This window comes from Temnothorax nylanderi, unplaced genomic scaffold (genome assembly GCF_030848795.1).
Source record: "Temnothorax nylanderi isolate EJ_2023f unplaced genomic scaffold, tnyl_v1.0 TNYL_tig0388_pilon, whole genome shotgun sequence".
NCBI classification, from domain to species: Eukaryota; Metazoa; Arthropoda; class Insecta; order Hymenoptera; family Formicidae; genus Temnothorax; species Temnothorax nylanderi.
This window is the reverse complement of record NW_027249450.1, coordinates 15052-76849: the sequence shown is the minus strand read 5'-3', so window position 1 is coordinate 76849 and position 61798 is coordinate 15052. Positions and strand designations below refer to the sequence as shown.

Here is a 61798-nt window from a genome sequence, read left to right as displayed (position 1 = left end):
GACATTCCTTGCGCATGTGTTTACCGCTTAAGCAGTTGAAGCAACGACAAAGTTTATTTACCAGTTCGCGTCTCTGCGTGATCATTTTGCTTTTGAAATCTGTTTAAAGTACAAGCTTGCGCAGGAGCCTGGGCTCAAGAAAATAGAATGAGGGAACAACACATCACCCCAGGAATTGTGTAGGCAAAGAGATTGTGTATTTTCGTACTTACTTTTAGCACCAAGCAAGTTTAAATTAAATTCAATATGTGTATATCACATATTCAGATTCAAAACTTTAGTAGCATGTTTAGCTTTCTCACAAATAACAATCAGCTTTTGCACAAAATAATGATCTGCATAAACACAATAAAAGAGAATAATCATTAGTGAATAATCCTTTCTTAATCTGACTTTAATCTTAGAATCTTGTATCCCATAAAAAATCTCCTCTGAAGAGAATAGATAGCAAGTATACTCGTTTCTTGAGAATATTGACTCAATCAAGTATAGTCCAGAAGTATTATATCTCAAAGAAAGGATCATTCATATTAAACACACAAAGAATATAATGCGAGTAAACACAATTGAAATACATATAAGAGATAATCGATAAATGTACAAGGAATAATCATAAATGAAGTAATGCGTCAATCAACGTGTACTTAGGATACAATCCTTCCAGGTGAAGTGATTAAATAATACAATTATTTAATCCTTGAAAGCACAATAACTATCCTCTTAAAGAGATAAATGATTTCGCTAAGATAGCTTGTTCTGAATGTTTCTACAAATCGAGTATAATGCACTTGTTAATATTAATTGACACATTAATTCCAGCAATTAAATGAATTATCCAGTAAGTAATATAATATAATATACAGTCCACAATAGCAATCTATCCGATATCTTTCAGAAAAGATAGTGTAATAACTCAGTGAATTAATAGTTAATTACTCAACAATCAGGTTTCGCTTCTCAATACAAGAAATGTAATCCGCAATGGATCGGATACAAAATACAATCTAAGATAATGGCTGAGAGTTTGTTAACGCAAGAATTATGTCAAGTATAACTGCCAAGTGTAAGTTAACTTAAAGAACGTAATTATCTAATAAGAGATATAGCAATCTATAATCAATCAGACAAGATAACGTAATTATTACGTATATCGATAATCGAGCACGCCGCTATTACTTTTCGCTCAGCGTCGCAACGACGTTAAACCGCAACAGATTAATTCCACAATATAATCGAGATTAACTGCTTAATGCCAGTTAAACTAAGAACATAATAGTCTATCTTTAGACAGTGAATAGTAACCGTATGAATGTTAGTCAACGTACATGACTTTAGATCAACGAGCAATTAAACGGATTGCAACCACGCAATAAATGAAATTAAGATATTTTATACTGAGCTCAGTTTTACCGAACGAAAGTAGTGTACATGTACATCCCGGGATTTCTCGTTAATAGAGGAAGTATTCTTCTCCTTGTTCTTTCGCGAGCTCTGAAACCAAAGATCACGAGCGTAATATGATCTGTAGATCATATTTCCAACAAGAGCATGATAGGATCGATGGATCCTACATCGAGCAAAAGCGTAGAGGATCGATAGTTTCGTTCAGAGATCGAAGGAAGTTACCTTTTAGTTGAGGCCTTCCTTTTGTCTATTGCCAATATTCCGTGTATTGATGGTCATTTAGACCACTGCCGAAAATACAGTCGAGAACTTTCCAAGATAGTCGTCTCGTTCCTTGTCTGTGTGACGACGTCGCAATGGCTACCGTCGTCCTTCCTTTCCGTGGTACGATCCTTGAGCGTCGATCCTCTTGCCAATATCGCTACAGTAACGTGTCGCGAGAATAATAACTACGGACTTTTACAATGGCTCGACAATCGTTACGATTGATGACTCGTATAACTTGAACCGACAATGCAATGTAACGGAAAGATCCGTCTCCTTCTACTGACTGAGAACGAATGCCCGCTCGCCGGGCTGCACGCACGTACCGGCCCGATCACGCAAGCGCTGTATCACTCCGCCGCTACGTGTTCAGTTCCTGGGGCGCAACGCCGTCTGCGCCGCGCGCGCGCTTCAATACGTAATATCGCAGATGAAACGGTAACGGTACCTCTGCCGCCATCTGTGATCGTTTCATCGCACTACTCTTTATTCGCCAACTACTACCACAGATAACGCATGATACACAATCTCTCTCCTATTCTAGTTACTCTTTAAACAAAATCCGTACATGACGACAACGAGTGATTCTGTTGACAAACCGGGCATTTCATGGTACTCGCGGTGTGACTTTGCACGACCGCCTTGTTGCTCGGTTTTCGATTAGCGAGTGTGGCGGGTAAAATATTTTATAATGCTCGAATTCGAGCCGCAAGAAATGCGTCGAGAGTCGCGTACTCCGGATACTCCGCGGTGTTACCCAAATGCAACTCCCACGACTATCGAGTAGCCTTATCTAGGCGTGTTAGGCAACGAGATAAATGATGAAATCGTCCCAATGCGCGAAAGGTCGACCGAGGTTCCGCAAAGCCTGGAGCCATAAACGCCTTGTCTCGCAACGCAGTCAGTTCAGACGCGGACTCGGAATTTAAACTTGATAACAAATTTAACGCGTGTATATATTCATGCACAAGACGTCGAGGATTATCGTAGCGCGACGACAAAATTTTCCATGCGACCTTAAAGTTCGCCTCGGTAATAGGCAACGCTTTCACCAAATCGCTCGCTTCGCCTTTGAGGCACGACAAAAGATAGTACATTCGCGTGATATCAGATAAATCCGCACTGTCAATAACGACCGAACGAAAATGATCGCGAAATGTCTCCCAGTCCACAAAGTCACCGCTAAATTTCGGTAAACTTATCTTTGGAAGAGGCGTGGTCCTGGATCCACCGAAGGATGAGCTGCTGCTTCCGTGGTCGACCCGGGGATGACCGGCGTCGGGGTTTGCGAGCCGCTGATACTGCTCCGCCATGTAGTCCAACGCCTCGAGAAACCTCTCTTCGCAGGTCAAGAACTGCTGATCGCGGAAGTACACTTCCGTGGCACGTGCTTCCGGAGTGGAAACGACGAGCAGTTTAGCGTGATTCTGCTCACTGAGAAAATGACGCTTTTAACAACGTCATACACTGTTGCATGATAGCCGCCGTCCGGTTAGCTTTACCGAGCTTCTTGACATTTGCGAGAGCGCGTTTGATCGAGTGCATGGTCACTCGTTGCTGCTCGAGAAGCTCCTCCATAATCGAAACGGCTGAGACTTGGTCCGAAATCGGAGCACTCATACACCGTTTTGTACGGAATCTTGCCGTGAGGCCGAGTGTTATTATGACCGGAGATCTTCTTGAAAAATACCTGGAGCGCCGGTAAACTTTTCTGCCAGAATCGCCTCATGCACAATTGACGAAATCGTTTTCAGGAAATCGGTGACCTTGAACTGTGCACTCCTTTCAACTGATCCGGCTCGAAGGACCAAAAATAATGTTCGCAAATAATGTGGCGTGGATCAGAAGAGATAGGAGTCAGTTTGTGTCAAGGTCCGGTGTGACCAGCAATTTATTGATTCGGTTCACATCACCTTTGCAAGCGCCTGAATAGCGCGACAGGACACTCGGAGCACTTCGTGTTCACGTGCTCTCGAAATGCCGGAGCACTTAGAGCCGATGGCCGAGCCGTTCTTTGCTGAGATCGCTGAAGATTTCGCGCACAGGCAAATAATTCGTAAAAATGGCACAATTGGTTGTAGCGGAGATACTGAGATCACCGTGGAGTCGCGCACCGTCGATATGACCGAATTCGCGATTCACTTGCGACAGCGCACAAAGGGAGTTGACGGCACGTGTCAGCGGCGTGATCGATTTGTGGTCTGACCGGAGCACGGCTATCGGAGCGGAGAGTTCGCGAGGAATTTCGAAAACACCTATCAGAATCGGAGTATCGCGTCGCGAACCAATGAAGTGACGCTATGTCACTACCGGATTCTTTCGCGACAAGCGGTGATCCGCGAAGCTAGATTTCGTGATGTAATCTAGGGCGCGCGCCCCCGGAGGGCGCCATCGATCCGTTGATCGATCCCGCGGCGGGTGATCGCGGCGCTGAGCGATGACTTTCTCGCGGAAGTCCGAACACTACATAGAAAATAAAAATACTAGAATCGAGAAAATGTAATTACTTGGTCTTCAATTTTTAAAATTAAGCAATATTTTTTATCAATGTAAGAATATTGATCGCCTATAGTAAATATTTATTTAAAACCAGTAATATCTTCTGTTGTAAACAAATTGCTGAATGTAAGTAATTTTTTCTAAACTTAAGAGAAGTATTTACTACTATTGTGTAATTATTGTTTTTCATTGAAAAAACATATTATTTAAAATTTCGATTTTTTTGTGTAGTACATATTTTCTAAAATCAAAATTTAAATATTCTCAATATTATAAATTTAATACTTGTTAGATTAATTGCAATATAAAGAAAGTAGGTTTGTTTATCCAAGAAAATGGGTGATTAAAACAAACAAATACAAATATTTCATTTGAGTAAATATTTTTTATAACGGAGTACTATGTTTAAAATATGCAATTAGAAATTTTATTTTCCTCTACCTTAGAATAAGAAAATATATACATTTGCATGAAATAAGTAACTATAAAAACGTTACGTTTTATACAATTACTGAATTTAAAGAAATCTTAAAAATATATGGAACAAACATTTATGAAGATGTATAATACGTGACTCGGTACGAAAGTAATGCCTCCTAATTTTTTTCTTTCGAATCTGGTGCCATAGAAAATTTTGCGTTTTAATGAGTTGTTATTTGAAGTCTCTAATTGAGTTATGTTGAGTGGTATTGTAATAATTTATGTTAGTATGTCACACGAATAGTTCAAACTGGTGTGTGTTTTAGATACGTGTAACAGATAAGCGCGGTGATTGAATTTCTTACCATGGAAGAAGTGAGTCCCTATTAAAATCCATTCGTATTTTAGAAATGATGTTATTTATCAACATTTCTGAGACTCGAATGAATTTCAATGGCTGCGTTCAGAAGAAAAGGCAACTCGTAATTAGCGAGCAATTAGTAATTTTTTTAAATGATTGGACCTTGCCTTTAGTTCTTCCCTGGATTCAAGCGTATAGAAATCAATCGTAATAAAGAATCATTGAGCACTCATTGAGCTGCTTTCTTTGCTGAACGCAGCCATTGGAATTCACTTCTTCCACGGTAAGAAATTCAACCACCGCCCTTGTCTGTTACGCACATCTGAAACACACACCAGTTCAAATTGCTCGTGTAACACACTCACGTAAATGATCACAATACCACTCAACATAACTCAACTAAAGACTTTAAATAACAACTTATTGAAATGCAAAATCTATGGCGCCGGATTCGAAAAAAAATATTAGGAGGCATTACTTTCGTGTCGACTCTCGTATAAAGATTTCTTAATAAAGAAATATGCAATAAATATTGTAGTAAGCATTTTATTTTTTATTTCAAGTATATATTTTATAAATTAACCATAAGGATTAAACTGAAAAAAGAAAAAATTTACTAAAGAAAGAGTTAATTGTTTTTATATGAAAGACATTTTGTTTTTGCTCTAGAAGCGAATTATTTGCACAGAGATCTAAAGTACTCATTTCAGGTACGAAATATCTTTTTCTCATAAAGTATTTGTTTACTAACAGTACATATTTGTTTGAAGTTAGGAAACAATATTTGATTTTGAAAAGATGTCTTGCTTAAGCAAGTAATTATTATTTTATGATTATATATTTATTACTTAAGAAAAAAATGAGATCTTTCCGTCCTTAAATATATTTTCTTTCTTGAAATAAATGTTGACTACAGAAAAGAATTAAATTTCTGGAAGAATGAAAATAGTTACACCACTTAAATTAGTTAAATATTGTATTTTGCATTATGTCTACACACACAATCACTGATTTTTAACCTAAATTACTTTTAAGTAAGTAAAGTTATACTTTTCATACAGTAAACGTCTAATTATTTGAAGAAAATATATTATTGTATGCAACGACTTGTATTTCTATTTTTAGTAAATATTTACTCGACAGTATTGTAGTAATTAACTTACTTCGATAAAGTAATTATTATTTTAATATAGCTTCTTTTTTTCAGTGTACATTTTTATTTTCATTTTTTAAGTTTTTCTCAATTACAGACTCGTACAGCATACTAGGTGCGCAACTAAGTTTCCGGGTTTTTTGATCAATAAAAAATGGAAAATTTCAAGAAAAATACAAAAAATGGTTTATTCAAAGTATCGTCCCTCGCTAGCTATACATTTTCGCCATCTCTCTGGCAAAACATGAATACCGCGACAATAAAACGACGCGTCTTTGGACCGAAACCATTCATCCAACCAATTTTGCACTTCTTCGAAATTGGTCAAGTGTAGCCCAGCCAAGCCATGCGCCATCGACCGGAACAAGTGATAATCGGAAGGCGCCAGGTCTGGCGAATACGGCGGGTGCGGTAGCAGATCCCATTTCAGCGTTTTGATGGTATCCTGGACGATGGAACTGCGATGGCACGGAGCGTTGTCGTGCTGCAATATCACTCGTTCGTGTCTCGTGTCCCATTCTGGCCGTTTTTCGAGCAATGTATGGTTTAAATTGATCAGTTGTTGTCGTTAGCGATGCCCATTGACAGTTTCGCTCGGTTTCAGCAGCTCATAGTACACGATTCCTTTCTGGTCCCACCAAAGCGCTCCTTGTCCTCAGTGTCGAAATCGCCACTTCTGAAGCGTTTAAACCAATCTTCACAGGTAGTTTTCGATGGTGCATGTTCGCCGTAGGCCTCCTCAAGCAAACGACGTGCTTCAGCTGCATTTTTTTTTTCAAGTTAAAGCAGAAAAGCAAAGCTTCCCGCAAATGCTGTTTATTTGGCACAAAACTCGACATCTCCGTTGTTAGAAAAAATATTTTTGCGTTGCGATATGTGTTTATATAACGACTGGTTATTGTTAACAGATGTCCAAGCTATAACTTCAGACAACTTCAGACATGTAAGTCGAGTACATGTGTTATTGGTGCCATCTATGTGTGAAACCCGGAAACTTAGTTGCGCACCTAGTATAGTAAATTTGATCATAATTATAGTGAATACAACTATTTTTTAAACATTTACTTACTGTATTTAGGTAGTAGTAATAATTAATAGCTACAATTTGCATGGTTAAAGCAACTGTATATATAGTTTGCACCAAAGATGAATTATAGTTTTTTATGGTAATTGCAACCATTTTTTGGACCTAAGCCCGGGTCTGTGATTCGTTCTTATGTATCCCGTCTTTGTTTATACTCTCAAACAATAGGTAAAAGATGACGGGTAGACAAGATAAAAGGTTTGCGCTATTCGTATAATCTAGAGCTCTAAATTTATTATTCTATCTTTAATCGTACACACGGCCGGATAACAAGTTGTGTGTGCCTAGCCACCTGAAATTTGCAGTTCTGATTTTCAGGGCTGCGTTCCAAAATTCACTCTAGTTAATTAAAATGCTACAGTATACGTGACGTAACTATAGATTTTATAAACAGAATGATAAATTTCTTTTGCCAGTACATAGAATAACAATTAAAGTAATTTAAATCGACCTGACTGGCAATATATATAACGTCTTTCCGATATGAACATTGAAAAAAAAAAATTTTTTTTAAACTATTTAATTTAGAAATTACATCAACTGACCAAAACCCATGGTCGAAATTAATAATGTCTCGATGATTGATCCGAAAAAAAGTTCTGTGTGAATCCGACAAACCAAGTTGGCTCACAGTTTTTCAATGTTCATATCGGAAAGACGTTATATATATTGCCAGTCAGGTCGATTTAAATTACTTTAATTATAGATTTTATAGTTACACAGAGTGAATTTTGAAACGCGATAAGATACGTTACATGTTGTAGAAATCTTGGAATGCAGCTAACTTCAGATGGCTAAGAGCACAATGAAAAATATAAGCAATAAGGAACAGACATTTGCGATTAGGACTAAGGAATCAGGAGCTCAATTCTTGAATTCATTCGCAAGAGAAACGTATGCGCAAATGTTGTTCTTAAAGAAAAGTTGCAAGTCGATTTGATGGCTATCGCATAGCTTTTAACCAATCAACTTGCAACGTTTCTGTAAGAGCAAAATTTTCGCATACATTTCTCTTGTGAATGAATTCAAGAATCGAACCCCAGAAATAAAGCTAATGTAGCATTGATACACGGCTTCCGATAGGTTAAAAATATATTGCCTGTGTTATTCCCTGTTTCTGTTGCCTGTGTTTTTTATTGTACATCCAGTTTTATTCCTGATTCCTAATCGCTAATATCTGTTTTTTATTCCTTATATTTTTCATTGTGCGGGGGCCTTATGACTCCTGCACACGGGACGCGGAAACGCTTGCCGCGCGACAAGAAGTGACGCGGTAACCAATCAACGAGTCGCTTTTCCGTAAGAACAACAAGTTTATTGGCTACCGCGTGGCTTTTTGCCACGCGGCAAGCGTTTCCGCATCCCGTGTGCATACAGGAGCCATTATAAGGGCCACTACGACCAAGCTCTAATTAACTTAATCGTTGATTAGTCAATTGGAAATGACCAATCACATTTGCCAATCTGCTTAATGAGTAAATGCGATTGGTCATTTCCAATGGACTAATCAACGATTAAATTAATCAGAGCTTGGTCGAAGTGGTCCTAAGGGCCGATTTCACAGTCTCCGATTAACTTGATCCTCCGATTAAACTCACTCTTCGTCTCTTTCTAGGGGGACAGGTAGAAAGAGATGCAGAGTGAGTTTAATCGGAGGATCACATTAATCGGAGACTGTGAAATCGGCTCTAAGTATCATTGTGTACATTATGCCTGCATCACACTAGCGATTGACATTTGCGTCTACGTCTCTTGACCAATCAGAAAATAGCTGCTGGCGATTGCAATTCGTGATTTCCGTTCTGATTGGTCAAGAGACGCAAACGTAGACGCAATCGCCAATCGCTAGTGTGATACAAGCATTAGACGTAAAGTATAGAATGAAGGCCCGGGCACATAGAAAAACTTAAGCAGTAAGACGTAAGCAGTAAGGAAATCAACGGTATGGATTCGCTACTGCTTACGTTTTGTCTTAAGTTCTTGACTGTGATTGGCTGATTTGTTTACTGCTATCGTCTTACTGCTTAAGTTTTTCTATGTGCCCGGGGCTTTATATAGGGACTCTACGGTAACCAATCACCATCTGCCTTTCCGTACTATTATTGGTAAGTCCCAGTCTACAATAGGTGTTTTAAGCCCTAAGCCCTAAGAAATTGACCAATCACAATCAATTATTCTCCTCAAATTCAACTGTGATTGAACAATTTCTTAAGTGCCCGTCTACAATAGGTGTTTTAAGTCCTAAGCCCTAAGAAATTGACCAATCACAGTCAATTATTCTCCTTAAATTCAACTGTGATTGAACAATTTCTTAAGGCTTAGGGCTTAAAACACCTATTGTAGACCGGGACTAAGGCTTAGGGCTTAAAACATCTATTGTAGACCGGGACTTACTGCTTTACGTCTTACTGCTTAAGTTTTTCTATGTGCCCTTGACGCAATATACAATAGCGCCGATAAAGGCCCTTGCACAGTGCCAGACAACAGGCAATAGAAACAGGGAATAGAAATCAGAAATCATGTATAAATGCAGAATAAACAGTGACACACGGGCAATAGACACAGAGTTTCCTTCACGTTGAAAATTCTGCGCCTATTGCCTGTTGCCAACCACTCATAGCATTCAAATTTTTTAGGTTATAATTAACAAATTTTTCGTTATTTCCTGTTCCTATTGCCTGTTGCCTGTTGCCTGACAATGGCTGCGTTCAGCAGACACAACTATTGAGTGTCGTCTTATCAACACGCTACGCTGATTTGTTGGGTCTAAAAGTAAGAGCCAATCACGTTCGATTGCTACTGAGCGGTTTGTTCTGCTGAACGCGCCCATTGTGCAAGGGTCTTAACGCGCGCGCTCCCCGAACGGGCCTTAAGCCCGAACTACATCTATCGTAATGTTCACCGTAAGCGATCGTAAAAGAGCCACCGCACAAGACTCTCGTATGGTCACGTAGCGTAACTTAACGTGAGCCAACGCACAAGAAACGTATTGGTTACGGCCGTTACGGCGTTATACGTTTTTTGTGCGTTGATCTACGTTACATTACCATGCGAGAGCTTGTGCGGAGGCTCTAACCAATACGTTTCTTGTGCGTTGACTCACGTTACGTTACGCTACGTGACCATACGAGAGTCTTGTGCGGTGGCTCTAAAGCAGGGCACACACACTTTTCGTAGAACGTAACAGTAAGGTTTCGACCAATCGCGTTGCTCAATTCTTATTTCTACGGTTACAGACGGCCTAATCGAGCAACGCGATTGGTCGAAACCTTACTGTTACGTTCTACGAAAAGTGTGTGTGCGCCCTGCTTAATGCTCGTCGTAATAGCTATCGTAAGCTCATCGTATGAGTTGATTCAGCTTGAACTCTTACGATTACGACGCTTGTCTGTCGTTACAACATAATCTAACCTGTCAGCTTTTTCGACGTGCGAAGAAAAATGTGTTTATAGATATATTGGGTGATCCGAAACTATCGTTTGTCCTTAAAATGTCGTATTCCTGACTTAATTTTGAGACGATTTTTCCTTTACCAAAACTTTATCCGAAGCTTAGTTTTTGAGTTATTACGAGAAATATTCAGCGAATTACGGAACGAGTACGGAAGGTAGGCAGGGGCGGCGCGACTCACCGTCCGACGCGGGTGATTATGTGGGGTGCTCGCTGCGATCAGTGATCGGTGCTTGCTACACGCGATGGATGTACACACGATACGCGTACACACACACACACACACACACACACACACACCTCACACACACACAATTACTCACTCATTCATTCTTACCTTGCAGAGATTCGATGTCTTCATACTGCTGATGAATATTTGCTTCATGACCGTTGATGTCAATGAGACGTTCCCATGACACGCCGAGTAATTCTCAGTCATCGAACGATTAATCGGTAATAATTAACAGCGATAAACCGGTAGATTTGCTTATTAATCTTATCGGTCAAGTGCGTGAGTAAATCCGTGAACGTGTCGATACGTGATACAATTTGTCAAAGAAAAAACTTCTCGCGTATTAGAAGTTTATTCTTTGACAAATTGTATCACGTATCGACACGTTCACGGATTGACTCACGCACTTGACCGATAAGATTAATAAACAAATCTACCGGTTTATCACTGTTAATTACTACCAAATAATCGTTCGATGACTGAGAATTACTCGAAGAAAGAAACACATTACGCACAATCACATCACAGTAAAAGGAAAACTTCTACTTGATTACATCACAGTAATTAAGTAGAAGTTATCCTTTTTTTATTAATTGTCACGTAATCAACACTTTTACGAATTTACTCGCGCACTCGATCATAAACAATTACGGTTAATGCAATTAATTACTACCGATTAATTAATTATTACTTTAAGAAAGATCACTTTAAGAAAAATCACTTTAAGAAAGAAACGCGTTAAATACTTGACTGCACAGCGCACGTTAACACGATGCTCGATGCGGAGCACTTCTCGACGACGACAACAAACAGTCAACAGGTTATGTTGGTACTAGCGCTGCCGAACGTAAACATGTGACATTATGGAGGATTCACACTGCGTTCGATTGCGTCTCCATCACGCGTGATTGGCACGAGACACATGTCTTGTGATTAGCTGAAACCTCCGCGGTACTTACGAAAACGTGTAGTATTACTGCGAACACAAGATGTTCCACGTAGAAATGTGTTGGTCGCTCTGAAAGAGCGAATTTATCTTTGGTCGCTCTGAGAAGAGCGGATTGGTTTGAAATTGAAAAAATTTTATAACAGGTGCTCAAAATGACCACCATCCATTCTAACGCAAGCTCTCATGCGTTTTAATAAATTTCTTTCGACGTTCTCCATCATTTCTTCGTCGATGGCCCAAATAGCATGTCGCAATCTTGTATCTAAATCATCGACATCCTGGGGAAGCGTTTTATAAACTTTTTCCTTACAATATCCCCATAAAAAGAAATCTAAAGGATTGAGATCCGGAGATCTTGCGGGCCAACGTATCGGACCGTACCGACCCATCCAGCGTCCAGGAAAGTGCTCGTTCAAGTAATTGGTAACAATTCTGGCGTTGTGTGGCCCAGCACCGTCTTGTTGAAACACAATCTTGTTTCTCTCCAATAATGGAACTTCTTCTAAGAAATCTGGTAGATTATCTCTTAAAAGTTCCACGTATGTTTGGCCAGTTAAAATATCCGGAAGAACAATCGGACCAAGTATTTGAGTTCCCATTATTCCAGCCCACAGATTTATCTTCCAGCGAGTTTGGAAGCTTCTGGGTCGCGTAACTGCGGGATTTTCATCGCTCCAAAAATGCATATTATGCGAATTAAAATGTCCTTCTCGTGTGAATAATGATTCATCGCTGAATATCACACGAGAAGAGAATCTGGGATCTCGATCTACTTTTCTCAGAAAGTCTTCGCAGAACGTTCTTCTTGCACGATGATCTCCTGCTTCCAAATGTTGCACGCGTGTGTAGTGAAATGCGTGCAACTTTTCTTCTTTGAGTACTCTTTGCACGGTTCCATAGGATAAATTGAGTTCTCGAGCAACCACCCGAATACTCGTTTCAGGATTATGCTCGAAAGCACGTACAACTTGTACCATGTGCCGCAAATTTCTCGCCTCGCGATCTCTCCCAGTTTCGTGCATGTTTGGAAGGACATTGCCAGTCTCGTATAATCTTTGAGCTGCTCGAAGTATGACGGGAGCCGACGGATGTCTTTCTCGATTTGGATACAATTCGGCGTACCGTCTTGCAGCTACGTAATACTGTCCGTGACACTCGCCAAGTGCCATCAGCATGTCGTAATATTCTTCGTTTGTGTATCGTACTGCCATATCGTCCTCTTAACGCTTCTAATAATCGAGGGATTATTGATTCCAGTGTCGATCGCTCTATCCTATTTATACGATCTTCGCGGGGGTCGATATCCCCTCCCCGCGACCCGCGACGAATAGCGAGTTTCGCGAGTCGCGTGGGTCCACGCGACGCCCACGCGACGCGCATCGCGCGACCCGCGAAACTCGCTATTCGTCGCGGGTCGCGGGGAGGGGATATCGACCCCCGCGAAGATCGTATAAATAGGATAGAGCGATCGACACTGGAATCAATAATCCCTCGATTATTAGAAGCGTTAAGAGGACGATATGGCAGTACGATACACAAACGAAGAATATTACGACATGCTGATGGCACTTGGCGAGTGTCACGGACAGTATTACGTAGCTGCAAGACGGTACGCCGAATTGTATCCAAATCGAGAAAGACATCCGTCGGCTCCCGTCATACTTCGAGCAGCTCAAAGATTATACGAGACTGGCAATGTCCTTCCAAACATGCACGAAACTGGGAGAGATCGCGAGGCGAGAAATTTGCGGCACATGGTACAAGTTGTACGTGCTTTCGAGCATAATCCTGAAACGAGTATTCGGGTGGTTGCTCGAGAACTCAATTTATCCTATGGAACCGTGCAAAGAGTACTCAAAGAAGAAAAGTTGCACGCATTTCACTACACACGCGTGCAACATTTGGAAGCAGGAGATCATCGTGCAAGAAGAACGTTCTGCGAAGACTTTCTGAGAAAAGTAGATCGAGATCCCAGATTCTCTTCTCGTGTGATATTCAGCGATGAATCATTATTCACACGAGAAGGACATTTTAATTCGCATAATATGCATTTTTGGAGCGATGAAAATCCCGCAGTTACGCGACCCAGAAGCTTCCAAACTCGCTGGAAGATAAATCTGTGGGCTGGAATAATGGGAACTCAAATACTTGGTCCGATTGTTCTTCCGGATATTTTAACTGGCCAAACATACGTGGAACTTTTAAGAGATAATCTACCAGATTTCTTAGAAGAAGTTCCATTATTGGAGAGAAACAAGATTGTGTTTCAACAAGACGGTGCTGGGCCACACAACGCCAGAATTGTTACCAATTACTTGAACGAGCACTTTCCTGGACGCTGGATGGGTCGGTACGGTCCGATACGTTGGCCCGCAAGATCTCCGGATCTCAATCCTTTAGATTTCTTTTTATGGGGATATTGTAAGGAAAAAGTTTATAAAACGCTTCCCCAGGATGTCGATGATTTAGATACAAGATTGCGACATGCTATTTGGGCCATCGACGAAGAAATGATGGAGAACGTCGAAAGAAATTTATTAAAACGCATGAGAGCTTGCGTTAGAATGGATGGTGGTCATTTTGAGCACCTGTTATAAAATTTTTTCAATTTCAAACCAATCCGCTCTTCTCAGAGCGACCAAAGATAATTCGCTCTTTTCAGAGCGACCAACACATTTCTACGTGGAACATCTTGTGTTCGCAGTAATACTACACGTTTTCGTAAGTACCGCGGAGGTTTCAGCTAATCACAAGACATGTGTCTCGTGCCAATCACGCGTGATGGAGACGCAATCGAACGCAGTGTGAATCCTCCATAATGTCACATGTTTACGTTCGGCAGCGCTAGTACCAACATAACCTGTTGACTGTTTGTTGTCGTCGTCGAGAAGTGCTCCGCATCGAGCATCGTGTTAACGTGCGCTGTGCAGTCAAGTATTTAACGCGTTTCTTTCTTAAAGTGATTTTTCTTAAAGTGATCTTTCTTAAAGTAATAATTAATTAATCGGTAGTAATTAATTGCATTAACCGTAATTGTTTATGATCGAGTGCGCGAGTAAATTCGTAAAAGTGTTGATTACGTGACAATTAATAAAAAAAGGATAACTTCTACTTAATTACTGTGATGTAATCAAGTAGAAGTTTTCCTTTTACTGTGATGTGATTGTGCGTAATGTGTTTCTTTCTTCGAGTAATTCTCAGTCATCGAACGATTATTTGGTAGTAATTAACAGTGATAAACCGGTAGATTTGTTTATTAATCTTATCGGTCAAGTGCGTGAGTCAATCCGTGAACGTGTCGATACGTGATACAATTTGTCAAAGAATAACTTCTAATACGCGAGAAGTTTTTTCTTTGACAAATTGTATCACGTATCGACACGTTCACGGATTTACTCACGCACTTGACCGATAAGATTAATAAGCAAATCTACCGGTTTATCGCTGTTAATTATTACCGATTAATCGTTCGATGACTGAGAATTACTCGGCGTGTCATGGAACGTCTCATTGACATCAACGGTCATGAAGCAAATATTCATCAGCAGTATGAAGACATCGAATCTCTGCAAGGTAAGAATGAATGAGTGAGTAATTGTGTGTGTGTGAGTGTGTGTGTGTGTGTGTGTGTGTGTGTGTGTGTACGCGTATCGTGTGTACATCCATCGCGTGTAGCAAGCACCGATCACTGATCGCAGCGAGCACCCCACATAATCACCCGCGTCGGACGGTGAGTCGCGCCGCCCCTGCCTACCTTCCGTACTCGTTCCGTAATTCGCTGAATATTTCTCGTAATAACTCAAAAACTAAGCTTCGGATAAAGTTTTGGTAAAGGAAAAATCGTCTCAAAATTAAGTCAGGAATACGACATTTTAAGGACAAACGATAGTTTCGGATCACCCTGTATTGGCATAGATATACGGTTTACGACGGCTTCATTGCTTACGACCACGATCAAAGCGTTACGATAGATGTAGTTCTAGCTTTAAAGCCCGTATTACTCTACGTATTGCGGAAGCGAATCGGATTTGGATTGCGGATCGCGGATCGTAATTCAGCTAATCTTAGACGAGCAGCTCATCTGTGATTGGCTGAATTCTCATTCGCGATCCGCAATCTCAATCCAATCCGCGTCCGTAATACGTAGTGTGACACGGGCTTAAGACTCCCGCACACAAATTGCCATAGCAATAACATAAAGCCCGTATCAGACTGCGGATTGGGATTGAGATTGGATTGAAATTTAATCAATCAGAATAGAAAAAACTGATCTCAAGTTTAGTAAACTTTGCTCTGATTGGTCAAATTTCAATCCAATCTCAATCCTAATCCGTAGTCTGATACGGGCATAAGACGTATCGTAAGAATTAAGGCTATCGCACACAAAATGGCATAGCTGCAGGTACATAGCATAAGACTTTCTGAACCAATGAGCATCGAGATAATTGATTTACGTCACATACTATAAGCATAAGCATACGCATGTGCATAGAAATGAAATTTCTATGCATATGATTTATGTACAGCCAATCAAATGACAAGCGACTTCCACCTGTCATATTTATATGTCAATGCATAAAGATAATAAATTAAAAGATAATAAATTAAAGATTGTTATTAAGATAGTAATTAAAATGGAAGATCATAATAATTATTATTCTAATCGAGGAGAAAATGGAGAAAATGAAGAAAATGAAGAAAATGAAAGCAGAATGATAAATATGATTTCTTCGAGAGATGAAGATTCGTTATTAGTGGATCTTGTGAAAAGTTATCCCCATATTTATGATAAAAGATCAAAAGATTTTAAAGATATTTAAAAAAAATAACTCATGGAAAGAAATAGGAGAAGTTTTACAGATGTCAGGTATCAAAACGCATTTTTTATATCAGTATTGTGTATAGTCACACAACCTCTTTCATGTTTTTATGTTTTTTAATAAATAAATATAAATATATAAATATATAAGTATATATATATTTAAAAACATGACAATGTATTGACTGTATGTTTTTGACAGATTTTGCTATAATAATATGTATATGTACATATGTATAATGTATATTGTATATATGTATATTATTTTGGCGCTTATTTTGGACTTGAACGAATTCTTTCGCTCCCAGTTGTCGAATCCATCCTAAATGGCGGAAAAAAGATACCCTCTAAGGTCGAGTTCTATAGCTCAATTTTAAAGGGTGCCACCGCCCATTAATACGTACAACCTACTTTAAAAAATCATATTTTCCATAAAAATCCACACATCGACTTTGTTAAGGTCTCATTTTAAAGAGGAAGGTACACCCTATATACAAAAAAATTGGTGATTTTAAAAGTAGCAACCCTTCAGCTACACACCCTGTCAAAAAGTGCCAAAATCACGAAAAAATGAAAAATGAGCACAAAAGGGAGAATTTTTTTGTTTACCTTCAGTTTATGTATACGTTTTGAAATAAAGTCAAAATTCTGTAGGTACAAAAAAGAGTCGCAAGAAAAGCCACCCCTATCAGTGAAAATACGCCAAAAAACACCCTTAATAGAAAGAAATGCAGATCTTAATTTATGTGCTATTTCTTTCTATTTTAAAGGGTGTTTTTTGGCGTTTTTTCACTGTTTGGGGGTGGTTTTTCTTGCGACCCTTTTTTGTACCTACAGAATTTTTACCTACTTTATTTCAAAACGTATACATAAACTGAAGGTAAACAAAAAAATTCTCCCTTTTGTGCTCATTTTTCATTTTTTCGTGATTTTGGTACTTTTTGACAGGGTGTGTAGCTGAAGGGTTGCTACCCTCAAATTCATATAAATTTTTATGGAAAATATGATTTTTTAAAGTAGGTTGTACGTATCGATGGGCGGTGGCACCCTTTAAAATTGAGCTATAGAACTAGACCTTAGAGGGTATCTTTTTTCAGCCATTTGGGATGGATTGGACAATTGGGAGCGAAAGAATTCGTTCAAGTCCAAAATAAGCGCCAGTCTAATATATATATATATATATACATATATATATTACAATTATCTGCTTTTGACAGATTTTGTTATCAGAGGAAATGTATTTCTTAGGTATAAGTAGTAGGAAGATAGTTAGACTCCTAGGCCGTGGTGCTCGAGGGGGGAGCGGGGCGGGGGGGAACTCTAGCGCCGCGGTCCGGCCGAGGGGTCTGCGGGGGGGGGACCTGCGTTCCCAGCATAGGGTTCGCGGGGGGGGAGGGCCTCGAGATCGCGGTGGTCCTAGCAGGAAAGGGGGGAGGGGGGACAGGCGAGCGCGTCGGGGCATGTTCGATAAACAAATGCCGCCTCGCGTCGATGTTCGGCCGATAGTATTTATAAACAGATGTCATTTCACACCTCAGATGCGAGCGAGCGCCTATGGCAGGCGGCTATAATTTATGACCTGCGACTAGCGTGACGCCGCGGTCCTTTTCACCTTTCTTCGTAGGAAGAGCCGCTTATCGGGGTTTCGCGGCGCCATTCGGTTATGGCGTCGCGCGTTACAAAGGCGAGCGCCGATGACAGGCAGCTAGATTTTATAAACACTAGACGGCATAAGCGCAGCAACGCGACTCAATTTCTATGGGTGATATTGTTTCTCTGCAGTGTATGCACACCATGCACTAAAACAGAAGAAACGATACGCGATACTCTAGTTGAAACGAGAGGAAAAGGCAATAGAAAAAGTATATAAGGAAGAATGAAGCGAGTCAAAATCACAGTCTGTGATTTGAAAGTCTACGCGTCGGTATATCGATTGGAAAAAAAGTATAGCGGTTATTTTGCATTTTTTGTGCCGAGTATTCAATACAGAAAAATATTTTTCACGATAAAGGAGATGACAATAATTTCGATATGGATGTAGACGAGGATCGCGCGTTAACGGACGACAGTGATTATTTCAGTGATGAAGACGACGATCATGAAGAAGTCATCGATAGAATGGTGCTGCGTTGGGAAATCGTTGCACTAAATTTACGTACGAAACGTTGCGTAATATATTTTTATTATTCAACGGGTGGTGCACTTGCACTATGTGCTCCGTGCATGGTTGTTCTATCGGACCTTGGTGATTACATGTACGCTCGCCGAAAACACTTCGTTGAGTTACGCGGAATGATGCATACCCGGCGTTGTTCAAGATGTCATGAAGCATTGTATATGATATTTCAGCGTAATATGTGCCCGATTTGCACACGAGATGGACAATAATTTCGATATGGATGTAGACGAGGATCGCGCGTTAACGGACGACAGTGATTATTTCAGTGATGAAGACGACGATCATAAAGAAGTCATCGATCAATTAGTGCCGCGTCCGAATTTTTAGCGCTGGATGGACATACGAAGTGTTGCGCGATTTATTTTTATTTTAGATACGGTTCGGATAAACTGTGTTATTCGTGTATGATCGCTGTACCAGACACTGGTGAGCACATACGTGAATATCGAGAGCATGTTAGCAAGCCGTACAACGTAATGAACGGCCGATTTTGCGGAGATTGTCGCACTCCATTGTTCCAAATATATCCATGCAACATGTGCCCAATTTGCAAGAATTGATAAAAAAAACATTATCGCGAGTGGGACATAATATAATGTGCGCAACATGGAATGGACAAGTGGCGAGAGCTCTACGGAGTCTCCACAATTTGTGGATGTTGTAACAACGGAAGATATTATAATAGATGTCACCGATGGTTTGCGTAAAGAAGATCAAGGAGTGAAATTGACGGATGTGCGACGAATATCACCGGTGCAGTTTCTTCGCGATCGCGAACTAGGTATACGCGAAACCGGTCACCGCATCGTTAGACAAGGAGTCGATATCGATACCAATTCTCCTTATTGGTGGAGATATAACGTGAATCGAAAAGTGTATCAACGGCTGCGGAACGAATGCGTTAGCGAGAAAGAATCACGTGCAGCTCGTCGTGCTGACGTTGTGCCGTATTCTATTAAACCTATTGTTGACCATCGCTATTGGGCGTCTAAAATTTTTGAAAAGCTCGACGGTTGTGAAGCAACATACATTAAGATTCGCACAAGTATTGGGAAATACGTTGAATTGGTGGTGATGAACAATTCGGTACGTATGTATATGTAACCTGACAGTATCAATGATCCTAATCATCTATTGATGCTTCGAAGAAATTATGAACGTGATTATGATGATATTATTAATTGGGAACTTAATCACTTTAATGCCCTCTACTTCAGGCCTAATGATTTTATGTCTGCGCACTATGTCGTTCAATATTGCAAACGATATTGTTCAGCGTGTGATCGAGTCACGTGTAAGTGCTCCATCGAAGAATGTGACGTGATCTAAAAAATAGTGTGAAAAAGACAGTATTAAAAAAACATGGAACATCTCGATGAAACGGAACGCGACCTGTTGGAACAATCCGACCAAATCGCTACCTTGGACGAATATCATGCATGGGCACAGCGATGCGAGGAGTTTATCGAGCAGCTCGAAGAAGACTGTCGTGCCAAGCGTCCGCGGCTCTCAATCCGCGAAACAGACAATCCGGGACACAGACAATCTTTAGTGGCAAGAATCGCGCGACTCGAAGGTGCGAAGACTCTATTACAGAGACGGTTCGTACATATTGGTGGTGAGTACGCGGCGGGCAGTAGTAGCGGTAACGAAAACGTGGAAAGACTCGTCTGGCGAGAGATCGATGCCGCGTTCGAAAGCCGTGTATTGACCGGTGCAGTGATAAATACCAATTACATCGAACCGCAAAAATTTCTCGAAGATGCTGAAGTCATCGTGCTCGATCATGTGCAAAACGTCATGCAAAGACACGCAAGTATAAAGATAAACACTGTGTTCAACGGCGAGTTTGTGACGGGTGAGAAACGTGCGAACAAAAGTATCAACACGAGAAACAGTGAACTCTTTCGTTCGTCCGATCGGTCCGATCTGCGCGAGTGGTACAAGCTACACGTTATCGAGCCCACATTAGCGAAACTCGAGGAGTTTCAGGAACGCGACAGCGGGTGGGCGTTATCGCGTATACTCAATTTGACAGTGAACGTGAACAAGTACAATCCTTTGCGCGCGGGATGTTACATCAATTTACCGCAAGAAATTAAATCGAAAAAGCTGTGATCAACGTGCAATCTATGGACAATGCGTGCTTCGCGTGGTCAGTGGTCGCCGCGCTGTATCCTGCCAAGGATCATACATATCGGGAATCCTCGTACCCTCATTACGCAACAATATTAAATTTACAAGACATTGAGTTTCCAATGACTTTGAAACAGATTAAACAGATCGAACAACGCAACGATATATCCGTCAATGTGTATACCATCGAGGGAGAGAAGACGCCAACCGTTCTCCCGATACGGCTCACCGACCGGAAGAGAAAAAAGCACGTAAATCTGCTGTACGTGCAGGACCAGCGAGACGACAACGTGGGACATTTCGCGTGGATAAAAAATCTATCCCGCCTCGTGAGCACGCAATTGAGCAGGCACCGTGGTCGGAAATACTTTTGCGATCGGTGAGTACCTATACTTCTTTTAATAAAAATTATAGAATCTTTTATTTTTTATTTAATAATTTACAAAAATTGTGTTTTTCTTTTTGCAGCTGTTTACATTATTTTTACACGAGCGAGAAATTGGAAGCCCACACCGTCGACTGTCGGCAGATGAACGACTGCGCGATCAAGTTACCGAGTGATAACGACAAGTGGTTGGCCTTTAAGAATCACAGCAGGAAGGAACGACTTCCATATGTCGTATACGCCGACCTGGAATGTACCCTCGAGAAGACGGATGCGGATCCGACAACGTCCACGTTCAAGTCTCAACATCATCAGGTATTTAGCATAGGATACTACGTGCGGTGCTCGTATCTTGTCCGCTAATATACCCATGGCGGATTTCACGCGAGACGAGTGGGAAAAGTTTAACAGCGCAACGCACTGTCACGTGTGCGAAAAACCGTTCGAGCCAGACGACGTGCGAGTACGCGATCACTGTCACTTGACCGGCAATTATCGAGGTCCCGCGCATTCTAATTGTAACTTGAATTATAAAAATTCTCACTTCATCCCAGTAATATTTCATAATTTATCGGGTTATGATTCTCATTTTATAATAAAGACAATAGCTACCGCGTACGAAGGACGTGTAGACTTACTCCCAATTACCAAAGAAAAATACATTTCGTTTACGAAGAACGTTAAAAGCACTGAGGCTAAAGACAAAAAAAATTGCATCAAATTAAGATTCATCGACTCGTACAAATTTCTGAGCACGAGTCTCGCAAAATTAGCATCATATCTCAGCAAGGATAAACTGCAAATATTACAACGCGAATTTTGTGAATTATCCACAGAAAATTTTGATTTGCTGACGCGAAAAGGTGTATTTCCGTACGAGTACATTGACTGCGTCGAAAAGTTGGAGGACTCGGGTTTACCATCGCGCGACTCGTTTTACAGTTCATTGACAGGTGACACCGTATCCGAGAGCGATTACGAGCACTCCGTTAACGTCTGGCAGCGGTTCTCCGTTCGAACCTTGGGCGAATACAGCAATTTATATCTAAAGATCGATGTCTTGTTATTGGCCGACGTGTTTGAAAATTTTCGCGATAGCTGCGTCGCGAGTTATGGACTCGATCCGGCGTATTATTACACTCTACCGGGATTTACGTGGGACGCTATGTTGAAACATACGCGTATCAATTTCGAACTGCTCACGGACATTGATATGGTCATGTTCATCGAACGTGGTATACGCGGCGGTTTGAGTCAATGTTCAAACAGATACGCACAAGCCAATAACAGGTACATGCAATCTTACGATTCGTCGAAACCAACGTCATACCTGATGTATTTCGATGTAAACAACTTGTACGGCTGGGCGATGTGTCGACCATTGCCCTATGCAGATTTTCAATGGGTCGAAGACGTAACCGATTTTAATGTTATGGATGTCGCGTTGGATTCGCCCACGGGTTACATTCTCGAAGTCGACCTAGAGTATCCGCAGAATAAACACGACGCGCACGCCGACCTACCGTTTTGTCCAACGCGCGATAAACCGCCCGGCAAAAGACAGGAAAAACTTCTCGCAACATTATACGATAAGAAGCGTTATGTAATACACTACCGCAACCTACAGCAGTGCACGCGCCACGGCCTTTGCGTCACAAAAATTCATCGCGTATTACAATTCTCTCAATCTCCATGGCTCCGCGAATACATCGAACTTAATACAAAATTTAGAACACTGGCCAAAAACGATTTCGAGAAAAATTTATATAAATTGATGAACAACGCGGTTTTCGGTAAAACTATGGAGAATGTTCGAAATCACGTTAATGTAAAATTATTAACAAAGTGGAGCGGTAGATACGGCGCGGAGGCACTGATCTCGAAACCAAATTTTCACAGTAGGACCGTTTTTTCGGAAAATCTGATAGCCGTCGAACTCTGATAGCCTGCAAAAACTCGAGGTTAAATTTGACAAACCTATTTACGTCGGCATGTGCATTCTCGATATATCCAAGACGTGTTTGTACGAATTTCATCACGAGTACATGTCTCCCCTGTATGAGGACATGTGTAGAATTATGTACACCGATACGGACAGTCTGATATATCACGTAAAGTGCGAGGATGTGTACAAGAACATGAAACGCAATATCGCTAAATTCGACACGAGTGATTACGCGATCGACAACGCGTACGGTATACCGCTCGAGAACAAGAAGGTGCCGGGCTTGATGAAAGACGAAAACAACGGTGCGATCATGACAGAATTCGTCGGGCTTAGAGCAAAGATGTACGCCTTGCGAGTGGACGGTAAGAAAGATACGAAAAAGGCTAAAGGTGTTAAGAGTAACGTCGTAGCCAGGTCGATAACGTTCGACGATTACACGAGGTGTCTGCGCGACGAAATTGAAATGACGCGACAGCAGACTTGCATAAGGTCCGAACTACACGAGGTGTACACCGTGAACGAAACGAAAATCGCTCTGAGTCCGTATGACGATAAGCGATACATTATACCCGATTCGACCGATACGTTACCGTGGGGACATTATCAAATACCCCCTCCGAAAACGTAGTGTATTGTATGTATAAAATGTAATAGTATAACGTATGTAGTAGTAGTATAACGTATGTAATAGTATAACGTATGTAGTAGTATATGTATGTAATAGTATAACGTATGTATGTCGTACGTATGTATGTCGTATAACGTATGTAATAGTATAACGTATGTAATAGTATAACGTATGTAATAGTATAACGTATGTAATAGTATAACGTATGTAATAGTATATGTTTGTAACGTATGTATGTCGTATAACGTATGTCGTAGTATATGTATGTAACGTATGTATGTCGTACGTATGTATGTCGTATAACGTATGTAATAGTATAACGTATGTAATAGTATAACGTATGTAATAGTATAACGTATGTAGTAGTATATGTATGTAACGTATGTATGTCGTACGTATGTATGTCGTATAACGTATGAATGTATGAATGTATAACGTATGAATGTATGAATGTATGTAGTATAACGTAACGTATTGTGAGTATTATATTACAGTATTGGAAAGAATATTAATAAATAAATATATTGCACATGTGTGTATTTCACATACTTTATTTGTATTTCATATATCAAACACTTTACATATGTATTACATATTGCATATTTTTTATGTTAAAAAATAAAAAAAGTTTGCACGAATTAAATAACATTTTCCTTATGTATCCATGAGTTGTGCGATCCATCGAATCCTAGCCATTTAACGTAAACCTCGTCGCCCCTCCTGCGCAGTACTTTCTCCACGAGATACACGTCCGGATAAGTCGCGCGATGCAACTCGTGTTCGTAGAACCCTCCAGCGACGGATTTTCCACGATAGTCCTCGAGTAGATAGGTTACGGGATTGGTACGCTGCACTTTAACGATCTTAAACACCTCGGTGGTCCAATTCGGCGTGTAACCCTTTTCGAAAATCGTCTTGTATTTGCTAACGCGTACCGAGTCGCCCGCTTTGAACTTTGCCAGACCTGCGATTTTTATCGCGCTGTATACGGTAGCCAAGAGTTTTTCAGCGATCGCGGGGGTAACGTCGACGGGTCGCATGCCGATGGTTCGATGTTTGCGCGCGTTGTAATCCGATACGAGTCGCGGCAAGGCGCCGACCCATTTGTAACTTCCATTGAGCGTAAACATCTTCCACATGTCGTTCTTGAGCGTGCGATTGAATCGCTCGACGACCGACGCCTTCAATACCGAATATGTGGAATAATGATTGATGCCGTGTTTCCTCACGAGACGTTGCACGTCGGTGTTGCAAAATTCCTTCCCCATATCGGTTTGTAGGTTACTAGGGCACCTCCCGCTGCGTCGAATGATCTCAGCGATAGCGTTAGCTGTTTCGCTTCCGTCTTTACCCTTGAGTGGCACGGCCCACGCGTGCTTGCTCAACACATCGATGACGGTAAGTATGTAGTGGTAGCCTCCGTTGAAACGTGAGTACGGACGCATCTCGACGATGTCAGCCTGCCACAGGTCATCGTACCCTCGCACTATGACGTGTCTTCGGGGAAAATTTCTTCTCGCCGGAGCGTGCAGTTCCTCGACGAGTCGTTGTTTCTCGATATTTTTACGTCCGTCGGATTTTAGCGTTGTCATGTTTTTGTTGCCGTTTATAACTGCTCGTTAGCCGTTTTTTAGCCGTTCCTGAGTCGTTTATTTCCGTTTGTTAACCGTTTATTTCCATTCGTCGTCGTCGTCGTCGTCGACGTTCTTTAGCCGTTTGTAGCCTTTCCTGTCTCCGCGTAGTTCGCAGCTGTTTCTAAACCGCTCGTAATCGTTTTTAAGCTGTTTTTGAACCGTTCGACAACCGTCCGACAACCGTTCTTGAACCGTTAGACAGCCGTCCGACAACCGTTCTCGAATCGTTCGTTTTCGTTCGTCGCCGTCGTCAATTAACCGTTGCCTCTCTTCACTCGCCGCCTTCGATAGTCGTTTCTGCTGAACCGTTTGTCCATTGTTGTTCGTTATCGCGTCTGATTCAACGATAGTCGAATGGCGAAGCTCGTTTATCGTAGTCCGTAACGCTTGCAGATCCTTCTCAAACGCAGTCAGCTTCTCGTCTGATTCTTTTCGTTGATTGCTCAACATTTTAAAGAATTGATCAACGTATAGTTTATTAACCGCGTCATCGTCAGCCTTTGGTTGCGCCACGCGGCGAATCTATTCTATTCTATTCTAAACAAATTGTAAACCATGTCCATAAACATTTTGCGTCGTATCACCTGTCATTGTTTATACATAGAATATTTAGTTTTATTTCTTACTTGCTTGACCTACACGTTTATAATTTTCATTGTTTATACACTGAATATTTATTAGTTTTATTTCTTACTTGCTTGACCTACACGTTTATATTTTTGACTTAAGACATTTTTCCTGTTAATACCGTTTCGTGCGTTGTGCCGTCGGGATCTCAGAATCCCTGAGTACAGATTATTTTTCTTTGTGATGTTCACTCCGCATTTATATTCTCGCCTCGTTAAGGCTTGTTCTGATGCATTCGTTCTCCAGACTACTTGGTGAGTTGCCATTGATTTTTTAATTGAATACTTGATGTAACAGGGTAACTATCTTTACAGATATGGATCTTGTAGTCTTTTTCAATTTCGTTTCCTGAAATCTCCAAACAAGGAAACTTACCACGTTGGAATGGAGAACTTTGTAACATTTTAATTTTCGTCATTTGACATCGCTGAAGATGGCTCGAAGTGTTGAGCCGAAACGTTCGATTGTAATTTACTTGGAATAAATTAGTGATTTTGATCACTTACGCACCGATAACAGCGTCTGACTCTCATAGCCATTTTATTATCGATATTTATTTAAAAAATCGAAACGGTTTAAATTATTTAGTACTTCTTGTATATAAAGGTCACTTTACACAATTTATAATTCACAACAGATAAAGAATACAATTATGTTAATAATTTTTTGCATTGTATAATATAGAAAACAATTCATTTATGAATGTATGCATACATTTATAAATGTAATTTTTTCTATATACATATATATAATTTTATTCCACATTCTGTTAATTATAAATTGTGTAAAGTGATCTTAAAATTATTATAATATTCTCTATATATTACTTTTGCTTTTCTATTCTCTATTCTTTATATTCTTTTCTATTTTATTTATTCTTTTATATCTATCTTGTATCTATCCTTTTAACTATCCTTTATTCTATCTATTCTATCTATTTCTACCTATCTTCTATCCTATTTACGTTAAATATTCATTCATTCATTCATTCATTCATTCATTGGAAATGTAGAAGTTATTTTCTTTAATATTATATTAAAGAAAATAATCTTTTACATTTCCTACCGACGGAAAAGATCACCACCTTCTCGCGGTTTCCGTTGAGCAACAATGTGTACGTCGTCTATTAAAAAAAAATTTACATAACAGAAATATTTGTTTCTTTCTTAATTATTTTTACTCGATATTTTTCTTGATTTTACCAAAAATCGAAAATTTTATTATTTTTATTATTAATTCCAAATGATAAAACGAACCATATTCAAATATGAAATCTTAAATAAGTACATTGTATGGAAATATCATGCGTTGGTTCAAATAAGCCTTCAGCTTTATTTAAAAAATTATTTATTTTGTTGTAAAAATAATTTCTTTTATTTTATTACATATATTTTCTATTAGTAAAATAACAAATATATTATTAGAATAATTTATCCACTAGCATGTAATAAAACCTTAATATAAATTCTTTGTTTACATTTTCTTGTGCTAATTATAAATCATCTTTTTAAATTACTAACAGATGATTTTGTAAGAAAAAGACGTACACGTTGGCCAAGAGTGAATTTTATTTTCTTTTTCTATCCTTTACTTCCTTAATTTTAAGTTAATTATACTTTTTATATACACAAGAAATTATAATTTAATTAATTAATGATTTTAACTTCTAAATTGTAAAATCATTAAGCGATATGACAGTGTATCGCATCTGATCGCATCTAGTGTAGAAAGAGGCACGCGACAGTTAAGCCGCTAATATACGTATATACGTTCGGCTGACGACGCGCCGGTTCAAGAGAGAAAGAGAAAGAGCATAGCATGTTTGCTCTCTCTAGCTGGCCGAGGCTGGCCGAACGCCGAGCGCACATGTACACGGGGCGCTTGGCTTGTGTGCGTCAGCGTCACGTGACGCGATCCTATCCCCTCCACAGCCACGGCTATGCAGCAGCGACCTAAACCTGGGATCTCTGCTTCGCAGACGCTCTGTCCCGCCTCAATTCCGTGGACCTACCAACCATAACCAGCACGCAGGAGATCGCCAACGCTCAAGAGGAAGACGAAGAATTACAGACTCTCTTCAGATCCGACTCCGCGTTGAAACTTAAAAGGCTAAGAGTCGACGACTCGGAAGATGTCATTTATTGTGACGTTTCGACACCTGAAATCCGTCCATACATTCCCAAATCGCTTCGACGTCGCATCTTCGACGTGGTGCACAATTGCTCGCATCCAAGCGGACGCGCCACTAAGAAGCACATACAAAAACGCTTCGTATGGCCCAGCATGGCCAAAGACGTCACCGATTGGGCTCGTACCTGTTTAGCGTGTCAACGCAGTAAGATCTCGAGACATGTACATTCTGAGGTCCAACACATCCCCGTGCCTTCAGCACGCTTCAGACATGTTCATGTCGACATCATCGGACCACTTGCAACTTCAGAAGGATACAACTATTGTTTCACGATGATCGACCGTTACTCCAGATGGCCAGAGGCTGTTCCCCTAAAAACCATTTCAACGGACGAAGTCGTCAACGCTTTTTGGTCCACATGGATCGCACGTTACGGAGCATCTCAAACCATCACCTCTGACAGAGGCAGCCAATTTGAATTTGCAATGTTTGATTCCTTTACCAAGCTTTTAGGCGTATCATCCCGCTTCGAATGGGATCATCGAACGCTGGCACCGTTCCCTTAAAGCAGCCTTAATGTGCCACAATGGCAAGCAATGGACCAAACTATTGCCAACCGTTTTACTGGGTTTACGGACCAGCATCAAGGGGGACATCAACGCTTCGGCTGCAGAAATGCTCTATGGAGAAAACCTCACACTTCCCGGAGAATTCTTTTTGGACTTAGATGTTCCCACAGACCCTGCCTGTTTCGTGCATCACCTACGAGACTATTTACAAACGGTTCGTCCCAAACCCACAGCTCATTATCACGAAAAAAAAAGCTTTTCTGTTCAAGGACTTAGCCACATGCAGCCACGTATTTGTCAGGGTTGACAGTATCAGGAGACCTCTCCAAGCCCCTTACGAAGGCCCTTATCAAATCTTAGAACGTGACGACAAGGTCTTCAAGGTCTCAGTTAAGGGCCAGCCCACTACCGTGTCAATAGACAGAGTCAAACCGGCTCATTTCGAGAACGACGCCTTGCGAACGCCAGCCACACTCGATCAACCTCAGGACGCACAGGGAAACCCCCAGGATGTAGCCACACCCGGCTCAAATGCGCCTAGAGTCTACCAAGGACCCTAAGCCAATAAGAAGATCGTCACCTTCGCTCTACCCGCTCAGCCACTAGGGGGAGGGTAGTGTGGCAACGCTAGCCACGCTATTGGATGAAACCTCCGTCCAATCGGCAACCATCCTTTGAGCCGCGCGCTGCGCGAGTCCTTGTACGGAACGTTTTAGGAAAGCTTGAGATAGCGCTCTCTTGTCTCTCAGGGTGCCGTCCCATGGCGCGTATCGCGATACGCGCGTATCGGGCGTATCGAACTCTGCGACCAATCACAGACGATCCGCCGGTTTTGGTATGCCGAAATTTGCTCCTAATGTCCCATGGAGCGGATTAAGCGTAAGCGGATTAGCGGATCGCCAATCACGGAATCTTTCCGATAGAGCCCTTTCAAAGATTCCGTCGAAACGGATCCGTGATTGGCGATCCGCTGGTTACGCTTCCGCTTAATCCGCTCCATGGGACGGCAGGACCCGTTTGGCGGCGTACTGAACACACGCACACAAATACGCATGCACCTATAAGGGCAAACGCAATAACCTAAAAAGTGAAACAAAGTGAAGTTTACACAAGCCGGTTGTTTATCAACTCATTACAATTAATATATTATTTAATGTTACGATTACGAGTTCATTTAAGCTACGGTAAGCATAGTTAAGTTTTAAGCTCTACAGTAGCATAATCGTAAACGTATAATCGAGAGCGAATATGCTAATAAAATTAAATAAAATTATTTATCATCTTATTAATATTATAAAAATAAGATTATTCTTTTTTTGTTGCAGAAAAAATGGATTCCGAAACAGTGTTACTAGCCATTTTCTGTTTTGTAAATAAATTTAAACGAAGTTACAGTAGTTTTCGTCGACAAGAATTGCGACGTAAAATATTTCTATTGTATGCACTGTACATAATTGCGGTAAACGAAGAATCTAAAAAAGAACGACAATATTGGGTGCATCTTATATTTACCGTACAACGGCGATTATTACAAGGAGCGAGTGATAATCTCGTAATAGAAATGGAGACTGAAGACAAAAAAAAATTTGTCAATTATTTCCGAATGAATCCTATCTTATTTCAAGAATTACTCAAATTAGTCGGCCCATCCATTGTTAAACAACATGTTGTTCGAGAGCCAATTCCTCCTGAAACACGTCTGCATATTACGCTTCGATATTTAGCATCAGGAGACAGCATGATATCGATCTCATATGCCTATCGAATTGGCCATAATACTGTATCAAAGATAATATCAGAGACCTGCGAGGCAATATGGAATGCTTTGAAGGAGACAGTTTTTATTGATGACAGTCCAGAGAGTTGGCAAGAAATTGCAAACGAATTTCAGCAACTTTGGAACTATCCAAACTGTATAGGATGTATTGATGGAAAGCACGTTACATTGCAGGTACATAGAAAGATGTTTTTTTATTATAAATTATGGTACAGAAACTTCAATACTACACATTTATCATATGACCAATTTGTCATAACAAATGTTAGTCGAAGAATGTGGGTACTTATTGCGGACTATCTCTTATTATTAATGTTCGACGAGTAATAAAATAAACTCATAAAAACTATCTTTATTGCTTATCCCCGCAGGGTTTGCAAGTCGTTTTTGTAAAGAACGTTACCCAAACCTTTACTCTACTACCCTTTCTCCTCTCACTTTAATCCTCTTTTATTTTGGACCAACGGTTTAACGTCTCTTCCGAAAGACGGAGCCCAGTTTACCATCTAGGAATACTGTATCATACGAGATCTATCCGCCAGATGGGGTGGCAGCGTTTTGCTGAGAAAAATTCTTATCGGCCTAGCGGGATTCGAACCCGGCTCTCCGGATTACGAATCTGGCGCTCTACCCACTAGACCAGCCGTCTCCCCTGAGTAATAAAATATATGTAATTTGTCTAAAAATATATTTATTGAAAATTATAATATTTTCAGTTTTTGCGATATCACTGACTACTGTCTGCACAAAAGCAAGCAAATTGCATACAGTTTGTCAAATGTAAGCTCAAATGTAATTGAAGAATGTAAGCTCCGAAGCTTCTGACAGATAATTTTTTTTAATTATTAGAAACTGAAGGAAAAGCTTATTACAAATAATGCATATTGTTACGCAGTCATGCAGTCACGTGCAAAATCCTTAAAAACAAACAGCGAATACGTCTGACAATACGCAAAAAAGTTATCTGAGAAAATGGAATGTATCGGGTGGTCAAGGCAAACGTCTCTGACGTGAGACATTTGCGTGTTGATTGAAATCGTCACAAGGTGAAAGTCAACTCCGTCACGACCTGATTAATGTATTAATTAAAATTAAGTAACTCCAGAAGCACCGTCGGTCCCGCTCGTGCGTGAGCGCTCTCTGGTACTTCGCGGACACTGTACATTGCACGTCACTCGCAGCCGAACGGAACGTAAACAAGGCGATTTCAACAATTTCATCGACAGTATCTCCGTGCGGAAAAGCGACGCTCGCGATTCGTATTTAGCTGGTATTACCCGCGGGGGGTTTCATTGCCTCATATACCGGGGGTACGCTAACCTATCTTACCGCTGTTTATCACGGTGACAATCGAGTACGGGCGAGATACGAGTCATCGAATTTCGTCGCGTTAAACCGCCTGTAGCGGCGCACCTCGATCGCTGAAGATCGCAATTTTTTTCACATCCTTGCCAAAAATTTTGCATAATAATATCGGAAGACAAAACGCAGACTGTTAATATATCATACAGATGGCATTGCTATAGAGGGCGCTCACGCTCTCTATATTTTTACGCTCTACGTTAACCTTTTATTCCCAGACTGTAGTAGCTCTCTCGACTCTCGTGCGTACACGTTTGTAATAAACTGTCTAAGTATATTTCTGCAATAAACGTGTCTTTTTACTTTCGCCCTGCTGTACAATACTCGCTGCGCTCAACAGATATGGGCCCAGGGATTGAAAGAAATATTGACGAAGTTAACTAGCGTGCTATAAGACTTATAAATGCGTGCATATGCGCGTTACGGAAGGTTAGAGACACATAAAAATGGCGAGCGGAAATGATTCGTGGATGTCGATTAATAAGCTAAAAGGAGCTGAAAACTACCACACGTGGTCGATGGCAGTGAGGGCCTTGTTGGAATTGAGTGGCCTCGAGGGCTGCATAATTACTGGCGTAGGTGCTGATGTGGATGCATCTAGACAGAAAAAGGCTAAGGGCAGACTTTTGCTCAGTATCGATGAGTCACTATACGTGCACGTGGCAGATTTTATCTAAGTCAAATTACAAGCGTGGTAAATAGACTGAGCGGTGTTGGTTTCCAAATTGGCGACGAATTGACGGGAGCTATCATGTTGGCTGGATTGACGGAAGAGTTCAAACCGATGGTCATGGGATTCGAAGGCAGTGGCATAAAAACGACTGCAAGTGCTGTAAAATCAAAACTTTTGGACAGCGCATACAGCACTGGACAGACAACGGCCTTCATTGGAAAAAACGCTTCAAAGGTAAATGCCTATCCAAATTCAAAAAATAATGAAAAGAATTTTTTTAGGAACAAAAGTAGTGCTGGTTTCAAATGCTTTGTTTGTGGCAAAATTGGACATAAGCCAAGGATTGCAAGAAGAGCAAGGTCAAATCTGATAAATCGGAAAAATCTGACAAACCAGAGAGCTCATCAACTGAAAAAGGGGCTAAAGGAGCCCTTATAAAAAATAACTATTTAGATTCAATAGTAACTGTTCAGGAAAACTATTGGTAAATTTCTAGTAGTTTTTTGGAGGACTACTGAGAAACTATTCAGGGACAAAATATTATTGTCCAATAATAACTATTCATAAAACTATTTACGAATAGTTTCCTATGGAAAAATACTATTTTTGAGATTCAATAGCAGCTATTCGCAAAGCTATTGACAGTTACTACTCAGATGCGAATAGTTACTACTGGAGAACTATTGACTTAAATAGAACTCTCCAATAGTAACTATTCGCAAAGCTATATTGACGAATAGTTACCATTCTCAGATGTGAATAGTTACTATTCAAAGATTATTGGCTTGAAGAGTAGCCCCCAATAATAACTATTTGCCAGACTGCAGTCGACGAACGGTTGCCATTGATCACTTCAAAATTATATTCAGCAATTATACGCATTTTTTCAAATAATAATTATTTTATATATCATAAATATATTGGTACATCTGTTCTAATTAGTGCTAATCACCAATCGTGTGATTAATCGATTGTAAAAAATGGGTTGTAAAAAATGTAAGAAATAAAATAATTTATTATAGAATATGTATATATTGTTCATGTTAACAAAAATAATATATTGTTATTATAAAATGAAATATTTACTCAGTCTTAGACTGCGTGTCTTGTGTTGACAAAATAAAACGATCATAAAGTAACAAAACTTTGAGTTACTTTTGCAACTTTCAAATAGCTTATAGCTTACATACTACATTGCATATAATTATATCTTTGGAAAATGTTACATACCAAAAGTAACTAATAAACTGATTAGATTCACAAATCTGTAGAAATATTAAGAAACAAAGATCAGAAACATTCATTTATCAAGTACAATAGATCCTTTATATGTTCTCGACAAGTTGTTGCATTTCTGTTTTATCGTCTTGAATATAATGGTCTCTGCATTTGTTACATCACGGAATTTGAGCATAACGTAAGCTGAAATGAAATAAAAAAAGCAATTATAAGTATGCACTGCATGGATGAGCTATTGATTAGTGGATTATTTATTAATTAGTTTAACTGTAACGGACGATATGTTGAACCCATTTGATTGATGATATAATACTATTGTGATATAGAAAAAGTAAAATTACTAAGTTAGTAACACCATATTCTGTTCAAAATAAACACGACTTTATTTTTTCAATTAATATATTTATATTTAATTGATATATGATCTAACAACTGTGACGATGCTTCCATGTATAGAATTATAGGAGAGTATTAATAATAAGAAATTTCCAACACTTACACTTAATAGCTTCCACTTTTGACGGATCAAGCTTATTTTTTGGTGTCGCTCCTTTCTTAAGGTGTATATTTGACACTTTACCAGTTAGGGATGAGCCTGATAATTTATCTCTTGTGAACAGCAGAGTTAGAAGATCGCACGTAAGCTTTGAAATACTACTATGATTGCATCTTGCTAACTGTGCAGTATTTACCACCACGTTTGTACCACCCAGATTTGTCGTCTTTTCCTATTACACAATAAGATTATATTTATATGGATATATTAATAAGTTCTCAGATCTACTCTTTATTTAAGACATTTGTCACATATATTAAGGGGATCCTATAGTGGCAGTAATTACCGACATTTAGTTAAAAGCAAACCACTTTTAACTGGCTTTACGGAATTGCAAAAATTTGGTACATAATTAAAATACGCACAAAAATGTAGAGGGCTAGGGTCGGTTTTACATCCAAAACGAAAAAAAAATTAAAAATTTGGACACATAGAGCTGTCACTGATAACAATATTTGGTTATACAAAAATACTGCAGTTTATATATACAAAATAAGAATCTAGCCCTCTAGGGAAAACATTGAAGAACAATATCGTGCAATTACAACTACGATAGAAGTCTAGAAAAAAAGTGTCATGCTTTTAACTTTTATATATGCAAAAGCACATGCAGGTTGATAGGATAAGCAGTATTGCGTGTAGCGAGAGATGGCGCAGCAATCGGACAAGGACAGATACCTATAGTTAGACAAGGACAGATATAGATATATAACATAGAAAACAGGACTAGAAATGTTAGAAATGTACTTCGATGTAGATGACGTTATCGACATCGAGGAAGTTCGGCCTTCGCTATAGGATTCCCTTAACATTTATTGAATCAATAAAAGTAAGGAACTAAAGTATATACATATTAAAAACATAAATACCTGTGTATCATGGTTTTCTACACTATCTGTACGATGTTCTAATGCGTGCTCTTCTTTCATCTCTTCTTTGATATCTTCTTTGATTTCTGGATGTTTATTTTCCTCTTCTGCTTCAGTATACTCTGCTGTACAGCTTTTTGTTATCACCGAAGTGCTTTGCTTGGTCTTCTCATCCTCCTTCGAAATCTTACCTTGCGACCGTGCTCTTCGCGGTCGCCACGCCGGATCGCCAGCCGGTCCCCCCGAGTGGTATTACGCCGCTTGTCGTTGCCCCACATTCGCGTCATTCAGGCGAACCAGACGGTGGCCCCGCCGGAGGAGCAGGCGGAGAGCTCGGACGTGATCGCCGTCACTGGGGAGACGGCCCTACCAGCACTGCCACCAGGGCTGATGATGTCGGCACTGGATGTGCCGATCCTCAATCCCACGCCACCGCCACTCATCGACGAGATAGCCGCGGTCGTGGGCTACGACTTTCCCATAGGCCCGGAGGCGCAACCCTCTGACGACTTCGAGAGCCCATCCGGGGAAAGCGATGACGAAGATGAGACGTGGAAGCCCCACGATTAAGGCCATGCGAGGCCGACAGATGATTCCGGGGCAGTAGGGCGCGCGCGCGACACATTATATTCTTAAGACTATTGTTTATTTTCTAGTGTTGGGATCAAATGGTCCGTCCTGGCGTTGCGTAGCTTCGTGCCAATAAAGAGATTATTTTCCTTGGTTTTCCGCCGCCGAATCATCGTATATATAAGTTCGTTAAATATAAGTTATGCGTAAGGCCCATCAGGCCCGTTTAGACATTAAGACTAGGCCACAGAGCGCTTTGCCCGCGTGGTCAGAAGAATAAAGTAAATTATGATTTCGACACTCCGCCGACCGTAAAAACGTTTATTTCGGTGGTTCATGACGAGAGAAGTTTTAGTTTCGCGCACACGGGTCGGTGAGAATAATGTAGTGCATACGCGATAAACCACGACAATCTCTAGAATCAGGGGCCCGGAGGAGCATTCCCCGGACCTGGTATACACGTCCGCTGGGTCGGCGTTATCATCCGACCGAGTTCCCGGGAAATTCATCTTCCCCAGGAACAAAGGTGTTCAGCCACCTCCCAAGGACCTGGGACACCCACCCAGGGGGTCGGCGTCATCGTCAGACCAAGTTCCCGGGAAAAACATTTCCTCCAGGAACAAAGGTCCTTATCCATCTTTCGAGGACCTGGAACACCCTCCCAGGGGGTCGGCGTCATGGCCAGACCAAGTTCCCGGGAAAAGCATCTTCCCCAGGAACAAAGGCCAGGAGAGGCCTTATAAGCATCCCAGAAGGGCATCCGAGGGGTCGGCGTCAACGGCCGACGACTAAAAAATCACCCGGACATCGTCTACAGGAAAATCACCCGGAATCGTCATCGAGGGCATCTCCAAGGAGGTGCGCACGGGTCGGCGTCAACGACACTAAAGAATTCCAAAAGGTGAAAACCTGGTGCATCGGGATCGAAGGCGGAAGGTTCTCGCACTGTGCTGCGCGTGGAAAATTCCACGGGAACCTTCTGGAACGATCGCGAGGGCGAAGTGCGCAATAGGGCATTCGGCGGGCGCGTGATAGTCATGTTGTTTTCGCGTGATCAGTGTTGCCAGGTCTACCGTTTTAGCGGTAGATCTACCGTTTTGGCTCACAAATCTACCGCCTACCGTTTTAGCTGGATTATCTACCGTTTTTTTACTTTACAACCTCCACCTATCTAGGTAGTTTTTTACATGAATAATTTGCACATAAACTAAAGCTATGGCAGATACACTTCATCAAAACAATAGATTTGTTTTGGAGACCTCTGTCGGATTGGCTTAGCTGCGACTCGCTGCGAGCCCGTATTTTATTTATTATAAATTTTTAAGAGCCAAAATGAAAAATCCGCCTCTGTACCGGGTTGCGGCTGATCTTACTGATTAAAACGAGCATAAGTTTAATGAGATTCGTTAATTAATTTGGCTAAAGTTTGGGAAAAACCACGGCTACAAATGGTTTTTCACAAATTTTAGCCAAATTAATTAACGAATCTCATTAAACTTATGCTCGTTTTAATCAGTAAGATCAGCCGCAACCCGGTACAGAGCCGAATTTTTCATTTTGGCTCTTAAAAATTTATAATAAATAAAATACGGAGTTAAAGTTAAAGCCATTACATTAGCTCCATCAGAGGCAAAGCCAATTAGGTTCTCCTTGTATGGAATATTATATGCCTTGAAGAATTTGATAATTTTTCCGTGAATGTCATCTGCCTTTTTATCTTTCATGGGTATTAATGCAAGAAATGAGTCTCTTATTCTGGAAAGTAAAATACTTCAATGTAAGTTTAATATAAGTTATAAAAAAGATATGAATATAATAAATATGACATCTAGGCTGCAGTCCACTTGACGCTACAAATGCTTTCGAGCGTTCTTCTTCTCCTTCTTCCTTCATTGAAAGAAAAGAGAAGAGGAATACTTCGAAGCATTTGTAGCGTCAAGTGGACCGCAGCCCTAGTCACCTTTCACCATCAAAATATCTAACAATGGGCGCGTTCAACAGACACAACTGTTGAGTTCGTCTTATCAACACTGCGTTGATTGGTTGGTTCTAAAAGTAAGAGCCAATCACGTTCGATTGCTACTGAGCGGCTTGGTCTGCTGAACACGACCAATAATTCCAAGGTGCTTGGTGCAACGTGCAACCTTTGTCAGTCGACTCGTCAGCGATTAATGAAAAAGTAGTTGTTCTCAAACATTGGGCGCGTTCAGCAGACCAAGCCGCTCAGTAGCAGTCGAACGTGATTGGCTCTTACTTTTAGAACCAACCAATCAACGCAGAGTGTTGATAAGACGAACTCAACAGTTGTGTCTGCTGAACGCGGCCTATGTGTTATTAATTGGAGCTGGTATTTGCCCAATGCATTCTTTATTATTGCTGTGCATTTGGTACGATGGCATTGAATTTTTTGGGCATTCTTATATTGAGGACAAATTGCTTTGATTAGAAAAGGAAGATGATTTACTGAATTGAACGATAAATTATGTTCTGCTATATATGCTGCTAAATAGAATTCAGCCCTTTTTTTAAACTCATCTTGGTTGACTAAAGATTTGGTTAACATAAATAACATAACACAATTAAAGCACGCGGTTTCAGTTCCTTTGTCACGTCAGGGCCAGGGGTTATTTTCCTTCCTAAGAATGAATTCCGATTATTCCGAAGAATTCGAATTATCCGAAGATAATTATGATTCTGACAGCAGGTAATACAAATTATTGCTGCCAATGATTTTTAACAATAATTACGTACACTGCACACCTTCATTCTTTTTCTTTCAGATCTTTGGAATCCGAACAGCCCAAGACGAAAAAACGGAAATATGATCAGAAATACAAAAAAGAATGGGAGATGGAAGAAACTTTCGGAACATGGCTACAATCAGATAAAAAAGATAAATGCGGTGCTTACTGTAAAGTGTGCAATAAGCCAATAAAAGTGAGAGCGGGTAAAATGCAATTATATAGACATATGGAAACATCAATGCACCAGCGTCTAAGCAAAAGTACGAAAAAACAAGCTAACCTACTTGACGTAACCAAATCTTTAGTCAACCAAGATGAGTTTAAAAAAAGGGCTGATTTCTATTTAGCAGCATATATAGCAGAACATAATTTATCGTTCAATTCAGTAAATCATCTTCCTTTTCTAATCAAAGCAATTTGTCCTCAATATGAGAATGCCCAAAAAATTCAATGCCATCGTACCAAATGCACAGCAATAATAAAGAATGTATTGGGCAAATACCAGCTCCAATTAATAACACAATGTTTGAGAACAACTACTTTTTCATTAATCGCTGACGAGTCGACTGACAAAGGTTGCACGAAGCACCTTGGAATTATTGTTAGATATTTTGATGGTGAAAGGTGACTAGATGTCATATTTATTATATTCATATCTTTTTTATAACTTATATTAAACTTACATTGAAGTATTTTACTTTTCAGAATAAGAGACTCATTTCTTGCATTAATACCCATGAAAGATGCAAAGGCAGATGACATTCACGGAAAAATTATCAAATTCTTCAAGACATATAATATTCCATACAAGGAGAACCTAATTGGCTTTGCCTCTGATGGAGCTAATGTAATGGCAGGCCAGAATAATTCTGTGATGACTAGGTTAAAGGCAGAAAACAAATCTATTTTTTTGATGAAGTGTATCTGCCATAGCTTTAGTTTATGTGCAAATTATGCATGTAAAAAACTACCTAGATGGGTGGAGGATTTAGCAAGGGATGTGCACAATTACATTGCTGGCAGCCCCAAGAGAACTGCTTTTTATCAAGAATTTCAAAAGTTTACTGATACTGCAGTCCACAAAATTCTTCACCCCGTCCAGACAAGATGGCTTTCGCTTGAGTCTGTAGTTTTTAGACTATTAGAACAATATGATGCTCTAAAACTGTATTTTGTGGATGCAGTTGTAAATGACAGACTGTTAGCGGCAGAAACTATTTTACAAAAGTTGAATGATCCACTATCAAAACCTTTTTTGCAGTTTTTGAAATTTATTTTACCTATATTTAATAATTTAAATAGAGAAATGCAATCAACTTCTCCACAAATCTATCATTTAAGAACCAAAATTGTAGGAGTATATAAAACTATACTGGAGTGTTTTATAAGAAGAGACTTAATTGTAAACTGTGCAATTGAAAAAATTGATTACAAGAATCCACTTAATTTTGTTAAAATTGAGGACATTTATGTAGGTGCAGAAAACTGTGCTCTTCTGTCACGTCGCCCTGATAACGGAATAACAAAAGAACAAGAATATTTTTTCAGAACACGATGTTTAGATTTCTTAGTCGAAAGTATAAATCAGATCAATATCCGATTTGATTTCGCAAATGACGTTCTACTAAAACTGGAGTTGATCAATCCTGAAAATGTTAAAAAGGGCAGTTCGGATTCGATTATTCCCTTGGCAATGCATTTCCCAAATTTGTTAACAGAGGAGGATTATCAGAAGTTGGATTCAGAATGGCGGCTACTAAGAAACACTGAAATCCAGAATTTCAGCGACAATGGCGAAGAATTTTGGATTTCAGTACTGAAAATAAAATATAATGATGGCACGCCAATGTTTGGAACAGTCAGTAAGTTTGCTATTCAATTACTTTCTCTCCCTCACTCCTCCGCTAACGTCGAAAGACTATTTTCACAAATTAATCTAATAAAAACCGATTCAAGAAATTTGATTTCATCTGCTACTCTTTCTGGACTCTTACATACAAAAGAATACTTAAACGGTAAAGATTGCTACAACTTGCCTATATCAAAAGAGTTATTTAAACTACATTCTAATAATATGTATATGAAAGATAAAGACAGTGAAATATTAACTGACTCTGAGACTGAAGATTAAAGAAAAAAACACAAAATTACAGTAACATAACATTAATGTTATGTTACTGTTAATTTGTGTTTTCTGGGAAACTACGAGGTATATTTAACGAGGATTATTATACGTATATTGTAGGTATATTTTACGAGGTTTATTATAAGTATAAATTATAATTTCTTTTTTATTTACTATTGAGACTATTGAGTGTTGATTTGTTTTAGGTATTCGTATTACTTATAATTAAAACATTTTATTTCTATTAACTATCAGTTTCATGTCTTATATTATACGAAACTTATGAAATAAAAATCTACCGTTTTAAATTTCAAATCTACCGCTTTTTTGGCTTGCCATCTACCGTCCAATTTTTCAACCACCTGGCAACACTGCCGGTAACGCCATCCGTCAGTCGCCCTCCGAACGAAAGGATTTCGCGCCGCTCCCCCCGTCAACCCTTACCGCGAAGTCTCTCGCGACACGTATCGATCCTGTCATGCCGTGATCGCATGATCCCGGAAACGCAGGTGATTGGTCGATAGGCGTCGCGCAAAGGAAAGCTCCCGAAACACGAGAGTTCGCGTTCAGTAGCCAAAAGTACTCCGGTTCACGAGGTCGTATACCGTCGTGCTTCCGTTAACGTTTACTCCGGTTCACGCGGTCTCAAATATACCGTCGTGCATCCGAGGTTACTGCTCTGTCAGAGCACCGCTAATTATCGCGCCGTTCGTGCGTGCTGCAATTCGCTCTCGTCTCCACGAGCAGTGAACATTCGCGTATAAGTCACCCTGCGTGCCTCGCCATTGTGCGCTCGATCATCGTGATCGATTCGACTGTGAACATTCTCGCGTCTTGTGTTACGAACAAGTGCGACTGCAGTATAACGCCTCAAGTGCGTTCATCAAGTGCAAGCTACATTGCGCGTCTTAATTGCCAACGCCTCCGCGCTCTACGAACACTTTCGTATCACGTGACCAGCGCTCATCGAATCACGTGCGCGCCGAGTGTCGTGCTCAAATGAGAGCGCGTCAACCAGCATTTGTATTAACCTGACGATTAAACGATATTTGTGCTTTCCTCCCAAATCAAGTGTCTCATTCTAACCGCACGTCGGATCCCTGTCGGGGTCGACCCGGCATCTTACGCCAATTGGCGAACCGGAGTTACGCCCGGAAACCATAAAATTCGCCAACATAATTTCTGGTCCTTCGAGCCGGATCGGCGTGCTTGTTGTGATGAATGTTTAATGCTAGGTTAGCACAACCTTATCAGAAGGCTCGCACGCCAAGGCGGAATGACGGTCACAAACTTTGCAGTTGAAATGATGCAGATGTTCGGCGCGTTACAAGCTCGAACACGGTTGCGATCATCCGTACCCGACAGCTTAGTTGGATAGCTGTGTATAGCTCGGGATTCGGTAGCGAACTCAGCCCTAGCGCGGTACGCGAGAGCGGATGAGCAGGTTTCGGCGATCACGCAGGAGGTGCGTGATCAATAACGGCGAACGATTGGATCGGTGTTTTGAGACGAGGCGCGGTACGCGTGGCTTTAAGAATCTTAAACACAATAATAAGCGAATTAATAATAAGCGGTCGCGATACGCTGGGTAGAACGGTTGCCGAGACTTTCGAATACACGGCTATTCCCGAACATACCGCCCGCCTCGAATGTATAAAGAACATTCAAAATGCTTACGATTTAAATCTGGTGGTTATGCTAATGGTTTATACAACTATATACAAGAAGGTTATGCTAATGGTTTATACAACACGAATTCTTAAATGATACATAACTTATAATTAAGTGTATCGCTGAATACATACGATCGCTGTCAGGGGGTGGCTCCGCCCGCCGTGGCAGAATTCGTCGATTCTTCATGGTTAATCTCAACGGGGAGGAAACATAGTTTGACAATCGGTCGTCTGTACTCAGATCGATGCGTTTTTACAGTGACTACGCGAGTTAAGCCCTCATCTCCAGGATGACAAACGGTAATGCGACCTAGTTTCCATTGGCACGGAGGAACCAACGGGTTGCGCAAAAGAACAATTTGGTCGACTTTGGCCAATCGCTGGACGACGCGCCACTTAGGGCGTTGTTGAAGGGAATGCAAGTAGTCGTCCGACCACGACCTCCAAAAAACTTCGGTTAGTCGCTGGATCATTTGCCAGCGCGACAGCCTCGTTTCGTTGAGATCGAGCACGCTGGGCTCGGGAGGGGCGACAAGAGCGGTACCGACGAGGAAATGACCAGGCGTTAAAGCTTGATAATCATCAAGACTATCGGAAACGGGAGCAATGGGCCTGGAATTCAGGCAGGCCTCGATTTTACAGAGAAGCGTGGTCATTTTCTCAAACGTGAGCGTGTGGAGACCAATGCATCGTTTTAAATGATGTTTTACGCTCCTAACGCCGGCTTCCCACAGGCCGCCGAAATGAGGCGCAGCAGGAGGTAAAAAATGCCACTCAGTGTTGTCGGTTGCGAGTCAGTTTATATAATTCGGGTCGCGGATTGCTTGCGAGTGCGCTCGTGATAGTTCGCGATCGGCACCTTGAAAGGTCGTACCATTATCAGAGTACATGGCCTTTGGTAGCCCTCGGCGAGACACAAATCGTTGATACGCGGCCAGGAACGTTGCAGAGCTATAGTCACTGACAAGCTCTAAGTGAATGGCTTTGGTCGTTAAACAGACGAACAAGGCAATGTAGGCCTTGTGTGATTTGTGTCCTCGTCCGGGAGCTGTTCGGATAGCGATGGGACCTGCGTAGTCGACGCCGGTGTGTATAAAGGCTCGAACGGTACGGTTAACTCGGGCTTCCGGTAGATCCCCCATAAGTTCGATCGGTGTTTCGGCACGTTCACGTGTGCATCGGATGCACTTGTACAGAACAGAGCGAACGGTTGCTCGAGAACGGAGAATCCAAAACTCGCTCCGCAATGACGCGAGGGTGAGCTGGGGGCCGGCATGCAACGCTCGTAAGTGATGGTGTTCGATAAGGCGAGGCAACAACGGATGTGACCGCAGGACGATCGGATTTTTTGTCGTGCCGGGAAGGCAAGTGTGGCGAAGCCTGCCGCCCACGCGGATAAGGCCGTCGGGATCCAAATACGGATTGAGGGGGGAGAGCGGACTGGTTTTCGGCAAGGCTTTCGAGTTTTTTAGCGCTGCGAGTTCGTGGGGGAACATTTCAGCTTGCATGGTTTTGAGCCAGTAATGTTTAGCTCGTTGAATTTCGTCGGGTAACAAGCGTGCAGAATAGCCATCGATAGGCGGAATTGAGCGTCGTCTTAATAGGAACCGGTACAGATACGCGGTGATTCGGAGTAATTTAGGCCAGGACGAGAAACGCGACGAAAGATCCCAACTCGGTGTCGCATGAAGGGTATGAGCGGGTTGCTCTCGGCGCTCCTCGAGGGGGGTTCCTGGTGGTAATGGGGGGCACGTATTAGGCCAACATTCGGGTGGTTGGCGTAGCCACAAGGGACCGGACCACCATAAACGGTGAGATTGTAATGCGTCGGGAGCAATGCCGCGTGACGCGCAGTCCGCGGGATTATCTTGCGTTGGTACGTGACGCCATGACGCTTCTGGAAGCATGGATTGAATGGCGGAGACGCGATTGGCGATAAAGGTTTTCCATCGAGATGGAGATTGCTTCAGCCAGGCTAAAACAATCTGAGAGTCCGTCCAACAGCAAAACTCGAGATCTGGTAGCTGAAGAACGGTACGAACGTATTGGACCAAGTTTATGAGAAGATGCGCCGCTTTCAATTCCAGACGGAGAACACTTAGCGTTTTGAGTGGGGCTACTTTTGATTTGGCAATGACTAGCGAGACCGACACGGATCCGTCCACATGCACGAGACGAAGGTACACGGCAGCTGCGAATGCCTTCGTCGAGGCATCGCAAAAGCCATGAAGGGAGCAGTGCATAGTGTGCGGTCCATGTTCGGTCCAACGCGGTATCCTAAGCGCATTGAGACTAGGAAGTATTGTCTGGTATTTTGTCCAGTCGTTTAGCTGTTGGCTCGGAAGTTCCTCATCCCACTGGCATTTAAGCAACCACAACTGTTGCATAAATATTTTCGTAGTTATAGTGACGGGTGCGGCCCATCCTAATGGGTCAAAGAATTTCGCGATCGTCGAAAGGATCGTTCGTTTTGTTTTCGTTGGAGAAGAGGGTATGGAAACACGGAATTGGAAAACGTCGAGCAAGGGATTCCAGATGATTCCCAAGACCTTGATTTGCTCGTCGTCCTGAAGAACTTTGTGAGTAGCTAAGCCATGATCGGAAGGATCGATATCGGACAAAAGGTCGGATAAATTACTTGCCCATTCTCTAAGGCGAAAGCCGCCTTTATCAAGGATCGCGATTAATTGGTCACGGGTTTGACGAGCAAGTACGGGATCATCGGCGCCAAACGCGGCGCCGACATAGGTTTTGCGGCGTAAAACAAGAATCGCCAACGGAAACTCAGCTTCATGGTCAGTCGCTAGTTGCTCTAGGACGCGGAGAGCTAGGTACGGAGCGGCGGCAGTGCCGTAGGTGACCGTCACGAGGATATATTTCTTTAAAGGTTCGTCTGAGGAAGGTCGCCAAAAAATGCGCTGGTAGGTGATGTCGCGGTCATCGATCAAAATCTGTCGATACATTTTGCCTATGTCAGCGGTGTAAACGTACCGATGTTGACGAAACAGTATAATGACGGTAGGTAGCTCCTGTTGGAGCTTTGGCCCTATTAACATGTGGCTGTTCAGCGACGTGCCGTTAGTGGTTGGGGAAGAAACATTGAATACTACGCGCAAACGAGTGGTCGCACTGTCCTCTCGGGAGACGGCATGGTGCGGGATATAATACGATTGTGGTGGCGCAGCTTCATTGGGTGAGACTTTAATCATATGCCCTAGTAGCTCATATTCAGCGAGAAATTCACGATAGGCTGACGCTTGACTGGGATCTCGCTGGAGTCGGCGTTCCAATTGATGGAACCTCGATAGAGCAATAGCGCGGGACTCACCTAATGGTATAGGCGGTCCGGTTTTAAACGGTAGTCTTACGACATAACGTTCTTGCGGTGTACGGGAGTGAGTTGCCATGAAGTGCTCCTCACATTGGCGTTCCTCAGGGCTGAGATGAGCCTTCTGAGGTATCTCCTAGACTTCCCAAAATCGGCGGATGTCGAAATCAAGAGCTTCGTATAGATCACCGTGGAAGACGGATACGGACAAGAGTTCGCGCTTAGGAGGTGGTGCAATTGGACCGGAGATGATCCAACCGAGGGTTGTATTTTGCGCGGTAGGTTCGTGAATAGAACCCTTTCGAACACCGTCAAGCACGAGCATGCCGAATAAGTCGGCTCCAATAATTACGTCAATTGGATCGGGACTCATGGCTTCACTGTCGGCTAGGTTGAGCCCGGTAATGTGCTTCTATTGAGACGCCGTGTCGACTCGACTCGGAATATATTTGGTTAAAGACGGAAGAATGAGCGCGGTGGTCGAATAGGCAGGTCCATCGTGAGACGCAGGGGTGATCGTAATGTGAGCGGCGTGTCGCACAACCGACTGAATTTCGCCGATACCGGTAACGAAAACGGCGCGTCTAAGTTTTGGTAATCGAAGGCACTGAGCGAGCGATTCGGTCATCAAGGTTGACACAGAGCCTTGATCGAGCAGTGCCCGGACGGTAACGAAGCGACTGGAGCTTGAGTGTACGCGAACGCGGGCAGTGGCGAGCAAAATTTTAGAGTTTGGCGCCACGGTTTTAGAGACTAAATGCGCTGCGACCTCATCGGTTTTATTTTCGGTGTGAGCGAGGGTTGAACTGGGAAGCGATTCGGTCTCGACCGGCTTAGCGATATTCTCAAAATGTAATAACGAATGATGTCGTTTTTGACAGTGTCGACACGCGTAAGAGCTCGTACACTCTTTCACATGATGTTTGGTACTGAAACAATTCAGACAACGCTTATTTTTTCTAATAAAGTCGGAACGTTGGGATGGAGTTTGCTTTAAAAACGCGGGGCATTGATAGAGCAAATGATTTGCTTTGCATATAGAACATGCCAGCGGAACTGCGGAAGCGGAGTGAGACGCAAGCGATTTTTTCTTCGAGGTTTCCACAGATTTTTCCTTTGGCGATGGTAAGATCGCCTCTAATGCGCGAATACGTGACTCGAGAAATTGATCAAGTTCACGATAACGGGGGTAATCTATGGTGTCTCCGAGCTTGAGCTCCCAAGCCTTTCGCGACGATTGATCAAGGTTTTGAGCTACAAGAAAAACAAGCAAATCATCCCAATGTTCGACTTCTCGACCGAGATTCTTGAGAGCCTGCTGTGTTAGTTTGATCGCGGAGGTTCCGAAGATCTTTGGAGGTTTCTGCGGTAAGCGGCGGAAGATTGAAGAGATTTTGCAAATGAACGGTGATAAGGCGACGTTTGTTGTCATAACGAGACACGAGAATATTCCACGCGACCTCGAAATTCTGATCGGTAACCGCGAGATGGTCAAGCGCCTTACTTGCTTCCCCTTTTACACATGAGCACAAGTAGTGCATACGATCTACGTTAGACAAATTAGGTTCGCTGTAAACTAAAGATTTGAATCTGTCGCGGAAACTTTCCCACTTATCTGTACTCCCGTCGAAGGTCGGCATGCTGATCCTGGGAAGATGTGTCGTGGCACGGAACAGATCGGAGAGGCTGCTTCCGTCGCGTAGAGTGCCGAATGGATGGTCATCGTGACTGGCGAGAACGTCGGACATATAGTCGGCAGCTTCATTATAGTAGTCCTCGCAGGCGATGAAGTAGTTCTGGGTGAAGTAAAGATGCGAATTTCTTAGCTTCTCTTCGGCAAGGAACGAGATTTTGGCATGGAGTTCCTGGCATTTGGCGAACGTTTCTTTCAGCGTTGTAAGACGCTGTCGTGTAACGGCCGGAGTCATTTTGGCTTGACCGAGCTTCTTAAAGTTGGGCAACGCACGAGACACAGCATTCATATACTGGTCTTGCATGACCAGCAGCTCCTCAACGGTCGACATGGCGATACAACGATATTCTAATAATCGGTCCGTTAAAGTCACAAACAAGTTTTTCTTCTTGGCAGCGATCCGGCTCGAAGGACCAATATGTTTAATGCTAGGCTGGCACAGCCTTATCAGAAGGCTCGCACGCCAAGGCGGAATGACGGTCACAAACTTTGCAGTTGAAACTCAATTTTTATTAAAGAACTGAGGCGAGATGTTCGGCGCGTTACAAGCTCGAACACGGTTGCGATCATCCGTACCCGACAGCTTAGTTGGATAGCTGTGTATAGCTCGGGATTCGGTAGCGAACTCAGCCCTAGCGCGGTACGCGAGAGTGGATGAGCAGGTTTCGGCGATCACGCAGGAGGTGCGTGATCAATAACGGCGAACGATTGGATCGGTGTTTTGAGACGAGGCGCGGTACGCGTGGCTTTAAGAATCTTAAACACAATAATAAGCGAATTAATAATAAGCGGTCGCGATACGCTAGGTAAAACGGTTGCCGAGACTTTCGAATACACGGCTATTCCCGAACAATGAAGAATCATCTTCTGACGTAGACGTCGAAATGGATCAAGATAAAGATAAGGACGCGACTGAAATGACGCGACTAAAGAAAGAGAATCCAGAATTGCGGCGAAAACTCGCCGCAATTCAGTCGCCATCACAGCCACAGCTATCGAAAAACTCCGTGATACCGAACGCACAGCCGGAACCTTCACAGCCGAGACCTTCACAGCCGGAACCTTCACAGCCGGGACCTTCACAGCCGAGACCTTCACAGCCGGGACCTTCACAGCCGGGACCTTCACAGCCGGGACCTTCACAGCCGGCACCACCAGCAACGCCAGCACCGGCACAACCAGCAACGCCGGCACCGGCACCACCAGCGACGCTGGCAACTCCTCAACAGAAACGTAAGTACAATTAATCTATTAAAATACAGTTATGGTATTCAATTTTTTAGCGTTTTTGATTGAGCCAGGTTTTCTCACTCCGAGAGCGATTATTGACGTCACTTCGGCAAAGCTCGATTTGCCGATGTGACGTCAATCGCTCTTTGAGCGAACAAACCCGGCCCAGTCGAAAACGCTATTTTTTCTAAAATAAATTTCTGTTTGTTACAGCAAAGAGATGGCAAAGAACTGGGCGTAACCGTTACAACCCAAGAGGAAGGGGAAGAGGAGGAAGGGGAGGAGGGATGAAGATGTACACGCAAACCGTTTATTTATAATAAGTTTTGCGTATATGTCTTCATTCCTCCCCAACACGCACGCACGCACACACGCACGCACGCACGCGCGTACGGGAATGCGAACGGTGGCACATGCAAACGTAACTCGGTAATTTATCTCAATATTCACCGTTACGGCATTGATTATGTGCTCCGTCTTGAAATTCCTGTATCGCTGTAATTAAAAAAAAAAGTTCCTCTATACGCGGGTAACATGCGTTTTTGTATTTTAATAAGGTAATTTTAATGGACTGATAATCGATTAATATGCGTTTTAAGTTCAGTCGCGTCCGACCGTCGCGATTCTGTTTTGCTCGTGTAACTTTACGTTCGTGGTTGTGATGTAAACATTTAAGACTCACGGGAATGCGAACGGTGGCACATGTAAACGTAATTCGGTAATTTATCTCAACAATATTCAGCGTTACGGCATTGATTATGTGCTCCGTCTTGAAATTCCTGTATCGCTGTAATAAAAATGTTCCTCTATACGCGGTTATCATGCGTTTTTGTACTTTAATAAGGTAATTTTAAAATTAGAACGTACCTTCTACTAAAACACCCATGTACGGACCGCCCTGAAGAGCATTTCTCCGTTTGCAGGGTACTCTCGTAGAGTTGTTCACAATTTTTCTTTTTCTTTTTACGTTAGCAATTCTCGGCCGCGTCTGTAGTTATTACAGAGATTGTTCACATATGTAGTATTGAATATGTACTTAACTAAGGTATATTTTATAATAAACTTTTTCTGAAAAGCGAAATCTTTCTGTTTTCTGTCACGTAACGTGTGTAAGACAAGAAAGATAAATTAACTTGACGAAATAATTTATTTGAAGCATCGAAATTTCACACATCTTAAACCATTCATAAACGTACAAGATTTTACGTAATTATAAAGTACACTTCTACATATTGCATTCAATCCGAATATTATAATCCGATTAATGTGGCAAATTTTTTCCATGTTACTCCGCAGGGTATCTGCGAATTCTTCTAAAATGAATAAATTTAACAATACTATATACATTCTGCTGTTTTTAAAAAATTCAAGAATCAGTTATAAGTAGAAACCTAATGTAGACAAGTCCAATAATCTTTAAATGTTTCGTAGTTGAAAATCAAAGAAAAAATAAAGAAACTTAACGAAGAAGAGAATAATCAAATGCAATAGATTCGTGCATATCAAAATAAAATATAATTTGACTTTACTTTGATGAAATATAATGCATTGTACGTAACAAATACATTAACAATATAGATAAATATATTGTTCAAGGAGTAGGCAGGCGGCACGACGTTTAAAGAAATCACAAGACGATTTGGAGACAAGATTCACTTTCACATTTAATCTGTACACTATTTACATAAGTTAGGTAATAAACTGGCAATTGTCGTTGAGTAATAAACTGGCAATTGTCGTTGAGTGCGAACGAGAGGCACGGGCATCCGCGACGAACCGTGAATTGCGAAAAAGCTCCCGCCCGCGTTTTCGCTCCGCTTTTATAGTGGCCCGTTTCCAGACGTTTCTGGCGCTCAGTGGGGGCTCGCGCCCCTTGTCTCAGCGAACCCTCTAGAAGTGTCAAGCTGCCACATGTGACGAACGTGAGCAATGCGTCAATTAGTTCGCTGAGTCAAACGGCGCGGCCGCGATGGGAGGAGAGCGGCGCCGCACACGCGCGCCGCTCGGTGCTTGCGCGCGTAAGTTCAGGTGCCGCTACCTGTGGTCGCGCTAGTTACGCGGGTACACGTGGTTCCGCAACATCCCGCCCGCCCCGTTAATCTAACGGAATTGAACGCAGTCACGTCAGATGTCATCTCAAGTCGCGCGTAGCGTTGCGAGGGAATGACCGGCGCTGTCATTCATGCGAGGTATCGTGAGATGTGAACACAAGTGTAGGCAATCAATTACATGAGTGAAGTAGTCGTAAGTGTGTGGAACGATTCGCGCTTCTTAGCGGGTGGTTTCCCGTTCTTGCGTCGAGTATGTTCCCGACCTCTGAGCCGCTGCGACGGTAGGTATGCATCAGAGAAAGGGAGTGACAAATGCACGCGGGCGTCACGACACGCGGCCGAGTTTTAATAAGCGAATTGTCGCTGGAATGAGCTGTTGAGTTTAGAAAGGTACTAGAGAGACGGGAAATCCGCACGTCACTCGCGAGGGTTGTCGTCCGGGTAAGGTAGGAGGACGAGTTTCGTCACGGGCCGTGTGAACTCCGACGTGGCGGTCTTGACGGTGACGACCGGGTCAGCCCATCGTCACCCGGATGGATGTTGGTGATCCGTGCCAAGGGCCATTTAGTTGGCGGCGTGGCTTCGCTGCGAATGAGGCACAGGCGCCCGACGGTGACTTCCTGGTTGCGCTTCCACCATTTTGGCCGCTGGGTGAGTGTGTGGATGTATTCCTTTGACCACCGGTCCCAGAAGTGGTCTCTCATTTTTTGCAATAATTGCCACCGCGTCAAGTGATTGTCCTTGGTTTCTAGGAGCGACGGTTCTGGAACAGCAACGACAGCGGAACCTACAAGAAAGTGGCCAGGGGTTAGTGCGTTGATGTCGTCAGGGTCGTCTGACAATGCTTGAATGGGCCGGGAGTTCAAGCACGCCTCGATTTGAGCCAGGAGCGTGGATAGCTCCTCAAAGGTCAACGTTGAGTCTCCCACCACCCTTCGCAGGTGGTGCTTCACTGACTTGACCGCTGCCTCCCAGATTCCGCCAAAGTGCGAAGCCGCCGGCGGATTGAAGCGCCATTGGACATGGTCTGCGGCCACTGAGGAGCAAATGCGGCGGGCCTCCACACTGCTGGCCTTGAAGAGGGCTCTGAGCTGTGAGTCAGCGCCTACAAAATTAGTGCCGCAGTCGGAGTACATCACCTGGCAGAGGCCCCGTCGGGAGACGAAGCGCTTAAACGCCGCAATGAAGCCCTCAGAGAAGTAGTCGGAGACGACATCCAAGTGAACCGCCTTCGTGCTCAGGCACACGAATATGACGAGGAACGCCTTTAGCGCTTTGTTTCCGCGCCCCTTCGAGGTCCGCACCATGACGGGGCCCGCGTAGTCCACTCCGGTGTGTTGGAACGGGCGTGAGGGAGTGACCCTTGGTTGAGGTAGGTCGCCCATCAGCTGGTGTGGTGGTGCCGCCCGCCATCGTACGCACGGAAGACAGCGATGGATATGACGCTTCACCGCGGCGCGCCCCTTCGGGATCCAGAACTTTTGTCTCAGGGCGCTCAACGTGAGTTGTACGCCGAAATGGAGCACTCTCCGGTGACAGGCTTCAATGATCAGCTTGGTGAGGTGCGAAGCGACTGGCAGGATGATCGGGTGCCTCTCGTCGTAGGCCAGCACGGCATGTTTCAGACGCCCGCCCACTCGTAGGACGCCCTTTGGGTCGACAAACGGCTGCAGTTTCGCCAGGGAAGTTCGATGCTTCAGCGGCCTTTGTTGTGTGCCATTCGTTAATTCTGCCTTGTAATTTTCAGCTTGAACCTTGCGGATCCAGGCCAAGAGTGCGGCGTCGAGCTCGTCCGTCGTCAGAGTCCAGTCACCTCGGCTGGTCGTCTCTCGTGACCCCTCCCGCTCTGCCGGGCATCGCGCCCGGAGAGCTCGTCGACACCAAGCGGTAATGCGGAGCAGTCTGGCTAGCGAGGAGTAGCGCATCAGAAACTCAGGCTCTGTTTCCGTTAAAGTTCCGGTCGCCACGTGGCTCGTGCGTTGTTCTGGCATGCCGTCGGTGTTGGTAGGACTGACCGACGTCGGCCATGGTCCGGCCGTGGTAGTGAGCCATGGAGGTCCTCGCCACCACAACTCGTGATCCACCAGTTGTCGTGGAGCCAGGCCACGGGAGGCGCAGTCAGCGGGGTTGTCCTTTCCCGCCACGTGAGGCCATCGCGCCGAGGGGAGCGTGACCTGGATGTTCGTTACGCGGTTGGCCACGAAAGTTTTCCACCGCGCCGGGTGAGACTTGATCCAGGCGAGGACCACCTCGGAGTCGGAATACAAGTGGGCAGGGACTGTCAGCTGTAACACAGTAAGTGCATGTTCGCTGAGTTTTGTTAGGAGATACGCCGCGCAAAGTTCCAATCTGGCTAACGAGATTTTCTTCAGTGGCGCGACCTTCGTCTTCGCGCAAACGAGGGTAGTGACCACGCCGTTCTCTGTTTCAGCGCGCAGGTACAGTACCGCCGCATACGCCCGCTCGGACGCGTCCGCGAAACCGTGTAGTTCGAGCAGGCTCCCAGGCGGCCCGTGCTTTAGCCAACGTGGGATGCGCAGGTTTTCTAAGACCGGCAACTCCTGGTGGAAGGCCCGCCAGCGGTCGGCCTCCTCGTCAGGCATTGGAGTGTCCCACTCAAGCCCCTGCATCCATGCCGTCTGGATGAACAGCTTGGCCCGAATCACCACCGGGGCGAGCCAGCCCAGCGGGTCGAATAGCTGTGCCGTAAGAGATAGCACTGTTCGCTTGGTGGCCAACGGCGTTTCTCGCGCTTTGATGAAGAAGGAGAAGTCATCTCTTGTTGGATTCCAGAGAACGCCGAGTAAGGATTGGGACTCCTGGCATTGCCAAGGTCGCTGGGTACCCTGGAGCCGGTCTTCCGGTGGAATGCCCTTTAGCAGCGCCGCGTCGTTTGCAGCCCACTTCTTCAGCGGGAAGCCGCCCGCCTTGCAGATGTCTATGAGCTTATCCCGCTTTTTGAGGGCCTTGGTGAGCGTGGAGGCCCCCGCAGTGACGTCGTCGACGTACGTGTCCTCTTCTAGTGTCTCGGCGCCGTCCGGGAACCGGGCTCTTTTATCTTTGGCAAGCTGTTTCAGCGTGCGGATGGCGAGGAACGGAGCACACGCCTGGCCGTATGTGATCGTGTTTAGAATGTATTCGAGGATGGTCAGTTGAGGATCGTCTTGCCATACAATCCGTTGAAGGTCACGGTCCTCCGGATGCACCAGGATCTGGCGGTACATTTTGACGATGTCGGTGACGAAAACGAACAGATGCCACCGCCACCGGAGTAGGATGTCCGCTAGAGCCGGCAGGAGATTGGGTCCTACCAGCAGATGGTCGTTCAACGACGCTCCCGAGGGCAATGAAGAGGAGCCGTGATTTGTCACCCGAACTAGTTCACAACCCGAAGATTTGTCGTGGTGCTCGCTGCCTTGATCACGCCATGGTGTGGTAGGTAGCATACCCTTTGGGGAGCACACTCGCGTGGGTCAACGGGTGTCATGTGTAGCAGTGACTCATAATCCCGCATGAATTGCACGTATTGCTGTTGCAGCTCGGCATCACGCTGGAATCGTGCCTCCATGCGGAACAGTGAGCGAACGGCAGTGTGACGCGTCCCCGAGAAATCTGGCAATGGGCTTCTCAGAGGCAACCGCACGGTGTACCTGCCGTCGGAGGAGCGAGAGTGAGTAGTGACGAACAGGTCCTCGCACGCCTGCTCGTCCGGAGAGAGTGGAGCCGCGGCTCGCGGCAGCTCCTCCTGTTCCCAAAAGAGCCTCACCATTCTCGTGAGCTCGTCGTCGTATGCGCAGTGGTGGACGGTGGCTCGTGCCGGCGGGTTATCGGCATCCGCAATGCCCGAGATGAGCCAGCTTAATGAGGTTTCCTGCGCCACAGGTTCTCGAGGGCCGCCTTTCCGAACGCCTTCCAGCAGGATGGCCGAGAAGACCTCCGCACCAAGCAGCAGCTCAATGGGCTCGTTGGAGGCATACTCTGGATCGGCCAAGGTCAGGCCTGTCAGGTGGGCCCACGTTCTCTCCTTGACCTCCTTCGCCCCCGCATATGCCGTCAACCGAGGTAGGACCAGCGCCTGCACGGAAATCTTGGCGCCCCCCGCGGCAGGTGAGATCTCGACATTCACGGCCCCGCGCGAGACGCCGGTCTGTAGCCCGCCGATGCCGAAAATTCTGACCCTCGTGGCCACCCGTGTCAGACGGAGACGCTGTGCGAGAGACTCGGACGCGAACGAGGCTTCGGAGCCTTGATCCACCAACGCACGGACGGAATGGAACGCGCCGAACCGGTCGATTATCCGCACTCGGGCTGTCGCGAGGATGATGGTCGGTCCCGAGGTTATCCGGGGTTGCGCCGCATGTGCCGTCGTGGCGGGGGAGATCTCCTTGACCGCTCGGTACGCGTCGTGCAACGAGGAGCGATGTTTCTCGCCGCAAACGGAGCAGGTGCGCTTGGAAGGGCACTCGGCCACGCGGTGTTTACCGAGGCAATTGAAACACAAGTTATTGGCATCGACAACTTGTTTTCGCTCATTAGCAGTTTTCGCTTTGTAGGTCGCGCACACCATAACAAAGTGATTCTCGTTACATGCGGGGCATGAGCTCTTGGATTTTTCCTTATTGCCCGCATGATGGACGCGCGCGGTTCGCGGAGTGGCTTCGGACTTCGTCGCGTTGCCCTCACTCTTGACGCCCTGGACGGCCTCCAGGGTGTGCAGACGGCGCTCGAGGAACTGCTTAAGCGCCGTGTAATTCGGGGGGACGGTTGTATCGCTCAGCGAATCCTCCCAATCGCGCCGCGACCGGGCGTCGAGCATGTCCGCCGCGAGAAACACGAACAAGTCCTCTGAGCTCGCAATAGGTCTACCGATCCCCTCGAGCGCCCCAACCGTGCTCGTCACTCGATGGTATAACTTTCGCAGGTCGGACGCGGACTCACCCTTCATCTTCGCGAATGATGTGAACGTGGAGTAGATGGATCTCACCAACAGCCGCTTGTTCTCGTAGAACTCCTGCAGTGCTATCCAAGCCCGCCCGAAGTTCTCCGCGGTGGTGGGGATGTTCTTAACCAGCTGCTCCGCTTCTCCTTTCAGACACGCCTTCAGGTAGTGGAGCTTTTCCACGTCAGTGACGGCCCCATCGCGGCCGATGAGGGACACGAAAAGATCACGGAATGAAGGCCAATCCTCGTACCTCCCGGTGAAGCTCGGAAGCTGGATGCGCGGTAGAGTCGTCTTGGGACCAGCGGTGTCTCCTGGCACGGGTTTGCACTCCTTCGCTCTGGGCAGGTTCTTCTCCACGTCGAGCAGCACCGATCGTTGGTATACGTACACGTTTTCGGCCTGCTCGAACAGGTCCTCCTTCACGTAAGAGTGATCAATGAGTTCCTTTGCATAGTCACCAAGGAGGACTTCGTGGTTCTGCGCGAACTTCTCCCACTTGGAGTCGAGCACCTTGAGAGACGAGGAAATGAGCGCCCGTGTGATCTTGGCTGCGCCCGTCTTCTTCAAGTTGTCGTACGTGCGAGTCATGCGCGCGTACAATTCCTGTTGTGCCGCTATTAACTTCTCCATTTTCTGTTCTCTTTAGAGTTACCTCGCGCGGTCGAAGAGGCCTCTTGACCAGTGAGAAATTGCCGGACAGAGCAGATCCGGCTCGAAGGACCAAATGTTCAAGAAGTAGGCAGGCGGCACGACGTTTAAAGAAATCACAAGACGATTTGGAGACAAGATTCACTTTCACATTAAATCTGTACACTATTTACATAAGTTAGGTAATAAACTGGCAATTGTCGTTGAGTAATAAACTGGCAATTGTCGTTGAGTGCGAACGAGAGGCACGGGCATCCGCGACGAACCGTGAATTGCGAAAAAGCTCCCGCCCGCGTTTTCGCTCCGCTTTTATAGTGGCCCGTTTCCAGACGTTTCTGGCGCTCAGTGGGGGCTCGCGCCCCTTGTCTCAGCGAACCCTCTAGAAGTGTCAAGCTGCCACATGTGACGAACGTGAGCAATGCGTCAATTAGTTCGCTGAGTCAAACGGCGCGGCCGCGATGGGAGGAGAGCGGCGCCGCACACGCGCGCCGCTCGGTGCTTGCGCGCGTAAGTTCAGGTGCCGCTACCTGTGGTCGCGCTAGTTACGCGGGTACACGTGGTTCCGCAACATATATATATATTTGTATATGTGTTATATGTCTATGTGTATATGTTACAGTCAAAACCCGAATTTACTAGTAAATTCTAGTTTTAACTAAGCCAGCTCGGCAATTCGCGTTCTAACTAAAATAATTTAGTTAAAACTAGAATTGACTGATTGCTCTTAGTGAATTCGCGTTTTAACTGAAATAATTCAGTTAAAACTAGAATTAACCGACCGCTTTAGTAAATTCGCGTTTTAACTAAAATAATTTAGTTAAAACTAGAATTGACTGATTGCTCTTAGTGAATTCGCGTTCTGCATAACTTGCATGTACTTTAAATTATAAAGCGAGGTCCACGCTGCCTACCGGCGGAGGTGGGTGCGGGAGGAGGTGCCGAAAGCCCCCCTTGCACCCCCCCCCCCGCGTGTGTGTGTGTGTGTGTGTGTGTGTGTGTGTGTGTGAGTGACGCGCTTTAAAAGTATTTAAGTGTTTAAAGCGCGTCACTAACCTATGTTACGAAATAAGTTACAAAACCAATATAACCTGACCGCAATAATAATAAACATCATCAATCAGCATTATTTCAATATAATTATAATGCAAGAATCTTAATTTTTATTTAGTGAATATTATACATATGTTACGCCCAAACACCGAAATCGCTCAGTGAGCGAAAAGAACATCCACAACGCGTTGTGGACGGTGCTGATCATCCAAAGACCGAAATGAGATATTTTTTCGGTGTGTGGTTGTTTTTATTATCCACAACGCGATGTGTGCATTTGAGAAACGCCCACGACGCGTTCTGCATAACTTGCATGTACTTTAAATTATAAAGCGAGGTCCACGCTGCCTACCGGCGGAGGTGGGTGCGGGAGGGGGGGCCGAAGGCCCCCCTCTTGCACCCCCACGCGCGCGTGTGTGTGTGTGTGTGTGTGTGTGTGTGTGTGTGTGTGTGTGTGTGTGTGTGTGAGTGACGCGCTTTAAAAGTATTTAAGTGTTTAAAGCGCCCCACTGACCTACGTGGGTTAGATGACGCGCTTTACAAGTTTTCAAGTGTATAAAGCGCCCCACTGACCTACGTGGGTTAGATGACACGCTTTAAACACTTAAATACTTTTAAAGCGCGTCACTCACACACACACACACACACACACACACGTGGGTGGGTGCAAGGGGTGGCCTTCGCCCCCCTCCCGCACCCACCTCCGCCGGTAGGCAGCGTGGACCTCGCTTTATAATTTAAAGTACATGCAAGTTATGCAGAACGCGTCGTGGACGTTTCTCAAATGCACACATCGCGTTGTGGATAATAAAAACAACCACACCGAAAAAATATCTCATTTCGGTCTTTGGATAATCAGCACCGTCCACAACGCGTTGTGGATGTTTTTTTCGCTCACTGAGCGATTTCGGTGTTTGGGAGTAACACATAATGTATAGCATTGCCGATTAAGGGATTTCGCGTTTTGACTGTAAGAGAAACATGTTAGACCGCGAATTTACTAAAGCGGTCGGTTAATTCTAGTTTTAACTGAATTATTTCAGTTAAAACGCGAATTCACTAACAAGGGAACGGTCGGGGGTGTCCGAGACCGATTTGGATGCGCTTTGGATATGTTGTTGAGCATCAAAAAATATTAGAATCGTATTTTTTTTTTGCGGCTTATCTCGACGTTTAGGGGTTGAAACAACCCCTCGAAAATAACGGATTTTATAGTTTTTAGCTAATATCTTCGAAAATATAAGGCGTATGAAAAAAAGTTTGGTACAAAAGGTTTATGGCTTTTTGTGCTCTTTACAATGGCGTAATCAGATTTTTCAAATTTGTCACATTTTTTAATTTAACCCCACCCCCACCTATTATTTTTGCCAAATATAACAATTTTTCCAACGCAAATTTAAGAGCGTCAAATGCCAAATACATCCATGTGTATTTTTATTATGATACCATTATTAGATTTTTGGCATGACGAGATGATATGTGGTATAGGCGTCGCGCTGTAGGTAGGTGTTGCGTTATTTCTGTTCAAGTTGCTCCGTACGCTTAAAAATTTCCATTTCAACTCCGGGATGACCGAAAGCGCTGATGCGAAGGCCAGCGCAAGGCTATTTCGAGAGTCCTGGACTAGCAACGGAATGTAGACTCCGATATTATAAATACCACCGCCGAATTGTAAGATCGAGCGGGCAGTCGCAAATTTGAACGTGCGTCACATTAACCGCTACAATAATACACTATCCCAATTATAACTCCGGGACAACCGAAAGCGCTGATGCGAAGGTCAGCACTAGGCGCTGACAGCGAGGAGTTTACGCTATTTCGATAGCGTTAGCACGAAAATAAATAAGCAGGAAGTCCGGAAGGTTATATGGAGTAGGGGAAAGCCTTCGCGCGTTCTGAAGGAAGGCACGGACGGACGGCAGATAGATTTGAGTCGCTGAGCGAGAAGTACATAACATAATTTGGAGAGAGAGAGAGGTGAATAGTTGAAAGCAGTGAAAGTTGCAGAAAGTAGCATTATTACATTGTATGGATTAAACTTTATTCTGAAAGATATTAAAATTAAATATTTGTCTCGAACTTTAATTATATAAATAAATACGCATTTTATAATTAATGGAATGGTCTTTGTTAGGTTTGATACCGTCTCTTTCCAATTTGCGACTGCCCGCCCGATACAATTCGGCGGTATTTATAATGTCGGAGTCGACATTCCGTTGCTAGTCCAGGACTCTCGAAATAGCATTGCGCTGGCCTTCGCACCAGCGCTTTCGGTCATCCCGGAGTTGAAATGGAAATTTTTAAGCGTACGGCGCAACTTGAACAGAAATAACGCAACACCTACCTACAGCGCGACGCCTATACCACATATCATCTCGTCTTGCCAAAAATCTAATAATGGTATCATAATAAAAATACACATGGATGTATTTGGCATTTGACGCTCTTAAATTTGCGTTGGAAAAATTGTTATATTTGGCAAAAATAATAGGTGGGGGTGGTGTTAAATTAAAAAATGTGACAAATTTGAAAAATCTGATTACGCCATTGTAAAGAGCACAAAAAGCCATAAACCTTTTGTACCAAACTTTTTTTCATACGCCTTATATTTTCGAAGATATTCGCTAAAAACTATAAAATCCGTTATTTTCGAGGGGTTGTTTCAATCCCTAAACGTCGAGATACGCCGCAAAAAAAAAAACACGTGTCTAATGTTTTTTGATGCTCAACAACATATTCAAAGCGCATCCAAATCGGGTAGGTTCTAAATCGGGTTTTTTCGACCAATAAACGTCGAGATAAGCCGCAAAAAAAAAATACGAGTCTAATATTTTTTGATGCTCAACAACATATCCAAAGCGCATCCAAATCGGTCTCGGACACCCCCGACCGTTCCCTTGTAAGAGCAATCAGTCAATTCTAGTTTTAACTAAATTATTTCAGTTAGAACGCGAATTGCCGAGCTGGCTTAGTTAAAACTAGAATTTACTAGTAAATTCGGGTTTTGACGGATTTCGGGTTTTAACCCTCAAGGTACGGACTATAAAAAAGTTACGTTCCGTACGGACATGGGTTAGCCTAACCCGACGACTTTGATTGACTGTATATCGGGCTGTAATTTGTCAATTGAAACAATTTTTTTTTTGATCGGAAATTTTCTTAAAAATACAATGGCGTTGATAGATTTATTACATTATTTGTTTAAACAAAGATACATTTGAAAATGTCAACGATTCTCAAAAAATTTTCATAAAAATTCATATTTTTTTTTAAATTGCATAACTTTATGAAAAAAAAAAGATATCGACATTTTATAAGTCGCGTTTGAAAGCTAAAAAGTTGTTCTTTAAAAAGGCTGAATTCGTTTTTTGATCCATTCCAAAAAGTATTTTTTTTTTAACTATGAAAATACCCGTTTTTTTGCGATAGCGATATAACGTTACTTGCTTGATTTATCGTAATAACGCAAAAAAAAAATATCTTAAAGTAAAAATAGTTCTTTTGGATGTTGTTGATTAGTATAATATAAATAAATAACAAAAATTGATTATTAAATAAAATTTTTATTGTATAAAATTAAAAAAAAAGAGAATTACACGGTGTTTCCGCATTCACAGCATATTTTCGCTACATGTTCTTTGCACATAGCCTTGTCACATCTTAGGCACTTGTAAAAAGTTTTACAAGTACAAGTACGTTTTCAGTTACACTCTCATCCTCGGTTTCTCTGTATAATTTTTCGAGAGCTGCAACACTCCGAGTTCTCCGACGCGATGCCATTTTCACAAAAAAACTCTGCAATGATAAATCGTAAAAATAAATATTAGAAATTGTTATTCGACGCATCGTACGAAGAGTTATGCTAAGAGTAGCACAACTCTTCGAGAAATAACATGCATGCACGGATACGTTATGCTGGTATGCTACAGAGCATCATTTTGAGGTTAGAATGCACAAAAGTATATTAAAAATAGTAAATTATACATACCAGAATACTCTACTGCAGCAAATACTCGAAAAACACAATTTTTTTTTTTTTGAAAAACACGGATTTTGTAACGTTCCGTACGGACTGGGTGTAGACTACCCGAGTTCAATTTTCAAAATCGTATAACTTGAGCACCAAGCGTAGACTGACGCTGCCCCTTGGCGCTCACATAGTAGCTACCTCAAAGATTCCCCCCCCCCCCCCGATACGGACCTCCACCATTCACTTCCTTTGAAATGGCGCTACTTTCAAAATTCGCTCGGGTTACGCTAACCCAGTCCGTACCCTGAGGGTTAACTGTAACATATATAATGTTACGAAAGTATTAATTCACCGTACAAGATAGAATAATCTATGTATTATTGAATAAATCAAAGTATGTAAACGATTTCCTAAGTATATATGTAT

At 43.0% G+C, this 61798-nt stretch overlaps 4 protein-coding genes, 1 long non-coding RNA gene and 1 pseudogene across 5 annotated transcripts; 2 read left to right on the top strand and 4 right to left on the bottom strand.

Moving 5' to 3' along the window:
* Positions 1 to 20176: 20176 nt before the first annotated feature.
* On the top strand, positions 20177 to 21333 carry LOC139782109 (uncharacterized; annotated as a pseudogene).
* A 2068-nt stretch (positions 21334 to 23401) lies between these two features.
* LOC139782108 (uncharacterized) lies at positions 23402 to 29432 on the top strand. Its single transcript, XM_071721061.1, has 4 exons — positions 23402 to 23585; positions 28151 to 28524; positions 28817 to 29086; positions 29142 to 29432. Exons 1-4 carry the CDS (start codon positions 23402 to 23404, stop codon positions 29430 to 29432), a joined length of 1119 nt encoding a protein of 372 aa, XP_071577162.1.
* Positions 29433 to 43254: 13822 nt separating this feature from the next.
* Positions 43255 to 45867, bottom strand: LOC139782107 (uncharacterized). The gene has a single exon (XM_071721060.1). It carries the CDS (start codon positions 45865 to 45867, stop codon positions 43255 to 43257), a length of 2613 nt encoding a protein of 870 aa, XP_071577161.1.
* A 5359-nt stretch (positions 45868 to 51226) lies between these two features.
* Positions 51227 to 53986, bottom strand: LOC139782106 (uncharacterized). The gene has a single exon (XM_071721059.1). It carries the CDS (start codon positions 53984 to 53986, stop codon positions 51227 to 51229), a length of 2760 nt encoding a protein of 919 aa, XP_071577160.1.
* A 152-nt stretch (positions 53987 to 54138) lies between these two features.
* Positions 54139 to 56334, bottom strand: LOC139782105 (uncharacterized). The gene has a single exon (XM_071721058.1). It carries the CDS (start codon positions 56332 to 56334, stop codon positions 54139 to 54141), a length of 2196 nt encoding a protein of 731 aa, XP_071577159.1.
* A 4611-nt stretch (positions 56335 to 60945) lies between these two features.
* On the bottom strand, positions 60946 to 61686 carry LOC139782114 (uncharacterized). Its single transcript, XR_011720797.1, has 2 exons — positions 61391 to 61686; positions 60946 to 61197 (listed from the first exon to the last, which is right to left on the bottom strand). It is a non-coding gene; the product is annotated as an uncharacterized lncRNA (long non-coding RNA).
* Positions 61687 to 61798: the final 112 nt, after the last annotated feature.

Excerpts from the sequence above, each read along its gene's own strand:
- LOC139782106 (XM_071721059.1), bottom strand. The coding sequence starts at position 53,986 with ATGTACCGCCAGATCCTGGTGCATCCGGAGGACCGTGACCTTCAACGG.
- LOC139782108 (XM_071721061.1), top strand. The coding sequence starts at position 23,402 with ATGTGTAGAATTATGTACACCGATACGGACAGTCTGATATATCACGTA. Across the intron at positions 23,586-28,150 it reads GATGAAAGACGAAAACAACG|ACGCTCTGTCCCGCCTCAAT; the intron begins GTGCGATCATGA and ends TCTGCTTCGCAG. Across the intron at positions 28,525-28,816 it reads GCAGTAAGATCTCGAGACAT|GCGTATCATCCCGCTTCGAA; the intron begins GTACATTCTGAG and ends CCAAGCTTTTAG.
- LOC139782107 (XM_071721060.1), bottom strand. The coding sequence starts at position 45,867 with ATGGCAACTCACTCCCGTACACCGCAAGAACGTTATGTCGTAAGACTA.
- LOC139782105 (XM_071721058.1), bottom strand. The coding sequence starts at position 56,334 with ATGGAGAAGTTAATAGCGGCACAACAGGAATTGTACGCGCGCATGACT.